Genomic DNA, 71,431 nt, shown 5'->3' with positions numbered 1-71,431 from the left:
AATTTTTATGTTGAGTTATGTTTCATGTTTAAGGACTTTGTTCTCAAAATTTAAAATAAACATTTTTGAGGAAAATGCTGCATCTGTTGCAGTTCTTGACATAGAGGAGCCTCATTGTTTACCTTTTATTATCATTTTCCGAAGGTTTAAATTGCCTGGATCAACTTGAGATTTTAAATTACAATTTGAGAGCGTTTTTCACGAATCTAGCCTTTTTTCCTCTTAAAGTGTAACAGGTTGATGCATCTCCACGGATCATCTTAAAGGGTTTGGAATCCCCCCATCGTAGTTTGACACAGTAGGGGCCCCCAAAAAGCTAGAAACGGTGCTGCACACACACACACACACTGACCTTTGCTACAAGACAATGGGAAAACACTGTGACCTACATGCACGCACACACACACACACACACACACACACACACACACACACACACACACACACACACAGAGCAGGTGAGTGTCAGTGAAGGGCAGGAGGCTGGTGTTTTCATTTGGAGAGTAGATAACATGATGCTATCAGGACAGAGAGATGACAGACTAAGAAAGGATGGAGAGACAGATACAGACCAGATGTTCAGATAATATTAATATTCTGTTCACTGTGTTTGATTCAGTCACCATCTTATACAGAAACATTTTCATTTAAATGAGAGAAACACTACATGAGAGATGTATTCTTCTTTAATATAGCTGTTTATTGAGAGACAGTGAAGTGTTAAAGTATTAAAGTGTGTGTTCTGAATAGTGGAGGTACAGTACGAGGCCTGAGCAGAGGTGTTTGATGTGTGTGTGTGAAGGACGGTGATATAGCAGAGGGAGGGAGGGGTGATGTTTGAAGGGAGACAGTAGAGACAATGACCTGATGAGAGATGGACAGATAAGTGGACAGATAGATGGAGACAGCCACAGAGAGGGGGATAGGCTGAGAGGATTAGTGGAGCAGAGGTGGTGCTCTGTAGCATTGAGACATGATACACTACAACCACACACATGCTTTTTACAGCCAGCTGAGGATCACAGGAAACAGCAGATTTACAGCCAAGGACACAGTTTGCTGTGGAGCAGGGACGTGGTGCACAGCACCACTGAGTCCGGTCCATCATGAGGTGTGTGGCAGTAAATGGTGCAACAGTCACCAAAGCTGAGAGCTCAACCAGGACACAGGTATTTAAAGCTGATTCAAGTTCCTCCAACAGCTTCTGTCATGCTGCAGGAATGAGTCTTAAAACCCAGAAATTATTCAGCATGTTAGCCAGGGTTCAAATTACAGTGGCTCAACTCATAGAGTGCATATGAAGGTATAGTCCTTTGCTGCATGTCATCCCTTCTCTCCCTGACTTTCCTGTCTCTTTCTCACTGTGGCTATATGAATAAGCAATATGTGATATATTTGATTTCCCTCCATTCACTCCAGTGAAAGTACGTTAGAGTATGAGAGTCCTCCTCCTGCTGACCCTGGTGAGAGCATACACATCAGAGATGAGAAAAGTCTTCTGGGTCAGTTTGCAGTCTGGCTGATGAGCTGTGATGGATGGCTAATTTCACTCTTCACCTTCGGTTTCTCTTCCAAATGAGTTCTCAGCTGGAGGTTTGTTTACAACTTGTCTTTCTGTGTTAGGACCGTCTGTCAGACATACTGATATTATTATAACTGTTAGACCATGGTGTTTTTATTGAAAAGTTTAGAACAACAAGTTATGATGCAGATATTCTCAGAATATCACATCTCACTTTCTCATGAAGGAACCTTTCAGTGAGAGGCTGCACTGAAGCCAGCAGGGAGACAGGAAGTGATTTCACAACTGTGTCCTGCAAATAAGCCATATGTTCCTTAATTAATGTTCTAACTAGACTTCTTTCCTCTCACTGCCACACACACACACACACACACACACACACACACACACAACACAAGTGAGGGGGTGACCTTGTGATAACCTGTGTGCTCATCATTCGCTGGCTTTGCCCTACGTCAGCACTCACACACACACACACACACTCAGAGTGTACCCATGCACACAACCACACTATACACACTCTCACACACACTTGTTTATGACCATCCACAGTGTGTGTGTGTCTGTGTGTGTGTCACAGCTGGACATTATCCACAAAGACAAAGAATATATTCATCAGTGGTCCAGCCCCTGCCACCTTAACAGCAAATCAGGATTAATTGTGTTTGAGGGGTGGGAGACACTGCAGGAGAGAAAGATTCAAAGGATCCATCAACTAAGGGGTAGGGTTTACCCTAACCTAACCCTGGACTTCAATGAGCAGCTGTTAGTGAAGATGTGCAGCTGCAGGACTGGGTCTAATACCTCCCAACACCTGGATTTAATGTTCAAAAACAGGATATACAACATGTCAGAAAGACCCATGTCTGTTACAGCACACATTAATGTCAGTGTATGTACATAAGGTTCTGTAGTGAGCAGTGAGAATGCGAACAGGAGGGTTTTCAGTGACTCTGCCCACTGCATCACATGTGCATGTGGATATCACTGAAGCTGCTTTCAGCAATATTTTATAGTAACAATGGGTCAGTCAACTGTGTAATGTGAGAGGGTCAGTCCTGGTGATGATGACCCACACACACGTCACCATACGTCACCACATGTCCCACGCGTCACAGTACAACACCGCACGTCACAGTACGTCACCACATTCCACTGTATATTACTGCATGTCACCATGTGTCAGCATGCATCACTGTATGACACCGTATGTCACAGTAAGCCCCTGATGGCCCCTCATAATAGAACATTTTGCAATGACAACTATAAACCCCATTAAACCTCCCTTAAAGACAGTAGTGCACTGCTGCTGCTCTAAAACCTCCCCACGTGAGGCCCATGATGATGTTTGCTGTAGCTAGCATCTACCGATAGTCTGCATGTGGGGGGGGTCTCAGAAACTATCACAGCTGCTCCACAGATGGAGCTCTGATGAAGTCACTGTCCTCTACTGAGTTAGCAGCTGAAGCAGCTAGCTGCTGAGCGGTTAGCAGCTGTTGAACGGTTAGCACCTGCTGAGCGGTTAGCAGCTGCTCAACAGTTAGCAGCTTCATTCACCAGGTCACAAAAACATGATCCACAAGCTAATGATGTACACGAAGAGCAATTGTTAGCTAACTGTTAGTCTGTAGTGGCATATATTATATTATAACTTACACATGTCCTTTGTTCACAGTGGTTCTACACGAGGATCAGATAAGTGAAACATACAGTAGTGTTTGTACTGTGATTGTGTTTTTGATGTCATGACAGTAAATGTGTCATCATCTGCGACCCTGAGCTCAACAGTATCATCTGTTTTTTCTGAAAAGTGAGCTCAACAGAATTTCCTGCTTAAAAACTTCTCCTCTCTTCATTTCTACAATATAGTAATTAATGCTGAAGCTTGACAGAAAGATATTTACAGAGCAAAACAAAACAAACAAACAAAACTAAGCAAGACAAACAAAATAGTTAATAGATAATTAATTATCATAAATATCTTAAAATGTATTGATCAAATTACTAAACAATTCTCTGGTTTCAGGATTTTCTCCTTCTCTGTGTTTTACATCACTGAATATCTGAAATTCTGGACTGCTGGTTGAACATGGTGAGCTCATTTTCTGGTATTTTATAGACTAGTCACCATTATGAATGACACACCTGTGTAGCCTATATATTAAAACAGTATCATCATATATAAACACAGGACGGAGATATAATCATATCCCTGCTCTCTCTTGACAGATGGTTGGTCAGTAACCTACAGTTGCAGAGTATAATGTCCCTTGGGTTGAACTGTCCTGTGCTGCCATCTTGTGGACAAAGAGAGAATTTGGGCTGTATTTAGAAAAAAGGGTGAGATCTTAGCAATCTCAGTTTAAGCCCTCACACTGAACAAGGTATTATCAGGGACATGTATCTCAGTGAAGATGGTGCAGGGTATGATGATCATCTACACATCCAACAGTCATTTAACATGACAACAGACTCCTGTGTCAGGACTCTAGAAACACTGATGTCATTACTCCAGCATGTAGAGTTACTGGATTAGAAACTGTTTTTGATTTGTTTGAGTAATAAGAGGAGCATTCTTATTATCTCTGTATTATTTTCAAATGTGTTAAATTAAAAGCTGACGGAAAATTAAGGCACAGAACCACTGATAACATCCACCTAACAACTAAGTTGATGGTGATTCATTTGTTTGAATTAAATTAAGTTTAATTTATTGTATTAATCAAGTATAGTACCGATAGTGACAATATAAACATTGTGAATCTAAGTAGTAGTATACTGTAGTCTATAATCTGATTTCAGGTAATGAATTAAGAAGGATCAGTGAATAATATTTTTTCTGAGTCAGATCAGTTTAAACACCTTCTGTTCGACTTCATTGGAATTACTTTTTATGGAGAATAAATTGTCAATAACTGTTAAAGGTGGGGTCTGTTTTTAGTGATTTGGTAGGTGGGAGTAAATCACGTGCAAGTCTCTAGTTACTGTTGTAAGAAGCCAGTCAAGTCACAAGTCAAGTTATACAAAAGTCTGATGACGAGCTCCAGTTTCTACACTAAATCAGTTGAAGTCAGTGGTGATGAAAAATTTAGTTTTATTTACAATAATGAATGAAAATTGCTGCTGTTTACACTTGATAAATATGACTGAGTCCAGATCTGTGACTGCAGCCTCCCACTGCTACTATCATTATCATTATTATTATTATTATTATTAGTCAGATTATTTTTATTGTTACCTCAAAGAAGGAAGTTCTGTTTTCACCCATGTCTGTTCATTTGTCAAAAAGTCCTTATCTGAACCAGACTTGGTGGAGGGATGGGTCCTGTTCAAGGGAAGATCTCATTTGATGCAGATCTGGTTAAAAGGGCAATCTCTTTCTTTAATGTGTACGATCGTTTGTCCTTGGTGGAGGTAAGAACTCTACTGAGTGTCATTCTAGTTATTACTATTAATCTCTTTGTGGAACCTGCATTGTTAGTTGTCAGTGATATTTATCCTCGTAATGAGTTTCGGTGACAAAGATTCAACATTGATAAAACTGCTGAATAATTTTGTGACGCTAATAGTGAAATTTTAGAACATTTGTCCTTTGATTGCATTTGTACAGAATCCTTGTGGGACTCATTTCAAAACTATCTGAAAAAAGGGCTGTCAATCACCCAAATTAGAATACAATGATATTAATGTTGGGTTAATAATGACCCTCCAATTTTTGACCCTCCAGTTTTCTGTTTTTCCTTTTTATAAGGAGAATGAGTTTATAAACGTACATGCATCTTACGGTCTGTGGGCCCAGTGTTGTGCCAAAAAGTGACTGCCTCCCAAAAAGGGATTTCCGTCCGCGGGAGCACCCGCAGCCTGTTAAAGCTGAAAAGCGCAGTTTCTATGTGTCTACAGCTGCTTTCATCTGGATCAAACAGCCATTACAAACAAATACACTAACTCTGTGTCCGAGCTAATGGTGATGTTATGTATGTGTGAGACGATAACGTTTATTTCAACAGAATTTGCGGCCATAAACGTGTTTGCTGTTTATAGTGTAATCAGGCATAATATTAACGTGATTACAGTCAATAATGTTATTTTTACTTTTGTGTGTTTGTTATGTCTGACATCCTTGTTAAATAGACTGTAATTAACATGATGTATGTCTGACTTATGTATGCAATAAAGACATTTGGGACTGAAAGGGTTTTTTGCCTCAAAATGACTTAAAATCACTCACCACAATTATGATTTGAAGATTATACCATAACCAGTACTTTTCACTAGTTCAAAACTCTGTAAAGGGCCAATGCAACGCATAAAATGCAGCTTTTTACTTGCCAAAAATTGATTCCAGCTCCTAATGTTGGACTCAAAGAGGTTTTCTGCCTCAAAATGACTTCATGTAACTCATCAGAGTTATAATTTGAAGATTATACCTTAACCAGTACTCTTTACCAGGTGAAAACTCTGTAAAGGGCCAGTGCAACACATAGCTTACCCAGTAATGGAAATGAATGATGAAATTTAAAGACAAGACCTTGTTGAATGTCTTAATTAAAACAACGTTCCTACCTTATGACCATAGAAATAGCACTTTATAAGAAATAAGCCGCTTCATAAGTTTTGTCACAAAATTAAATTATTTTATAAATACATACATACATACATAGATACATATATAAATACATACATACATACAAACATACATACATACATACATACATACATACATAACCACAACTATCATGTTTGAACATCATGCGAACAAGATACAACTATATACATTCGAAATACATGCCAGTAGTTACAGTTGCTACTGGCATGCTTCACAAATAAATTTCCTTCTGCCTTTTTGTGGGTTCTTGACACAGCTCCTGTGGAACCACCATGGGCACATGTCACAGCCAATCTGAATTTGACAACAGGAAAACAAAGAATTATGATTAAATTGTTATACAATTATAATATTAAACACTAAAATAAATTTTGTTTTGTGCCTTCAAGTCTTATGGAATTTGAAATAATGTTTAGGGTTTTTTATAAATCTAAGCCGGACTTAAGAAGGACAAGTAAAAGTTACCCAATGAGTGTCCCCATCCAGCTCCCCACAGAGATGACACGGGAACAGGATAATTTCCTTTGACTGTGAGCAATGTTTGTCAGAGTAAATGATAGCCTAATATATTAATTATAAAAAGGAATAAAAAAAAAAACACCTGTATTCTCCAGAAGATAGACAGCAATTTTCTCTCTTACAGTGTTTACACCAGAAGTTGAATTGTCAAATTCTAGAGGGGATCCACCCAAGATGCACTCAGCAAACTGTGACTAAGAGGGGCAAGAATGGATTATTATGGGAAGGAACAGTAATCTTACAAGGAGTTATTGAACCACCCAATGCCCAAAATTAGCAGTAGCATTAGTCTTTGTGTAATTTTAATTAATTAAAGCAACCCAATGTATGTTAAAGTGGAATGTCCGAATATTCTTAACTATTTTACATTCTTCCTTCCTCTGTATAGACATATCAAATAACCTGACTTTTGAGTAATACTCTTAGCTGTACTTTAACTTTGACAAAAAGGAGCATTGCACTTGTTCTGTGCAAATTTTATTTATTTTTAAAGCCTTTGCATCCATGCACGGTTATCAAACATGCTTTTGTGTAACGTCGAAAATTTAAGGCTAAATTCAGAGTTAGTTTTAGACCATCAAATAAATGATGGAGTTAATGTGATTGACATTAGCTTCTATTAATTCATGTTACAACTTTCAGATGTCAATGTTTTTAGATTGTCTACATGTAATCATAATAGCCAGTGTGGAGATTACCAATTAAATTTGTTATTTTGATGATCCAAGAGCTGTAACTTGCTGCTGGAGATTCAACATACTTTAATTCCAATCCTATCATTATGCTTAATCATGCTGTAATACATAGCTTCAATGCATAGGCCCCTGAGAATGTTGCATGATGTTGAAGTGGGTGAGGCTTTGTTTCACACGCCCATCTTGAAGGATTTAGCCCCTTGTGTCTCGTGAATGACCTAAAAAGACAAATACATGTAATCAATATATGCAGTATAAATTGGTTGCCACCAGTAGGAAAGATAGATCATGAGATGGATGTTAGACCACCCAGGTGGAAGGAGGTTGAGGAGGTAGTCAGGCGTGCAAAGGCTTCTTCGGCCCCAGGGCCAAATGGAGTCCCCTACCGGGTTTATAAAAGCGCACCTGATATCCTAAAGTTTTTGTGGAGGCAGTTAAGAATAGTTTGGGAGAAACAGGTTATTCCCAGAGCATGGCGTAGGGCAGGTGGTGTTTTTATTCCAAAGGAGAAGGAATCCTCAGACCTGAGTCAGTTTCGAATGATCTCTCTCCTAAATGTGGAGGGGAAGATCTTCTTTAGCATAGTCGCACGGAGATTAGCTAATTATTTAGAAAGGAATAGCTTAATAGATACTGCAGTACAGAAGGCAGGAATACCAGGTTTCGCAGGGTGTTTAGAGCACACTAGCATGATGTGGCATCAGATTCAGGCAGCCAAGACAGAGAAAAGAGGGAGCTGTAAGTTTTACCATTTTATGTTGCTTTACTGTATGTTCACGAGAGCCTGTTGCGTGTGTTGTTAGCATGGCAGCTAATGTGGCTAACGTTTTGCCTCGTCGACGCGCAGCCGGGTATAGCCGGGTACAGATTGTATGCAATTCTTCTGCTTGGTATCGCCGTGTGACATTGATTAGAGCCACCCTGTTAAATGTATTATACTTTAAAGGCGTTTTAGCTGTCTGTAAAGTCAAGCCGGCAAAATTCGGACTAAAAATAGGCTCTGTAGTGATTAGCATAGGTGTCTGGGCTTGTTTGTTAGTGCTGTGAAAGTTATTATTGAGAGTCATGCCTTATGATGTCCGTTTTAACGTTTATATAATGTTTACAGATACAGTGCCTGTGGGGAATATCTAGATAAGCGCAGAGTTACAGGGAATATGTGAAAGGGGATAGTCTATAATACACATTTTTTGCATTTTGCACATAGCGAGCTATTTGCAGTATTTACAAGCTATTGACAACCCAATTTACACATAATGGAGTGCATTTGTTGTTATCATTTTTACACTGATTGCAGCTGTTGCCATAACTACACATTTGAGGAGATGTTGGTGTAACCTCTGTTTCCGCTGCTCAGGCCAGCACATCAAGTGCATCTATACAGCTTCCTGCAACAAGGGATGTTGCATGCCAGACTGACCCACTGGAGACGCGTACTGTGGGCACACAGGTATCCTTGAGGACTCTTCAGCCTCGTGTTAGAAGTACAGGTCTGTAGCCATCTGAAGTGCATCTACTTTTGATAAACCTAACAGTCATTTATCAGTCTTGGAATGCTGTGCAGGTAAATGAAGCTGTGGTTACTTAGAACTTGTGAGAGTGTGTAGGCTAAGGTTTTTGTCATCATTAACATCTTTGATTTTCTCTTTACTGTACCTCCAGACTCTAACTGGCTGCCATGTACTACAATGAAAATGCTGACCGACCACAAGCCCAAACAAAAGAAGGTGAACCACTGTTGCGTTGTGGCGTCAGGAAACTCGGCATGGATGCGTAGGACCACGCAGGCTGGAATGACGACCCAGATTCTGCGACCAAGGAAGCCCCAGCACCAGCTCACAAAGCTCCTATAGGCTAGATACCTGTACTGACTAAAACAACTGGACAGGGCATTTAGTCTTGCAAACATATATCTATGTTGTGTCTTTTTATGGATCCAGTGAATCCTACAGTTTTTTTTATTATCGCTGATTATAAGTCCCTCATTTGATGTAAATAAATGCTTGATTGTTACTAAAGAAATGACTCCTCTGAATTCATATATTATATGCACACTATCTGCTGATAGAAGAACTTTACAAATCAAAGAGCAGCTAAACTAATTTATTTGAGGGTGTGTTACTCTATTTGTGGTGTGTTATTACCATTGTAAAATTATGTGCACTGTAGTAAAACAAGACTGCCTAACATCTTTTATTCAGATTGAAACTATGTTTTTACAAAGAAGCAAAACGTACTGGTGTATTCCTCTCAACCGTTAAGTACCATAGTCAGTGCGGTACATGTTGCAGGCAATCTGGAGGGAGTACACATTGAGGCAGAGTGGCTCCAACCCAGGACAGTCTACCATACATAGTAAATCTTCCTCGATCTCCCATAACCGTCTGGTAACCTACAGTGAATTGCAAATGGTAAATGCTATGGTTTATTATTAATGTAATGTAATCAAAACAAATTACTGATTAGTTTGTCCAGTGAGAATGCTACCTGTGGTATCTCAAGGCAGCAGATATTCTCAGCTTCTGTGGGCATGGTTGCACAGTTTCCACAGGAGCACCTATCCAAAATATAGAGAAAATTGTAACATTCACCAAAATATAAAGCTTATGAAATTCAAACACTGACAGACAGTGGAGCTAAGGTGGGTAAGAAGTAAGCTTGGCTACATATCAAGCACATATAACAGGCAATTTATAACATGTCACTTATTGCATATAATGTGGAACTTGACAACAGTGTAGTGTAGAAAACTGCAGTTTAGTCTTTGACTAAAGATTACTGTTTGACATGTTTATGCTGATTTACAGCTTTCATTGTAATACACAAAATAAATTTACTACATAAAGGAAGATGTCATGATGAGCATCACTGCTCAAAACATGGAGAAAAATTATTTACTTTGTCAGCATCTATTAAAATATCTGACTAGTACTGATATTGAACACCTGTAGCAGTCCACATACAACAAACATTTTCAGACTGTAAAAGTATATCTAAGGAGGCATGACAGATAACTACATTACACAATTCACAATAGTGCTTATTTACCAAAAGAGCTCCCAGTAATGACGAGACAGTAACAGTTAGCATTAGCTACCTAGCTACATGTTAGTAACTGTGTGCTAGCACACATCAACAAACTGAAAATGTAATGTCAAAATACACAAAATTGGTTACCAACCATTCACAAACATCCTGTTGCAGTTGTAGAGTTTGAACTTCTTCAGCAGCCTCTCCCTCTGGGTCAGATTCTGGATAAAAGTCGTGTGGTTGAACCAAATCGCTACCGACGCCAGGTCGCCGGTCACGGTCACCGTAAACATTAGAGCATGGTGCCAGAAGCCCGAACAGCATCCCCTTCTGAAGAGGGGCGTGGTCAGGCACAGCTCATTTGCATTTAAAGCTACAGACACAGAAACAGAAACTGAAACTGAAAAAGAGGGGTTTACAGGCATGCTGAAATATAGGATCGGAGTGGATTTTTTAGCAAGAAGCTTCAAAGACATGCTTTGGGGACCTCCAAGACTTATTCAAACTTGTTGAAAAGGAGCATAATATGTCCCCTTTAAGTACGGTGGCACTGTATGGGAAAGGCATACTTCAGCTCCCAGTACTAGTCTAGTGGTCAGGAGTTTAAATGTACCAAGGTTAGGACAGAGCTCCTGTTATCTGGGAGTAAAGATGTGGTAGTCAGTAAGGTGGTTCCAAACTCAATCAAGGGGAGAAAGTGGAATCCAAGAATGGCAGTGCAGGAGGCAGAAGCAACGCTCAGGCATACAGAGATTGTGGGTAATGTCCAAATAGGCCGGGGAGGCTTGGGGCTTGGCCCAGGCAAACCGGTGTGGAGTAGAGCAGGTCCCAAGGAAAAGAGAAAGCTAGTTGTGGAACAGGTTCGTAGACAGGAGGAAATATTAAGGGGTGCAAAGGCAGTGGCCCAGGCTAAGCAGGGACAGTGGGTGAATTGGGAAGGTGTAGACAAGAAAAAGCTTACCTGGAAAGAGCTGTGGAGTATGGAGGAAAGTAGTATTAGATTTTTGATAGGGGCAACTTATGATGTATTGCCAACTCCCCAGAACCTAAAACTCTGGGTAAATGGAGACCAGTTATGTTCATTGTGTTCAGGTACTGCAACTTTAAAGCAACATTTGTCAGCTGTAAGTTAGATCTGTCGCAAGGCCAGTATATCTGCGACATAACCAGGTTTTAAAAAAGCTAGCTGCAGGAATTGAAGATTTACCGGAGGCAGGCACAATTTAGGAAAGGGCCCTAAAATAAAGAAGAGTTGCAATCAAGTGTGTTTTTCAAGAGGGAGAGAAGTTGGTAAGACAACAGGGCAAGGCAGTTTAGAGGATGCTTGTGATTCGGAAATGCGAGTAGATTTAGGAGAGATTGTTGTTCCCAGGAAATAGATACAAAGCTAAGGCCTGACATAGTCTTGTGGTTAGGAGTAGAATGAAAGTTATTTTCAAGAGCTGACTGATCCGTGGAGGCCTTAGTTGAGAAGCATATGAAAGGAAAAAGCTCAGGTATGGTAGAGTTAGGGCAGAAGCAGAGCAGCGAGGATGGAAAGTTAGGATTTGTCCAGTGGAAGTAGGATGTAAGAGTTTTTAGGATAAACACAAGAAAAGCTTGTGTGTAAAAACTCGACCAGACTCAGTGAATAGTCCCTAAAGCCCTATGATAACTATAAATTCAGTACACAGACTAATGGAAGCAGTGATAACTAACATGTCTTTGGGTCATCATGGTGGAACCTCCTTTCACATGTTTCGTGCTAGTTGTCCACGAACTCCAGAGGCTAGACAGTGATCACTGCGTCCCAGAGTCACTCCCTATGCCAGCCATCACTGCTCCTCACACCACAACTATTTTCTCCTTTAACCTTTGCCTATGCTACCACACACAACATTATCAACTAGAGGCACAAACAACACCAGCAAGATTCAGCAAACAAACTCCCTAAACAGTTTGGAGGAAATGCGCGGCCTTTGAATGAGGAGGTAGAGTCAGGGAGAGTGCCTGTTTGGCTAGCTCTCCCCCGCCGGTTAGCTGTGCTCTACCCCCCTACTCCCCACTCTCCAACAACTCACTATAAAACAAAAAACTCGCCTAGACAGTCAGACCACACTACAGACCAATTCAGAGCAATACAAACACCAACTCACTATAACTAACCCTGGTCTCAAAGAGGCTACACACAGGCCACACCCCCACTTAAAAAACACTTAACCTCTTCCTGGATTTTCTTCCTTGCTTCTCCTAAGAAGCCTGTCTATCCTAAGTGCTCCCCCTGCTGGCCCCAGCTACCATTACTTCTTCTAATCCCAAATCCACTGACGTATCTTGCTGCCTCATCTGACATGTCTTTTTATATTTTCTCACACTCTGTCCACTTGCTTCCTAGCTCCCCTTACCAAAAGAGAAACAGACCTTAGCTAAAATCCTCTACATCCTACTTCTATGGACAAATCCTAATTTTCCATCCTCGCTGCTCCTGCTTCTGCCCTAACTCTGCATACCTGAGCTTTTTCCTTTCATATGCTTCTTCAACTGAAGCCTCCCTTGGAACAAGGTCAACTCTATGAAATATACTTTCATTCTTACTCCAGACACAAGACTATGTTCAGGCCTTAACTTTGTACTGGCTATATTCCTGGGGAACAAAAAGCTTTCTCCTAAATCTACCTGCATTTCCAATCACAAGCATCTCTAAGATGGCTTGCTCCTTGCTGTCTTACCAACTTTCTCCCTCTTGAACAAACTTTTATTGCAACTCTCTTTGTTTTAGACCCTCCTAAATTTGCCTGCCTCCGTATCTTCTATTCCTGCAGCTAAACTTTTAAAACCTGGTTATGTCGCCACGGTACCGGCTCTTGCGACAGACTAACCTTACAGCCTGACAAAATGCTGCTTTAGAGTTGCGTACCTGAACACAATGAACATACGGGTCTCCATTTACCAGAGTTTTAGGTTCTGGGAGTTGCAATACATCATGTTGCCCCTATCAAGAAATCTAATGCTACTTTCCTCCATACTCACAGCTCTTTCCAGCTAAGCTTTTTCTTTACACCCTTCCCAATTTTAACCACTGTCCCTGCTTAGCCTGAGCCACTGCCTTTGCACCCCTTAATATTCTCCTCCTGTCTACGAACCTTTCCACCACTAGCTTTTCTTTCTTGGGACCTGCTCTATCCACACGGTTTGCCGGGGCCAAAGCCCCAAGCCTCCCGGCCTATTTGGACATTACCACAATCTCTGTATGCCTGAGCGTTGCTTCTGCTCCTGCACTGCCATTCTTGGATTCCACTTTCTCCCTTGATTGGGTTGGAACCACCTTACTGATCAACATCTTTACTCAGATAACAGGAGCTCTGTCCTAACCTGTAGTACATTTAAACTCTCACCACAGACTGATGACTGGGAGCTGAAGTATGCCTTTCCCATACAGTGCCACCGTACTTAAGAACCTGGAACCTAGCCACTTCCTAATGTAAAAGCTAAACTAATCTTTCCATTTTTTTCTGCAGCAGATAATGGAATCTCATAAACAGACATTGCCACATCAGTCTGGAAATAATCAGAACTGCAAACACACAAACTTCAATTTTCCTGGAAGCCCTGATTTATCTATTCTATCCAGTTCCTCGGCAACATCTTCCGAAACTGCACTACCTGTTCTTCGTCCTTCAAGTCTGCCTTGTACCACCTACCTAGACTCTTTACTGATTTTTTCCCTTAATTATTGGAATTTCCTCTTCGTCTATTCAAACTTCTTATCACTTAGCTTCCCTCTGCTTAATGAGATACTTCTAGACTTACTAGGCTTAATTTTCATACTAGCCACTTTAAGTTTTTATTAAGTTCTCTAAGTACTCTTTTCATACAGGCCCCGTTGTAGTTATCAACGTCATGTCACCATGTAACTAATTGGTGTAAGGCGCACCCATCCTGCCGCCTCTCTCCACCTACACCAACTTAGAAGCCCTAATGATTACCACCATCGCCATTTGAATTGCCAATGGAGAATCGTGCACCCTGCCATAATGCTTATTTCTAGCCTCTGCCACCCTGCCGTAAAGCCTGCTGTATCTTACGCATAGTTTAATGTCTTGGAAATACGACCTTACTAAATTTAACCACTACTCCAGGCACTCTTAAAATAATCAAAGCCTCCCAAATAAGGCTATGAGCACTGAACCAAACGCATTTGCTAGATCCAAAAATATGAACGTGCAAGTCTCTTTTCTCTGTCTTGGCTTGCCTGAATCTGATGCCAAATCATGCTAGTGTGCTCTATACAACCCTCGCAAACCTGTATTACTGCCTTCTCTACTGCAGTATCTATTACTCATTCCTTTCTAAATAACTGCTATCTCCCGTGCGACTATGCTAAAGAAGATCTTCCCCTACACATAGCTTTAGCGAGATCATGATGATAGATCTTGAGATTCCTTCTCCTTAGGAATAAAAACACCTCCTGCCCTACGCCATCGCTCTAGAATAACCTGTTTTCTCCCAAACTATTCTTAATTTGCCTCCACAAAAACTTTAGGATATCAGGTGCATTTATAAAACCGTATAGGGACTCCATTGGCCCTGGGGCCCAGAAGCCTTGCAAAGCCTGACTACCTCCTCAACCTCCTCCAACTAGGTGTCTAAATCAATCCATGAACTATCTGTCCTAATGGTGGCATGTCAGGTGGGAGGCCTACTACTTTATTCTGCTCCAAGTCTGAATACGTGTTTCTTAAATACTTTTGCACTTCTAACTTTGTTGCTTTAAGCTGCCCTCCCTTTTCCTGGTTAAACAATCCTTTAACAAACTTGAAGGGTCCCTGTAAAACGCTGTCCTTACATGTTCTTTCTTCTTTCTCTTTTTCCTAAGATATTCAGCCCTTCTAAGTACTGCTAGCCTGCCTCTCAAATCTTCTTGCAACACGTCGATTCCCCCCCCTCTTCCTCTGTTGCCCTTTTCCACTGCTTTCTTAATTGTCTTCTTTCCTTAACTAATTTCTCCATTTCCCTTTGTCGTCTAGACTTAACTAGCTGTACTCTTTCAACTCTCTTTCTGTCTTGCACCCCAAATCTTTCTGCACCATAAGAGTAGATTATATCTCCCATCTTCTCTAGTCTATCGCTTGCATTTCCTCCTAGTCTGCTTAAAATTAATGACAAATCTCTATTGACTGACTCCCATTCTTTCTTGCTATTTGCCTTCGGCCATTTAACTCTAGTTTTCTGCTCCATATTTCTCTCTCTGACTGGCCTATTCACCTCAGTCTCAGCTGCATCCCCTCTTGTCGTCTCTTCTTCCCCCTCTGTAGCTGTGTTGTTGATATCCTTCGAACTGTGGCTTTCTACCTGTCGCTGGACTTCATCCGACTTATTCGATTGACTTCTTAGAAAGTATCGATCGATGCGGCCACACTGCCATTTGTAGCAAGGTCCGTTGTTTCTTTGGTGAGGGAGTTAGGAGGAAGTGGACATGAGTGTGAGGAAAATAGAGCACAGCCTAAGCGGGTGGGGGAGAGCTAGCCCAAAAAGGCACCTCTCCCTGACTGTACCTCCCTCATTGTCTTGGAGAGCGGGGGAGGTAGAGCACAGCCTAATCCGGCGAGGGAGAGTTTAGCTCAAAAAGGCATCTCTCCTTGACTCTGCCTCCCTCATTCAAAATGGCCGCCACTTTCTCCAACTGGTTAGGGGAGTTTGTTGAATCTGCTAGTGTGTTTTGTCCGAGTTGATGATGTTTGTGGTAGCATAGGCAAGATAAAGGAGAAATTAGTCGTGGTGTGGGGAGCAGTGATGGCTGGCATTAGGGGAGTGACTCTGGGACGCCAGTGATCACTGTCTAGCCTCCTGGAGGTGTCGTGGGACCAACTAGACGAAACACTGGTGAAAGGAGGTTCCCACCTGATGACCCCAAAGACATGTTAGTTATCACTGCTCATTAGTCTGTATAGCCAAATTAATACTTATCATAGGATTTAGGATGTTAAGCTTAGGGAGCTATTCACTGAGTCTGGTCCATTTTCTGTAGCACAAGTTTCTTGTGTTTACCTTAAATTGGTTCAACCTTACTTTAACAGTCTTTTAATAAACATAATAAACATTTAATAAACATTTAAAACGTCCACTGTCCAAACTAGTGAAAAGTACTGGTTATGGTATAATCTTCAAATCATAATTGTGGTGAGTGATTTTAAGTCATTTTGAGGCAGAAAACCCTTTCAGTCCCAAATGTCTTTATTGCATACATAAGTCAGACATACATCATGTTAATTACAGTCTATTTAACAAGGATGTCAGACATAACAAACACACAAAAGTAAAAATAACATTATTGACTGTAATCACGTTAATATTATGCCTAATTACACTATAAACAGCAAACACGTTTATGGCCGCAAATTCTGTTGAAATAAACGTTATCGTCTCACACATACATAACATCACTATTAGCTCGGACACAGAGTTAGTGTATTTGTTCGTAATGGCTGTTTGATCCAGATGAAAGCAGCTGTAGACGCATGGAAACTGCGCTTTTCAGCTTTAACAGGCTGCGCGCGCTCCTGCGGACGGAAATCCCTTTTTGGGAGGCAGTCACTTTTTGGCACGACACCGGCACTGTTCTCTGTTCTGTTCGTGGACAGCAGGGTGCGGTAATGTGTCTTTAGACGCAGTAAGAAAATAAAAGAAGAAGAAGAAGACGAACTATAGCAACGGTCAAACAATGGCGGACTCAGCTGTTCTGCTGAGGTCCTTATTTATCTTCTGTTTATTTCTGTCGTTTAAAGTCTCGACTACAGACGAAATTACAACGAACCACACATTTAACACGACTGCGTCCGGTGACCGTAATGTGACTTCTAACGTTACAGACAGTTATACAACTGCTCAGCCTCCAGAGTCTGAGACTACACAACCGATACAGATCTACAGCAGCACAGAGCAGCCCGGTCAACCGACACCTCCCGCGGAGCCGCTGCCCGCCTCCGGTCGCCTGCTTACTCCTGCTACTAACGGTTCGAGTTAACCGTAGAGTTAACCCAGTACACGGTTAAACACATTCTCAGCTCTTAGTGTTGTTTTAAATAGCTAGTTAACTGAGGTTTACACTAAGCTAATGTGGTAGTTAGCAGTGAAGCAGTTCTTTTTGTCTAAAACGTTTATTAGCTACAGCAATCAAAACCGGAGGTTCAGAAGTCTGTATGTATGTCCAGTTCGTTAATTCACTGATCTAATTAAGTCATATGATTATATAGATTAAGTTAGGTTTAGTTCCAGTTTTCTCAGTCAGGTGGAGAGAGTCTCAGGCAGGTGGATGGACAGGCTCTGTTTTGAGTTTCCCTCTGACCCAGGGGTCTCCAAACTTTTTTCCTCTGAGACCAAAATGTTAACATAAGCTAAAAAAAACATGGCGCAAGTTGAAGCCCACAGCTCCACTCACTTAATCCATGACAACATATTTCCTGTTTGTTAAGAAGTTAAATTTATATCTGTTCTGTTATCAGAAGAGTTGATCTGATTGACAGATCTGATCGATCAGCTGACAGCTGATCTGATGTAAGCAAACTCATTTGACTGACAGCTGACAAGTAATGATTTGGTGTTTGGGGGTATCTGTATTTGATTTAGTACATTTGGAATAAATTTACTGGGTGAAGTTGTGCTACTGGTAGCTCATGATCTAACCTGTGTGTGTGTGTGTGTGTGTGTCAGTTGACAGTGTGTGTCCCTGTGACCAGTCCAGAGGTGTGTGTGACATCAACTGCTGCTGTGACAGGGACTGTGGTGAGGAGGCGGCTCTGTTCACCGGCTGCTCCGTGACCTCGGTCAGGTGAGATTTCAGTCACTGAGATACAGTTGAAGGCTTGTGCTGTTACCTGTGTAGTCATACGTAATAAAGGTCTTAAAAATACAGAGGCTTCTGGCAAGCAGCTAAACATCTGTACTGACATTGAAAACATTGAGGAGGGGTGTACTCACCTATACTGTCATAACTTACATTGTACATTTGACATAAAGTACTGTACATCTCCACAGCACTGTCAACACAATATTCACCAATCTGCCGCTCTCACTCTCTCTTTGTCACAGAAACACTGTTTTTAATTCACTCATTTATTCAGTCACTTCCATTTACTTACTGTCACTGAAACTGAGCTTGTTCTTCCCACATGTCAGATTAAAAGGATGGTCATGGATCAGCGAGGGTTAATGGCCTTCGAGTCCCTTTAATGTGAAAGATCCAAGCAGGAAGTGTTGTCTCATTGACAGCTTCTTAACAGCAATTTAAAAAAACGCTGAATGGAAGTGACTGGAAGTTATTAGTGAATAAAGAGAATGTAGGAGCAAGACTTCAGGTAAATATGGAGGAAGTGTATCCAGTACAGTTTTTCTGAATTGCTAACACTAAATCCCATTGTCTGAACCAAATCCTCAGTGGTCTGAACCCATTTATTTAATCAACTACTCTTTTGGCAAAACCATAAACAATTTTCATTTGGTTAAACACAAGTTTCAGATCTCATTTCACCTTTTTACAAAACTCCAAACACATTTTCACTCACTAAAACACACTGTGCACTGTGATGCACTCATATGCTTAAAGTTAGACATATTTTTAGCACAGGTTTCATAACTTACGCACAACAACTCAAAACTGTTCGCACTTGTTACTAATGACGTCTTAAAACTAGTATAAACCAGGTCAAAGTGCACAGGTTGATCAAGAAATTAGGTTTAGCAATTGTGAAAAACTGTAAGAGCAACATCTTTTACAAACAGTATCTACACAGGCTCATCCTCACTGTTTATTTTTCTCTGTTTCCAGTGGCAACAAGCAGCTGTGCAGCCATGATGTGGCGTTGTACTCTTTAGGCAGCACCATAGACGGCTACTCAGATCCACAGGTGTCTGTCACCAAGGAGACCAGTTATAACATTTTCTGCATTCAGTCACAAAACAGTGAGTCAATTGGTAGATTTAGATTGATCTTCAGGATCAGGCTGGTGTTATTGTTCTTCAGAATATATATAATGTGCAGAATATTACTGTTTGAGGAGTTACTCGTAGACTGAACCAGACCACAGACAGGAGCAATAATGTCACTAATGACTACCAGGCTCTTTGCCTACAGTCTGTTTCAGCTGCTGATTGATGTTTGTGTGCAGGTGTTGATGGATTCTCTCATCCCTCTCCTGTTCTTCCAACCAATGGCAGCTTTGACTCTCTGTTTCAACAATTCACCAGCTTTATGTTTGACCTGGAGGGAAACAGAGGTCAGCTGTCTCCTGCAGAGCTCCAGGCCTCCTCTGGATACCAGGTACATCTCTGTAGTCACTGTTCACCTTTCTCTGGTTTTCTTTAAGTGTCTACAGCACTTAACACTATGTTGGCTCTCTGCTGACAGGTTGTGTTTTTGTGTTTGTGTGTTTTCAGTTTGGGGATGAGATGCTGACCACAGGTGAAGGTGGAGACAGAGGTTTGTTCTCATTGCCAGCTCCTGGTCTCACTGCTGACTGTGTGGACACCAGTCCTGCAGGTAGATAAGACTTCTATTGAGTAGCTAATTGACTGAGTTGCACAGCAGTGTTTATCTGACATTAATTATATAAAATCAGCTGCTGTTAGTGGGATCGTCTCTGCTCACCTGAGCTGCATCATGTTCTTTTGTTGGTCTCTGTGTCAGTATCATTGTGTGTGTTGTTTAAAGCTGTCCAGCACACACAACACTGCTGATGAACTGCAGCATCTGACAGTCAAACAATCAGTGGTTTTAAATACCTCTGAACATTGACTGGATGACCTCTTGTAACTTCACTGACTGACACACACTCAGACTGTGTCTTCTGAAGGAGGATCTTAATGTTGGGAATAAACTGTATAGAAAAGTAAATAAAGCTCAGTTAGAGGGAGGCCACAGATGACATATAAAGAGTAAAGTTTTCAGACTGTACTTTGAACCTTTCCCCTCAGAGAGGCACTACAGAGCAGTGAAATACTCTGTCTGCTTTCATCTCACCTTTCTCCCATTTTATTTTATTTGATGTAACTTCGTCCTTGCCCTCATCCCTGTCCTGTGTTGTCAGTTGTGTTGCTTTTATACCTCTGCGCCGGCGCCAGTCAGGGCTGGAGGCATATTTTTTTCGGGCTGTCCATCTGTCCGTCCATACATATGTACGTACGTATGTCTGACCCATTCTTGTGGACACAATATCTCAGAAACGCCTTGGCGGAACTTCTTCAAATTGGGCACAAACATTCAGGATGAACGGATTAGATTTTGGGGGTCAAAGGTCACAGGTGTGGTGACCTCACAAAACACAGTTTTGGCCTTGTGAACGTGATAGCTTAGTAACGCCTTAAAGGAACTTCTTCAAATTTGGCACAAACATTCACTTGGATTCAAGGGTGAACTGATTAGATTTTGGTGATCAAAGGTCAAAGTTAAAGGTCACAGTGACCTCACAAAACACAGTTTTGGCCTTTTGAATGCAATATCGCTGTAACACCTTAAGGGAATTTCTTCAAATTTGGTAAAAACGTTCATCTATACTGAAACCTAACCCATAACTCAAGACTTCACAGCAATTATGACAAACTTTCACACTAATGGTTCATATTTTCTGTGACTCTGGATAAACAGGGATGTAACCTGAAACTAGTCTGAGTGGAGGAGGCAGACAACCACCAGGAGGTGATTCTAGTTCATTATGTTGTGTTCTCTGATCTGACCTGAGAACAGTCACCATAAACACATGGTCATACCAGACCAAGAAAAGCTGCTGAGTGCACTGACCTGAGCACAGCTCTGTTTCATTCAACTCTTCACTCATAACAAAAAGGCTGTGTTATTACTTCTACCAAAAGTTACAGACTGTCCCCTTAAACGTCTTCTCCCAGAATAAGACCACACAGCCTGAAGTCACAGTCACACATCAACTGATTCTCTACATGAGTTCAACATGTTTGTTCCTGCAGACACACAACATCCCTCAGCCTCCAACACTGTGATAACAACAAGTACATGATGTTTATAACAGCAACTGCAGTGGTTATTGTTGTATGGCTCCTGTCATAGAACCACAGAGGACACAGTGCAACAAATAAAATAAAAAATAAAAGCAAAGCACAGGCTGATCAGTGTGATTGACTTCCTGTAACATGGAACGGTTCAGCAGGACAGAGGTGAGGCGATGGTGGATCTGTCAAACATTAGGAAAAATCCTCTCATCACTTCATTTCCTCTTATTCAGATGATTTCATTATTAATATTAATAGCTTGTTAAATAGAGTGTTAAAGGAACAGTCTGACATTTTAGGAAAGAAGTTTCTTTATCATCTTGTGTTATTGTAGTTTCTTATTTCAAACATGTTTTCTAAAATGAGTATTTTTCTTCCTTTTATGAGTGTTTTCATTGTTAACCTTTGTTTTGACAGCGTTCTTAAAGGATCAGAGCAGAGCCTGTTCTCGGCGTCTGGTCCTGGACCAGGACTGCAGCACTTCAGTGGCCCTCAACATGGACACCTACACTAACATCCATGTCTGTGCCGTGAGTCTGCTGCACTCTGTCTCTTCCTTAAAAACATCCACACTCACTTTCTTACTCTCTAAGGTGATAGTCGTGATGTTGATGCTGTGATTAAAGGAGCAGGGTTCACTTTTTGTCAGCCTGTTGATATTTATCATCATCAATAGTTATGTATTTATTTATTGACAAAATAAAGTAACATGGATCTGTAAATAAATAAAAAAAACACTCAAATGTTTCAAACATGAAGTAACTGAAAATAAAGAATCATTTAAAGATGTTTAACTAAATCTTCTCTACTCTACAGGCGAAGAATAAAGATGCAGCAGTAAGTATTTTAAATTGACCGGCTCTAGCTTCTTAAAGGGAAACTTCAGACTCAGTAGGTTTTATGTAGAGCATGTTTATAACACTATCTACTGATCCTGGCCCCATTTTACAGTTTTCTTTACGATGGAAGTTATTATTGCAGAGAAAATCCAGTAGTAAAAAAAAAAAGAAAATCCATGATGAGACACTCCACCTCTAAACTACAGACGCCACGTATAAGAAGGACTTTGGGTCATGCAAGGGAAATACAAGCCCTTACCAGTCGATAGAAGTTAGACATTAAAACAAGATTTCTTTAATAGTTCCACTAATTCTGTGGAATTAAAACATTAAAATGTCTGAAAACCGGAGGAGAGACAGAGGAACATTGGAGAAATCGATAAGGAAAATAAATGTCTAACTGATTACTAAGTGACAATAAACAGAGTAGAAGTGGTTACATGACCATCATAATGAGAGACTCAGAGGTTTCAGAGGTTAAATGATGCAACTCCATAACAGACTTGTTAAAACAATGTATTCAAAATTATGTGTTCATATGTCTATGTAGAACCACAGTGTCTCCATGGTGTACAGTTACATTTTTGTTGTCTTTAATTGTATTTTATTTATAGTTTTTTTTAGTTTATTTTAGCCTTCAAATCCCACAATGCTCCTCAGCTCAGTGTTGATCTGCAGATGTTGGATGCTGTGAAATAATCACATATTGTCACATGCCTCACAGCCTCTGCTGACCCAGGAAATTTAGCAAGACAGTGACATTTGTTTTGAGCATAAACATGTCTCCATCATTGTCTTACCACACAGAGCAGAAACTGAGGTTAATGCTGCAACTCAGACACAGAAATATGACTCCTTTCTCTCTGCTGACACAGAGAAGGAACTCGCCAGTTGTTTTCACATCACCGCTGTTCACTGAGAAGTCTCTGCAGCATGATGAACCGCTATACATTATTATGTTACAGTATGAAACTCAACTTACCCAGACTTGTCTGATCTGGACAGTGTACATGTACAATGAACATTGTGTGTGCTTGTCAGTCAGATGAGATATTGCTGCAATGCAGTGTAAACTTTTCAGATGAATCTGTACTAATTAACCTATACCAACAAAGCATCAGTGTAACTGTTGTCAGTATTTAAAGAGGCACAATAACCACTTTGATCTGTTTTCTACTGTGACTCAAGCGACGTTCAAGTCTCTGTAAGTTGTGTTGAAGTGTTGTTGTGATGTGGAATTAATGGAGACTCTGTGAACTGATATAAACTGCTATAAATGAAGCAGAGGGTGAATATGGGTGAACATGTCTGACTGATGTGTCTCTGGTGCTGCTGCAGCTTGTTCCTGTGGAGGTAGCTTCAGTCATCCTGCAGTCTGTAGACCAGACTCAGACTGAGCTGAGCATGAGTGAGAGAGAAGACCTCAGTCCTGTTCTCCTGAACCCAGGCCTCTGTGCTAATGTGGTCCTGAAGGTGAGTCCACTAGAGTCCAGCACCTGACAGTTTGTAGAGTAAAACCTGTATTTATAACGTTATCTACCAGAACATTGCAAGTGTTGTTCTCGTCAGGGGGGAAGAACTGCTGAAACAAACACAGACATCTTATTACACATACACTCTGTGAGCACTTTATTAGGGACACCTGTACAATCAAATACAGAGCATAGCATCTACCTTTACTGATCTCATCATGTTCACTGTTTGTTGAAAATGAGTAAATTCATAACATGTTAATTACTGAGCTCAGAGTTAGAGGTGCTGTTGTACTTTTTCTGTTTTTTCTACTGTTCATCTGTTGACAGAAGAAAGAAACAGTCAGTGAATCTTGGGAACAACAGCTATGATCAGATCATCATCAAGTTACAACAATGAACAAACACAGTCCATTTTAACTAACAACACACTCAACATCATTGTGTTGTTATCGTCCATATTAAAAACATGATTCAAACATTCACAGTGTAGCTGAAACAGTGTGTGACATGAACAGAAGCAGAGTGGATTCAAGAGTTATCAGACCTGGAGTCAGTCAGTGAAACCAGACTTCTAACCAACACTCAGACATTTAGAGAAACATCAGCTGATGTGAACCAGGCCTCACAACAAAGATCTCAGAGACTGAGGATGAAGCTGCTGATGCAGCAGAACAATGACCTTAAACATCAAAGTAAATCCACCTTTTGGAGTGGTCCAGTCAGAACCCAGACCTGAAGAGACTCGCCCACACCAGACATCCTGAGAATCTGACTGACTGAAGCAGCTCTATAAGAATAATGGTCCAAACTTCCTCCTGAACATTGAGCAGCTCTGATCAGCAGCTACTGAACAGCTGGTTTCAGAGGAGCTTCAACCAGTTATTAAATCCATGGTTTTCTGACTGTTTCCACCAGAGCTGTGACGGTTTAATGACAGTGTTCAATAACAACACAGAGATTATAATAGTTTGAGTGATATCAGCTATATATCATGAAACATGTATCAGATAAAAGGAGTCCCTGTGCTCTGGTCTCCTTCTGTCTCCTCAGGTCGGGTATGTGGTGACGTACAGTCCAGCAGGACAGATACTGAATGTGTCTGTGTCTCTGGTGCTGGGATTTGTCCGTAAAGCTGCTCTGCCTCTGAAACAGGACTTTCAGATCACCTTTGTTCAGGTACAGTCACTCAACAACATACTGCTGATGTGTCATGGAGTGTTTTTTATAGATGAGGAAATCTTGATCCTGCTGTGTCAGAGTCTGTTTTGATTTGTAGAAGACACTGTTGAAGGATCAGAACCTGCTGAATGTTCAGTGACAGATTTACCAGGACTTGAAACGAAAAGCAGAGAATCAGTCTCTTCATATAAAAGGCCTAGGAAGGTTTTAACAAGGAGCAGTTGAGCTTCTTACCTTCCGCATACAGTAACATGAGTTAAAGCTGTTTCTGTGGTTGTGAGCTGTTGGAGACATGTACAGCTGTGGACTACAGTTGAGACAGGTGTGATACTCAGCACCATCAGACCTGCAGCGAACACTGTTACTACTGGAGGATCAATAGCTTAATAATAACAATGATGATAATAATAATCTTTATTGTCCATGGATGTGGACGTTTGCCTTTGGCTTCACAGGCTGTTAAAACACAAACAATAAATACAATAAGAAAGTAGCACAACATGCACAGAGTGAGGATCTGAGCAAAAACCTGAATGTACTCATTATTTTTTAATTTGTCAATCCATCCATCAGTTTTCTGTCACTTACTGTCAGCTGGTGTCAGGTCATATTAACTGATTAATTATATTACTATGGATAAAAACTGTGATGTGGTGAACACTATAAACTATGTGTGTAACCAAACTGAGGTTCACCAGCACCTCAACGTCAAACATGTGACTAATACACAAACATATATATATATATATATATATATAAAACAAGTCCTCATCTTGGATTCAGTCATTTGACAAAACCAAGTTCACTCACTAGCTTTTTCTGGGGCTTTCAGCTACATCTCAGGGTCTTCCTCAGTGGATGGAGTTTTCTCGGTTGTCAGTTGCTGTTAAAAAGAAGAAGACCATGTGATGTGACTGAAAGCTCTGCAAACTGACCTTGAGTTAACTGAACTTTTGATTTAAGTGTTGTAAAACCTTTTAAGATGTGTGGTGAGGATGTATCAATGAAAACATGTTGTTGATGAGACTGAGTGAGTGTCCTGTTCTGTGTCTGTTATACAGCAGAACGTGGAGCAGGCCACAGTCCACTACAGTGGAAATCCAGGTTACGTGGTTGGACTGCCTCTAGTGTCCGGAACAAGAGCAGCAGAATATCCTTTACCTGCCTCACTGTGATGGACACTGTGAACGAATAACAGTAAACGGGGTTCAGTTCATGTACAGTGTCTAATGAGAAGGGGGGCGTTCTGATCTGCTACAAGGGCCAGGATTTGTCCTTAACAGTCATCTTCACTGGGATTGTCAGGAGCGTAGACCTCAGGGACACACTGTCTCTTCTCCACAGTGCTGAGGACCAGGACTGTCTGCATGGTCCACATCAGCGCTCCCCAGTCCTGTTCGGTCTGGACTCTTTGTCTGGCTGCACTTTAAGGTACAACATCCTCACACTCAGCAAATCCCACCTCTGTGGACAGGTACAGGGTCTTCTTGAGACTTGTCTTATTCCTGCAGACTGGAGGACGCTGCCAACTGCTCGCTGGTGTCCCAGCTGCTCCTGGATGTCCTGAGAGGAACAGACTCTCCCCAGTACGTGGCCTCATTGGGAAACTCCCCATTAAACAATCCATTGGACTGGGTGCAAGTCCATAGCAGCTTCAACCCTGGGGTGAGTTCAAATTCAGTCAGAGCAATAGGTGCAACACCTAATAATAAATGATAATAATAATAATAACTAGAAAATTCCAGGGAAATTTTTAGTGCCACGGGGACTACTGCCGGGATGAGTACATGATTTATTTCCAGTGTTCAAAAGTCACCCTGATCATATTCTGGTTTTGAGAAATGTCTTGATATAAAAGACTCTGATATAAAACAATGTCACATCCCTCCATCATGTATTATGTGGGAAATATCTCATATTCTGTGTTGTTTTTTTTAATAAAACAAGAGGCAACATGTCTTCAAACTGGCATTTAAAGGGTTAAAATCCTGAAAACTAATAAACATTTGGTAGGTTTGAGCAGAACTGAAGTGGTTTAAGAGATGTATGCAAAAAAAAGCAGAAAAAAATATTGATATATGATGATTTTATAGCATTTTCTTTGTGTCCTTTTTTGTACGCAAGGAACCCCAGAGGGTACAAAATGTGTTACCAGTGTATAATAGACCTGTAACAGTAACTGACATTAGATTTTAAAAATATGTCAAAAAAGACACTTTCTTGCAGAAATCCATACCTTCAGCTGTAACACAGCCAAAATGATCAGCTAATCAAAAAAGAAAAGTGAAGAAAATGTCCAATAAAGGACAGAGGGACCCCTGAGGGTTAATAAATCCCATTAACCACTATTTAAATTACCACTATAATGTTTTTTTCGGTGCTAAATTTAACATTACTGGGGAGGAGAGCAACGCGACTAGAAGTGACAGCGAGAGAGGGCTAGTAGCTTCTCCTCTCCTCTGTCTCAGCGGAGACCGTCACAACTTCATTCACTCATTTAACAAAACAAAAAGAAAAGCAACAAAGGAAGCAGTAAATGGACTTACATATTTAAGACCTAACTAAATGTAATTTAAGACCTAACATGCGGCTAATGTAAAGCTAGCGGAGCTTGGAGAGTTGGTTATCTGGTTGCTAGGCACGCACACACGCACACAGGTCAGGAGCTGCCGTTGCCATGGCAATGTGAAAATCTGCCCAGAATTTGGCTTCTACATGGCTTAAAACAATTGCAAATTATGAGAAAACCGTTACTTCTTTTCAAAAACCGAAAACACCGTGACAGACACTGAAGCCAGAAGTTTCTTACAGTCTCTATTTTATTCAGATATTCCTTAAAATGAGTGAGTAAGCTCAGTGCGAAGACAGAGTGAGATTCTTTTGAAAAAAAAAGACGATTACATTAGGTGTCAATGAGAGTGAGACAGGTATTGCTGCCGGACTCGGCACCCCCGTTTAAATTTTGTGCAGACCCTGCCTGTCAAAGTTACATTTTATGAATCCCAACAACTATGTCTACATTTTCAGAAAGAATTATTTGTCTCCTTTTTACGGTTTGGCCGTGAGCTCGAGTTAAAAATAAAAATAAAGGTTATTTTTTACTGCTTCACGCACTCTAGCCAACTGACGCTGTCACTCTAACTGTGAAGAAAAAGTGATTTCCGCTCCTCCTTTGAGTGCTCATTGTTTGAAAAGTTTACATGTCATGTTAAAACAGTTGCTGTGTTTTGGAGAGAGCAGAAGTTTTCCTCCGTTTTATAGTTTGAATCACATTTCTACGTGCAGGTATGAGAGAGCTGGGTGAAATTTTGTAGAAAAAAGGTGAAATTTTGTGGGTTTTTAAAGAAAATTCCAATGCATTCCTAATGCATTATTTATTCCCAGTATTTTAGGCATAACTTTGGGAAAAATTGGAATTTTAACACCAAAAGTCATAGCACCTCTTTCGGGATCAAGACACACATTTTGATGTATATATTACCGGGGTTTTCTCAAAGCTGCGGGACGAGTTACGCACCAAAATTTGGCGGAAGAATAATAATAAGCCCGAAGGAATATTAATAGATGCCCCAAGGCACTCCTCTCAGCTATTCTAGCTGTAGAGGAGTGCCTCGGAGCTGAGCACCCGTGGCACTAATAATAACTTTATTTATATAGCACTTTTTACAGGGCTGATAGCGTTCCGGCGCTACGCCGGATTTCCGACACCACGCCGGATTTCCAGCGTACCGAGATGTTTGCGAAAAAAAAAAAAAATCAGGTTCACGTTCGCGTGATCTCACAATTCCCAAGATCCGAGAGGCGCTTTCACTCTAAACCACACCAGTAGGCATAGCCTACTTAAGCCAATCGGTAATAGGGTAGGGGGTGGTCTTGGGTTTTGGCCAATCAGATTGATTCAGCAGTCACCCCACGTGCGAATGTTTTGTGTTTCCCATACACTATGAATGTGTTTCCCACACTGGCAGCGCGAAACATAGCTGAAGTCATGGAGTGCAATTTTATGAAGCCAGGGGAAGACACCAAACTTGTCGATAAAGGTATAAAGAATAAATGGCGTTGGTCTTGGATAGAGGAGGTGGGTAGAGACGGAAAGCCCTTTGGAAGCTGGTGTCAAAAACTCCGGCAACCAGGAGCATGTTTCTGCACTTTGTGTGCAAGGAAAATATTATATGGAACTAGCAGGAAAAAGTGCTGCCACGGCACAAGTTCAACGCTAGTCATCAAGCAGCTTTACGAGCAATTCAACATAGCTCACGTTTGCCGGGGGCAACAGCCACAGCAGATATCCGACCCTCAATGACCGATCGCGTGGCTGATTTAAAAATTCGCTTGTGCTCCTTCATTGCCGAGTATGATCTATCGTTTACAATCGCTCATCCACTCGTCACTTTGTGTCAGAGATTAGCGGAGGATAAACTCGCCCTTACGCATCTGTCTGTCTCGAGGCAGCATGCAAGCTATCTTATTACACACGGCATCTCACAAGAATTTAAAAGAAATCTGTGACAAGCTTGAGAATAACATGTTTTCACTCAACATTGATGAGGCCAGGGACAAAAGCATGGATAAAATTCTAAATGTACTTGTCCGATTTTATGATGAGGATGCAGGCAGTGTGAAAAGTGTGGTTAGTGAGGTCCCCCCTCCATTGTAAAAGCGCTTTGGGTATCTTGAAAAGCACTATATAAATCCAATGTTCATTCATTCATTCATTCAATTCCTAGTTTACTTTTGAGTATTATAATTGTCACCCACTGACCTTTCTTGGTATGGCTGTAGTATCCGTAGTCTCAGTATGCTATACAAGCAATAAGTACGCAGGTAAGTGACTAGTTAAAAGCAGGGATGGATTACTGAACAGGCCTACCAGGCCCAGGGTCCCAAGAGCTCTGGTGCTCTACACAAAGATGCTACTGTAATATAGGCTTGTATTGGGTTTGGTCATCTCATGTCTGAATAATGTACATTTGTATCCACAAAAGTCATCAGAATATTTAATTCAATGGACTATTTATCAAAATGTCCCAGGGGAGCACACCCCTGGATCCCACTTGACAGTTGCGTTGATCGGGGCATATATCTTAGCTTCGGGGCCCGCTTACCTCCCAGGGAAAAAAGTTCAGGCTTAGGATTTTTTTTTACTATCACCCCTGTTTTTAAAACGAAGTGACAAAGTGCTGTACAAACATAGAAACAAAACAAAGAAATAAAAGACACAAAGAAGAGAGGCAACGTGTAGTGCATAAGTATGTGTGTTAAATCAATGAGATCAGTAGAGCAACAAAAAAAAAGTAAAACCAAAAGTAAGGACCGAAATTTAAATTTAAATCAAGAATTAAAAGCTGCTTTATACAAGTGTGTTTTGAGTAGCGATTTAAACAGGTGCAATGACTCAGCACGCCTGATGTAGGTGCTAAACCAGACAGAGCCTTTAAAAGTGATCAGAAGTATTTTAAAATTGATCCTAAAAGACTCATGTAGCCAATGTAAGGAGGATAAAATTGGTATAATATGATTGATTTTTTTGGAACCAGTTAAGAGTCTAGCTGCTGCATTTTGTATGAGTTGGAGGGAATGAAGAGATTTTTGGGAGAGACATGTATATAGGGGAGTTGCAATAGTCAAGACGTGATGAGATAAATGCATGAATAATCCAGGACCAGAATTGAGCTGTAGCCTGAGTCAGCTGCCAGTAGGAGGTCATTGTTCACCCTCAGAAGGGCAGTTTCTGTGCCGTGAAGGGCATGGAAGCCAGACTGGAACTTATCAAAGAGGTTGTTACTGTTGAGGTGAGTCGTCAGCTGGTGAAATACAACTTTGCAATGACTTTTGAAAGAAATGGAAGTTTGGAGATTGGTCTGTAGTTTTTAGGAACTGAGGGGTTTAAGTTTGGGAGTAAAGCAGTTTTAAAATAGGCGGGAAAAGACTCAGAGTTCAGGGAGCTGTTAACAGTGGACAAAATGTGAGGGCCAATAGTAGGGAGAACCTCCTTCAGACATTGAGTTGGTAAAATGTCCAAGGGGCAAGTAGAGGACTTCATGCTATTTATAACTTTTAATAAAGTAATTGGAGGAGATCTGGCTGGGTAAGGTGCGAATTCTGCTAATTTCCCAGAGTTTGGAGTGCCCACAAGTGGTTGGCTGCTGTTGAACACTGATCTGATAGAATCAATTTTGTCTTTAAAATGGGTCAAAAACCAATTACAAAGTTCTGGAGAAGCAGAAATGTCAGAGATCTGGGGGGCACCAATAATGTGTTCAATAATCTTAAACAGGATTCTGGAATTATGGTAGTTGTTTGAAATCAGAGTGGAGAAGTATTTCACTCTTGCATCTTTGATAGGAGTATTATAGTCCGTCATACAGCCTTTAAGAGGTTGAAGGAAAACTTACTTGTAATTTAGTGGATTTCCACTTGCGCTCAATTTTTCTGTTCTTTACGAGTTTACGAGTGTGTTCTTTCAACCAGGGAGAGCTTTTGGAAGATGCATGAGTGCGAAATTTACATGGAGCCACTAAGTCTATGGTGGCCAAACTGATATCACTGAAATGATTTAGCTGATCAGTGGTGGGAAGATAAGTGTCTGGTGGAGTGACAGAGGAGAGGAAGACCTGCCTAAATGTACTGGTAGTTGAGGGGTTAAGGAGGCGTGAGGGCACACAATTTCCTAGGAGGTGGGGCAGAGAGTAAATTAAGATAATAGATAATATTATATTATATTATTATAAAGATAATAACACAGTGTCGTAAACATCTGAGGGATAGTTGTGACAGTTTGTATGTGTTGTACAATCAGACCCAGAAGCTGCGTGTTTTCAGGTCGTGTGTGAATGTGATATCTCAGTAACACCTTGAAGGAACTTGGCATTTGGCAGAAACTTTCAATTGGACACAAGGATGAACTGATTTAGATTTTGGTGGTCAAAGGTGAAAGGTCAGTGTGTCCTTACAAAATACTTTTTATCCATAACTCAAGACTTCACAGCAATTATGACAAATTTTCATACAAATGGTTCATATTTTTTATGACTCTGGATAAACAGGGATGTAACCTGGAACTAGTCTGAGTGGAGGAGGCAAACAACCACCAGGAGGTGATTCTAGTTTTTATTTATTTTATTTTATTTTCTCAGGTCTAACTTGTGAGTTCTCGATCTCACTGTGACTTCCTGATTAAATAAAGTATAAATGAATAAACAAACACAGTGGGTTCAGAAGACATATACATCATATATCTTCAGGTTATCACACTTTATTATGTAGATTTAATATTAAATGGATATAATTGCCACTTTTGTGCATTAATCTCTCTTTGATAACCCAGAATGTGAAAATATGTTTTGAGAGGTTTTTGCAAATATTGAAAATCAAAAAGTCTTTAGACCCTTTCCTGTGGCTCCAAACTGTGGTCAGCTGCTTACTGCTTTAATTTGATCAGACCTAGGCTCTGGTCAAAAAGTCAAACTAATCTCCTCTCTAACGATTTCTCCTTGACCTTAATGGAAAGCGTCATGAGGTCAAGGAAAGATGTGAAGGAGGATTCATGAGGACTTGCAGAGAGTGCAGAGAGAATCTGACTGCACTGACACTAAGCTTTTTTATTTTTTAAACTAACTTTATTTATAACACATGGAGGATAAATCCTCCTTTACTTACAACAAAACAAAACAAATAGGGTTGAAATAAGATGACATGAAAGAAAAACACAGATAGAAAAAGTTAAGCCATTAAAATAATAATTAAATAAAAATAAACTGTGCAAGAGATCAGAATAAATTATATTCAGACATAAGATTATAGTTTCCTGTCATAGGTGCTTTTAACATTTCTATACAATTGTTCAGTAGAGGAAAATTCATTTTTAGTGCTTTACACAATGGGAGTGGATTTAGTGAAATTACATTTATGTATAGGCTATAGTATTTAGTTATGATGATGACATTGTTAACTATAAATTCAACCTGCTTATTCTTCATGACTCCTGACTGGATTTAAACTGTTTCTCTGTTGTTTCTACATTTATGTGGGTCTGCTGAGGTGAAACTTCAATGGTATGTCACTTTAAATGTTGCTGCAGCAAGGAATTGTGGGATGGCATTTTCTCTTTTCCTTTCATAAAGGAAGGTCCCAGTGTTTCCTATGCTAAAGGAGATAAGATAGGAAGCATTGATCCTTATCATTTAGAGAATTCAACCAGCTCTCATCATGGCTGCTGCTGAAATACTTCCGGGTCATTTCACTCAGTTTGGAACCTTCCTAAGCAAAAAAGACTTTTCTACTGCAGCCTTTGACTGAGTCCACCTGTGGTGTACTGAACTGATTTGACAGAGTTCAGAAATAAACACACCTGTGTGTATCAGGTCCCAGTAGGGTTGGGCATCGTTTGGATTTTAACGATTCCGATTCCGATTCTCAATATTGATTCCTGTTGTAAACGATTCTCGATTCTGATTCTTTGAGGTGCAGGAGAGAAAAAAAGTTTTATACCATGCAGCATGCGAAGGTGTTTTGTCATGTTCGTTGTGCATCCTCCTTTGGCAGAAATAAGTTTACCACAGGTGTTGCACTGTGCGAATCCGTCCTTTTTTAAATTAAAATGAAGCCAGACTTTCGAGCAGCGTTTGCAGTCCATGTTCAACAAGTGATGTTTAGCGGAGCACGCCGGGCGGAGTGATACAAACCCCGAAAACAAACGGAGCACGGCAGCACGCCGGGCGGAGTAAAACAAACCCCGAAAACAAACTAGTGCGGGCATTTAGGAACCAAAAAAAAGAATCAAATTTCAAACATCTTCTTAATGGTTCCGGAACCGGACGTTAGGAACCGGTTCCTATTTGGAACCGGTTCTTGGTGCCCAACCCTAGGTCCCAGGGATCACCTGCAGGTCAGGACAAAAAACAAACCACCAGTGAAGTCTGGAACCAGGACTCTTCTAGAGCTGGTGTTCAGACAAACTGAGGGATCGGGTAAGAAGGACCCAGGTCAGGGAGGGGACCAAGAACCCAACTGTATCTTTAACAGACTGGGACCTGAGACTGGAGCAATGGTTCACTTTGCAGCTTCACAATGACCTGAAAAAAAACATCCAAGACAACACTGGAGAGTCTTCAGGACCAGTCTCTGACTGCCCCTTAGTGTCCCTGTGTCCCTGTGTCCCTGTGTTCAGACCAGGATTAAGGCTCTGAAGACTTTCAGTTTTTGAATTTTAATAAATCTGCAAAAATGTCTATAATTAAATGTTTATATAATGGAGTGGGCAGAAACTGAAGTAGTCTGAAGACTTTCTGAAGCCGCTGTCTGATGAAATCGGCCGATCATGATTGGTGGCCCATCAATCATTTACACTGCAGAGTAATTTACTAAATTCTGCATTTTATCGGCAGGAATTACAGACAGATAGGTCAAATAGCAAAACAGATGAAACACAAATGTATGAGCATCAAATCAGAAACAAAGCACGCCACGCTTTCTCATCAACAACGGTTAAAGTCACCCGCAGCACACATATGCATGAGCATTGCTACCAGCAAAAAATAGGCCAGGCTGCTTATAATTTCAGTGCAGGAGTGATCTCATTTATATACAGTGCCCACCTTTGCACCATTGATTTCCTTAAGTTTCATCAAAGGAGGGAGCTTTCTCTAAGCTAGCCTTTCCTTTACAGGCGGATCTGAATGATGTTGCTGTTTACTCCATTAACTTGGAATTGATCTCAAGTACCTTTTCTGGCAGAATGGCATTTTGCTTGCTTGATGTGACTTCATTTGCCTCTTGTGTGCTAGGCTATCCCCATGTTTGTATATCTTCCTGCACCGCCATGTTTTGATGCTAATGGCAAGAATAGCGTGCATGTAGTTATCTTTATTAAACTGACTTTCAGAAACTGCTGGACCTGTTTTATTTTGAAAACTCTGGGGTTGTGTTGTATCTAACAGGCAGAAATTGAGACCTTTGGAAACAATGATGTAGACACCCATGGTCTTTCCTGGTAGCCTCGACTAACAGTGGTGAATACAACATGATAACGAATAAGTGTTACTGACCTTGTTGTCTTTGCTAGCAGCTGTTGTTCAGTTACATTATCTATTGTAATGCTACAACTGTCTTTGCTGTTCCTTGTTCAGAGTATTTTCTGCAACTAACCAACTGCAGAGTGATATGTGTTTTCAGGTGTGATAGTATGGATGGAGATTATTTCTGATACAGAGCTAAAACGGTTGTCTGGTCAGGAATAATTTCTATTCAAGTGTTTTAAAATGGAAACATAATAGTGTGGACGTAGCCAAATAGCTCCTTTAAGCAGTAAATAATGTACATAGTGAGGCCACTATCCAGCAGTATGTATGTCGTTTGCAGGACGCCCAGAGTTGTAGCATCCCGTTATCCTTTCATCTAGAAGTTGAGTGGACCAAACATGGATCCCTGGTGAACCCTCAGCCTCAGATTGTGAGCATCAAAGAAGTGATCCAGACCAACAGCACCAGCTTGGTAAGACTCACAGATACTAATGGAGTAATAGAAAGATGCAAGTCTACTCCACTAATCACCTCTGCTGTGTCTTGTTCTCCTACAGTGGTTTGGTGGCAGTAGCTTCCTGTCAGTCAGAACCTCCGTGGCTTTCATACCTGTGTCTGCTGCTGCTCTTCCTGGTTACAGAGTTACACCCACCATCAATGCCAAACTACCCTTCGACTTCTTCTTCCCTTTTGTCTGATTAGCTTGACAGTCCACACAGGTTCCACTCACCTGAGTATGCTAACATTTAGCATGAACACTGCTGTGTGGTATTTATGAGCAGCACTGTTTGAATTATCAGTCTATTGCTGTATATTGTGAATAATGTGTACAGAATTTTTTAACATTATTTAACATGTTTTAATAAATGAAACCACTTCATGTATGTAAATCTGATTTTTACACAGATTCACTTCTTCTGAATGTCCATGTTCTCAGTATGAAGGCTCAGTTATTTACAGGTTCAGGCTGAGGCCTCGAAGCTTTATAGTCACATCCAGGAGCATCTGAATATTTGACATTCATCAGATCAATGCAGACATTTCACTGGGTTCCATTACTACAGTAACAGGAATCCGGGGTATGATCCATTTATACAACCTTTAAAATAAGACAATGTTTTTACAGTTAATGTTCTAACCGTAAAGCTTCTGTCAACAGCCAGTAGGAAAACTGAAAGCAGGTCTACAATGACAGGTTTATCATGGAGTGCATAGTCTGATAATTAAAAACAATGGTGCAGAAAGGTAAATACTATAAATGACACTGAACAGTTAGAAGTCGATGCCATGCTTCTTCAGGAGGGCTTCAAGTTTCTGTTTGTCTTGTTCCTGTGATGATGGAGACAGACACAGAGAAGAGTCAGTCAGTCAAAGCTTCAACACACACACACACAGCCAGACCAGACCTGACAGATGTCTTAGCTCTGGTGTTGATCAGTGAAGAGGAATGAGGCATATTATGCACCTCTAATGATTCTTCACTGTTGCACCTATTTTTACTGATCATGTTCTGAGCTCAGCTTTTATTTTGGTGAGTACAATTTTAACAGAACCAACTGCCAGAGCTACAACAATAAACGCTCTTTTAAAATAAACTGCAGTTTTTGCTTTAAAGCAGAGTTAAGTTGCCTTACACCACACTCAACTACCACTCTCAGTTCATTCTGACCAAATTTGATCAATTTTTTAAATTATGTTGTCAAATGTAAACCTTTAGAGTCTAAAGATACTGAAATTAACTTCTACAATGCCCACCATGTGTAAAGCTTTAAGTGTGGGATATAAAGTCCCCCCAGGCTGTGTCCTCAGTAGTAGTTGTGGCCCTGGTGACACTGTGTTCAAGTGTGTAAATTGTGTCTCTGATTTCTTATATGAAACTGAATCACCAGTTTATCGCTGCGCTGCTGGAGCTCTGTGACTCTTTGAACCAGGTGGTCGTAGCTCTCCTTCAGCTTGTGGATCCTCTGGTCTGCTCGGGTCTTCACTGACACCAGGATACCTACAACACATTCAAATACAGTCACCTCCAGATATAGCAGCTGCAACGTCTTCTCTTTCTGAGTGAGACCTACATTTTTATTGGGAACTCCAGGAAGATCTTAAGTTTATCAACCTAAACTCTGACACTGGAGAACATGGGCTGGTAGGGCTGAGGTCATTTACATGAGTCTGTGCCTGTAGTAATGCAGTAATGACAATAACGATGATTTTTTATTATTACTTTTAAATTATTTATTTTAAGAATAATTTAATATTCTGTACCCAATCACATCACTCAGCTTTAAATGACTTTACCTGAACAAGGTAGCTGCTCTGTGAGGTTTTACTCAGACACAGCGGTGCCTTGAATTTAATGCTAACATTAACATGCTAACATGCTGGTGTTTAGCAGGTAATGTTTAACTTAGTGCTATCATGCTAGCATTTGCTAATTAGCAGTAAACACAAAGCTGATCACCAGTTTCATCACCAGTTTATTTGGTCATGAACCAACTGGTAGAATGACACGTTTGGCCTGATGATAAATCACAGGGTCAATGTGTGTCTGCACCACACTGAATGAACAGATGGAGAGTCTGGACTGTCGTCTCTCAGTCTGTGTCTCTTTGTCCAGATGTTACAGTCTGGACCAAAATACTGGATTCGATGTTTGATGTAGTCACATCAGATTAATACCATGTTGTGTGAAGCTCTTCTCAGACATCTACCTCTACACTCAATAACACTGGTTTGTTTGAATCTAAAACTGGCAGTATAGACAGTATAGACAGTACAGATGTCCATTGTAGTGGACAGAGACTGACAGTCTGTCACTGTCTGTGTTGACATCTGCCTGACAGCTGCAGACAGATGTTAGCTGCAGTCAAATGTTTGCTGCTGGTACAGACAGATGTTAGCTGCAGTCAAATGTTTGCTGCTGGTACAGACAGATGTTAGCTGCAGTCAAATGTTTGCTGCAGGGACAGACAGATGTTAGCTGCAGCTGCAGACAGATGTTAGCTGCAGTCAAATGTTTGCTGCAGGGACAGACAGATGTTAGCTGCAGCTGCAGACAGATGTTAGCTGCAGTCAGATGTTAGCTTAAGTTGCAGCCAGATGTTAGCTGCAGGAACAGACAGATGTTAGTTGCCTCTACAACAAACACTGACTGAGCTCAGATCAGTCTGAGGAGGCGTTCTTCAGTCTGTCTCTCTCTGGTAGAGTCTACAGTCAGGACCACATGCTCCTGACCCATGATCCTGATCCACCACAGTCATGTAAACTGCAGCAGGTCCACACAGACTGTGACTGTTCACTTCACAGTTTACAGGTCTGAGGAGAGTCAGGGCGGCTCACACAGCAGCTGTCAGCCATGTTACCATCTCACTTTAATAATTAGTAGAGCATTTAAACATGATGAAGCCTGAACTGAAGCAACAAGTCAGGGACACAACATGTAGTGAAGATGTGTTTAGAGGTCTCTGTGATCTGAACAATCCATTTTGGTCATTCAAATAAAAATTGCAATTAATTAGAAAAGATGTTATCGCCCCCGACTCCTTGGAGTGCCATCGCTATGGTAACTCTGCTCGCCTGGCTAAACATGTAAACATGCTTCAGTTACAGTAAAGTCACAGTAAACTCAGATAAATGTCTAAACTGTCCTCCTCACTGTTTAATCTGCATATACATCTGTTTCGCTGTGTTACTGACCGTTGATGATTCTAGCCACCCTCCAGAGTCGCAGCAGGATGAGGAGACCCATCCCATCAAAGGCATCCTCGTGGAAGATGAAGACGATGTCAAGGATGAAGGACACCACCACCACCAATCCGTCAAACACCTCAAATTTATGGTAGAAGAACTCCAGGTGGTACGCAAACAGCTTCCCAGCCAGCTCCACCATGAAGAAGGTGAGGAGAGCCAGGCTCAGGTAATGAAACACCTGCAACAGCAAACACGGCTCAGTCACAGACCTACAGGTTGTAATGACGCCTGAGGGTTTCCTTTGAAAAGAGACTCACCTCAGGAGCGATGTGGCCATGCTCCAAGTTGATGACAGACAGGTCTATTAGCAGCTCCGCCAGAACAAAGATGGCATCCAGGATCACCAGACACACGACCAACACCTGGAATCAGGAGAAGATGCTTCACTTCATCAGACTTTATCCACCTGAATCACTTCAACAGAACATTCTTCTAGGACAGTGTCAGGTACTTGAGTGTTTATACTTTTACTCCACTACATCTCAGAGGGAAATATAATCCTTACTTAGTACATGATAATCTCATAAAATACAATTTGAAGAAACCAACCCCTGGCTTGTGACACCTAAAAACCTGGTATCTTCCTGGTGTCATGTTTCAGATGTCTATGAGGTGTTAGCAGCTCCACCACAGATGTTCTCTCTCTAAAGAAATAACTCACATGGTGGAGATAGATAGATAGATAGATAGATAGATAGATAGATAGATAGATAGATAGATAGATAGATAGATATCCCCCTAGGGGAAATTCATGTAATGAGGTTTAAAGGTCCCATATAGTATAAAGATAAAGGTATAAAGGTCCATGTGTAGTTTGATTATAAAGCAGGTCTAGGTTCTATATTAATACTGTGAAAGTATCATGATGGATGGATGATTGAGTGGATGGCTGGATGTTGGATGGATGGAAGGATATGAATGGATGGATGAATAGATGGATGGAAGGATGATAGATAGATGATTGAGTGGATGGATGGATGGATTCTGACCCTGCTCTACCAGCAGGTGTATGTAAAGCTGGGGTGCCACACCTGGAAGCGGTCGGAGCTGTACAGCCTCTTCAGTGATTCTCTGAAGGTCAGGCTGGTTGGGAACTGTCCTGTGGCTGGACTCAGCTCCTCACTGGTCACATGCAGCTCCTCCTCCTCCCCCCACTGAGCGGGCTGCACGTCACCCACAGTGGTGAAATACCTCAGGTATCGAGCCATGACAGCAGGCTCTATGAAGAGGATCACGTTCCACCTCAGCTAACCTCAAGGGAAAGATTACAGGTGACAGGTACGTCACACGCTATACAGAGAGATTACACAGCTGCTTCTTCTACAGTTTAATAAATTACAACCTACTAAATGTTGTGTTGTTATTTCAGTCCTTGCTCTGATTGGCTGTGATGCTTGATAACAGCAAAGAAGATACATATTTGAACACACAGCTTCTTTGCACATTTCTCCATACGTTAGACAATCTGAGTTCACTTCTCCTTTTTTTAGCTTTGCAACATGTTATTAAGAAATCAGGCCATCTGAGCCTGGGGTCAGAGGGAAGCTGCGATGTCCTCCTCAATGACTCACCACCCACAATCCAAGAGCTGTATGTTGAAGAAGAAGTCATGAGACTGTTCACAGTTTAAGTGGAAGACATCCACCAATATCATCATAAACCCAAGCCAGTGACAGTGCAGAACGTCTCCAGTAAGTCTAGTCAGGATTGATCAGAGGCATCTTAAGTTATGAGCAAATATAGAGCAGGCCACGCCCACCTAAACCAATAATATGGCTGTTAAGATTTTGGTTCATACTGGTCCCAGAGCATGTTCGCCTGAACTGGTGACAGTCTGTCCACTGGGTTTTTAGGTACAGGTTTTAGGTATTTGTGCTTCCCCTGTGGATGGGGCTCACAATGCCTGTACCCAAACTTGGACTGAGGGTATGTACCAAAATTTATGATGATGACTGGTCATGGATCAGGAGTGGTAAACGACCTGCCACATCCATGGTGAATATTAAACGATGTGTGAGACATATACTTCATCATCATTCTCTGAACCACACATGTGCTGTGATGGCTAAGCTAGATTTGAGCTAAGGCTATCTATAGTATTCACTTTGGTTACATGGAAAAATATACATGAAATTATTTGATTATCAATCCCACAAAAATACCATACGCAATCTAAAAACAGGTCGAGAAAGAATAATAGGTATGTCAATGAAGATTTAAATGATTGTATAAGATTTATGTTCATAAATCACACTTTGTCACCACATTTACATTTTCCTCAGGGGTGGTTCTGGTGTGGTGGTCTGATGTGGGTTACTGAGCCACAGGACTGGTACACTGGTTTATCTGCTGTTATGACTAGTTATATAAATCAACAGGATTATTGAGGTTAGAAATCTGCACCCGGAAAATAAATTGAAACTCATCAGACATTAATCCACTACGACCAGTCAGTTGACTACACTATGTCCTGCTGACAAGTATAGAAATATCATTAAACTTTAATTTGAAAAGACAGACAGAAGCACTTAACTCTACTCAACCAGCTGACTGATTATCTGATCACTTTACATCTCTTTAAATCTGATCACACCACACTCAGATCAGTTTTACTCATGCGTTCCTCCATGAAGAGATAAATATAAAGCAGCTTCAGCGAGTTGTACAGTGAATTACAGGTAAATGATCTGCAGCTCTCATAAACCTGAAAACAGTGAACTGACTTCTGTGAGCAGAGAAGGTTAAACTTGTTCCTACCACAGTTAGAAAGCAGTCAGTGAGTGCGTCTCTGTGTTAGCAGTTAGCCTGTGCTCAGGGTCCACAGCTGAGGGACAGCAGACTCTAGCTCGTGATAACAACATCCGTCTGGACTGTTTCTGCCAACCAAGCGTTTCACTGTCAGCACCGTCTAACTACCAGGGCGGGAACACTCCGTCTCTGAGGCTGTGACTGCAGCTGGATTTACTCACCTTCTCTCTACTTTCCTCTGCGGGTCTTTAGATCTTGTCAGACTAAACTCCTGAACTCAGTTTACTTCAGTCACAAGAACTCCGCCTCCATATTCAGACCAGCCCCTGTTCACATCGGTCCACAGCGCGTCTAAACTATGTTTAAAATTCTGAAGTTTTATGATTTCTGGCTGAAGCTTTATGGGTCTGCTTACACTTCAACACACTGCTTCACTACAATACAGTCTTCACACCAGACTGTTTACAGTGAAAACTGTCTCTACAAATCCACCAAGACACCTCAGAGGGCGGAAACCGTTACCTAAACAAATGTTTTTACTACATTAAATTCTTCTAAAAGCTTCGTGGTAGATGAAACGTGTCGTATTAAACTGTTGCCGCTAATAAATATCCGACAAGCTATTGTACAGTTACGAACAGTGGAGTATATGTTAGGCAGGTTGGCCTACCATTAAATCTACCTATTCATGGACGGAGTTTGCTATGGAATAACGGACCTGAGGGAGCTGCTCCTAATTAGCATTTCCTCCAGTGCTTTTATTTAGTTATTTAGTTATTTTTTACTTAATCTGTCATTTTTCTTCCTGTTTGAAACGACAATAATCACGCCTGGTTGTTTACTCTCATTCACTCACTTCACTCTGAGCTTCTGCTTATCTCCAACAACACAATGATAATAAGATGTTTCAAGCAAAGCTGTCGATGCTAGCACATGTTAACATTTAGTGCATGGATCTAATAATACATCCATGCTCTGGTGTAGTTGTATTAGTCACTCCTGTACTGATGAGTTTTGCAGCCACTGATGTTCTGTTCCCCCAGGTAGGACTCAGCACAGGTACTCTTGTCATTCTCATTGACCACACTGCCACCTGCTGGCGTCAGCCCATATTTTGTATATATAATGTAAATCATTTAGTATCAGATATTTAATGTTTCTTATTGGCTGACCTTCCCTTCCTGCAGGAAAGTGATGTTAAGGTGAGTCCACATGTTAATGAACAGGTGCACTTGTTATTCAATTAAATGTTAAGTTTTCTATATAGAGTCAGTTATGCATTTAGTCCCATAAAGACCTGGCTTACCTGTAATCGTATCTGAAGTTATGGCCCTGAGCACCTCAGAAACACATTGTCTGATAATATACTTACTCTGGACGGCATTGCCTTGGTCTCCATTGCTACAGTCATTGTTGACCAGGACAAGTCTTTTACTTCACACAGCCTTCTTCCACCTGTACAACATTATGAAAATTAGAAACATCCTGTCTCAAAGGGAAGCTGAAAAACTACACCATGCATGCTGCCTCTAGACTGGACAACTGTAATTATTATCAGGATGTCCCAATAATTCAGTGAAAAGCCTCCAGCTGATCCAGAGGACTGACAGGAGGGGCAGATTGTTGTCTTCATCTGCATGAAAGGAACTTTACAGCTGAATAGGTTCGAGGGGGATCTGTATGATGAGGAGGAAGAACAGACTTGACTGATCACTCTGAACTTCCTGAGGAGAATGAAGCAGGATGTCTGGCTCACCCTCCACAGTAAAAGTCTGAGTCAATTTAAATGTGTTGTCCCTTTTTTCCAATACAGTATGACGGTCACTCTGTGATTTTGTTCAGGCTGAGCTTCACAGCACAGTCACTCTGAATATATGATATGACATACTACAGTGGAGTGCTGATCTCAGCTTTAACTTGAGCAGGTTAAGATCAGTAGATAGAACTGTGTGGAGATGTAGTCCTGTTACACAAGGTGCCAACATCACAAGGGTTCAAAAGTAACAGGTGAGTGTGACAGTAACACCTGAGACACAGGTGTGTTACCACACTGCTAGGCTGCCATCTGAAGCACCATTATGCATCTCCTTTAGTCCATAGTCACTCACTACTGACTTTAGCAGTCAAACCAGAGCTCCTCTTATTTTGCTCCCCTCTGACCCAGCTCCCTCAGGCCCCCAACATCAGCTTCAGACCCAATGACAAGACCAAACCACCACTACCTGAACATGTTCAATAAATCCCATGAAAATACTAAACCAGTAATGTACATATTCTACTAATGTGTATGAAGACTAATAAACAGATACTCTCACACACACAATCCTGCTGCCCCAAACACTCCCCAGCACTAAATGTGGATTAAATTACCACTGAAAAGTTCTTAAATGCTCCATTTCCTCCTGTCTGAGGAACATTTGTTGAAAACTGAGCTGTTCTGGAGACACTGAGTGTTAGTGGTGTTTCTACAGCTCTATTTCATCAGTAGGAGCCAGTGATCCAGAGACAGGAGGGATCAGGAAGTCCTGAGAGCTGGCTAAACACTGATCCTAAAACTGGTCCACGAGATTCATCCTGTTAGCCTCAGATTCAACTCTGAACAATGTTTCACAGACATTAAATCACCAAACTTACACAAACAACTTTATTTTATTTTGAACACATACACATTTGATTCACAGAGATTTTACATTACTGTATGATCACATCAGGTTTATGATCATATCTTATAGAAGTTAAATGTTGGTGAAATCTTCAGACATTATCCAGAACATTTTCTTTTCAGTCTCAGCAGATCAGTCTGACACAGGTGTACTGAAGACCTTCAGCAGGTGGACTGAGACCGGGTCTCATCCAGACCAGCCTGGCAGGATCTCACTGTAAACACAAAGATAATTAATAGACAGCTCATCTCCAAGTTCAGGGCAGGAGAACATTAGACTGAGTCTGTTCCAGGTCTTCAGTCAGGTTCTGGTAAATTGGTTTTATATGAACCTGTGCCAAGTCCTGAGTTTCTCTCCCAATACAAAGATTCCACAGCAGAGAGGAGACGTCTCTGCCATAGCAGTACAGATTGGGTTTCAACATAATGAGCATCACATTTGTATCACACCTGATGTCTCAACTCCTCAGGTGGGTGCTGCCCCCTGCAGGCCAGCTGCTGCACATGCTCCTGTAGAGAACAGAGCAGTGAGTGAAACCACAACCACACAACTGAGCACAGCTGACAATCAGCTGAGCTCAGAGGTTAAAAGTCACCATGGTGTTGTCAGCATGATGTGTTATATATTCACTCATCACAGCAGGTAGGACGAATAAAGTAAAACTGGTTCAGTCAGACTCACCTTCACCTGCAGGAGGACTGTCAGCTCCACAATGAGCAGCCCAGAGGCTCCGCCTACAATAACCATGACAACAGTGTCCGCAGGTCAGTGGGTTTTCAGGGTCAAGAGGAAACAATTGATCAACACAAACTGAGCTCACAGGTTAAACTGCTTCTATTTGATGATAGGAGTCAAATTAGAGATTTGACCGTCATGTTACTGACAAAAGCTCAGCTGAGGTTTAGACAGGTGGTGTCATGAACCCTCACATGTAGCAGAGGTATCACCTGTGGAAACGACCGTTTTAAACCACCAAACTAAAGAGTTTCAGATTCTTGTTGTTCACTGTTCCTGTATAACTCCAGTGCCCTAACAGCACCCCCTGGTGGTGTCAGCGCCCTAAAGACACCCTCTGGTGGTGTCAGTGTGTGGATGTGCAGCCCTGCACTAGGCCCGCCCTGCTGTTGAACCAGGACAGGCCACTCTCGTTGGGCTGCGCTCTGCAGCAGCTCAACTGCAGCAGACTCTAAAACAGAACCTGCTGAGCCGAGACCAAGAACAGAGGCTTCCTCTACCAGCACTGTAACACTGAGCCAGACACACATCGCCTGGTCAGCTGACTGAGCGCTGGGGGGGATCATTTTCAGTCTTTAAATTCAAGTTACTAAACCTGTACTATTCATGTAAGTGCGTTTACCTGTCATCTGAGAGCCAGATGGAGGCTGGCAGCTCTGTCCATAACTGTCCCTCAGTCAGTGTTGGCTCAACAGTGAGCACAGCATCTGAAAACATGAACGTCAGTTTAGTTCAACGTAACAAAGGCCAAACTGAAGCAGGTAGTGAGGTGGTGGGCAGGTGGTCTATGGTCTACAGGAGGCTCTGATCAGGTCCTCACTGCAGAGCCCTTCAATAATCACCTCACACCATCACAGTCTGAAAATACTTCACATCAGTCACTTTATTTGAATGAGTTTCTGGTGCACACAACAAGTACCAGTCACATACACTGGACTGTAGACAGTATGATCTAATCCACAGTCCAGACTCACCTGGAGATGGTTCATCCTGCAGCTGTCAGACCCCTTACCAGCACCAAGACCAGAGACCACATCTCTGTACAGATGGACTGTTCTTCTGATCTCTGAGAACAGAACAGGTTTTATCCTTTTATTTCAGGTCCAGTTTTAATTTGATCATTTCTGTGTTTTATCTGATTCTTATAAAATATACTGATCATTTCATCTGTGAATCACTGAACAACATCTGTTGCTCTATAAATAAACTGATATGACAGTCTGATAAGACCATTTTTTCAGCTTTGTACACAGTACTGTAGCTAAAGGCTTTTTAATGGTTAATTACTCATTTACTAATCAGTTATGAGTTAGTAGCCATTAACAGCTTGGGTTGCTAGGTTGTGAAAAAATCCTCCAGCAGACAGACTGATTCATCAGGAGATGTCTCAAAAGGTCTGCAGGACATCTGGACTAGAACCCACTTAGTATCTGATTATTAATATTCATAACTACTGACTGATCATGTTAGAACAAGTTAACCAGTTATTAACTAGCTGTTGATTCACAAATTAAACTTAACAGTAAACATGGCCTGTTGACTGTGAGACTATCTCGTTTAATTCAGATGTCTTGTAATAACATGTGTCCACTCAGTAATAATAATTAATGCTAACAAAAATTAAAAGTGTTCAGTCTCTCAGGCATCAGATCTGCAGACTGACATGTAACTGTGGCATTAAAAGGTTCTAATGGTTCGTTAGCTTTTAGCTGCTAATCTACATGTTAATGACTCAGTGGACCGACCGTCAGAGTCTGCAGTCCTACATGTTTATCAGGTTCTAACTGGATTCTAGTCCTGCAGACCTTCCCCGAAACACAGCAGGCCAGACAGAGAGGGCTCTATAATGAAGCAAAGAGCTGGCAGACATCTGCTGGAGGAGGATTTACACAAACCTGGCAACGCAAGACTTCTCATTAACAGCTTATAACTGATTTATACACTACTGGTAGATGATTAACCATTAATCACAGCTTGTAACCCCTGATCAGAGAGGGGTACCAACAGCCACGTGCTTCAAGCTGTGCCGGTAATGATGTCTTAACATAAACCCGCCATTTCTGTTCAGAAACAGTCTGAACCATTTGTTTCCACAGCGACATGTTAACAGTGAACACTTCATTAATCAGTTAATTAAACAGGAGACGATTTCTCTTCGTGCTGAGCTCGTTAAATCAAATTAATTAAAGCGCGTTAACAAGCTGAAACACTCACCAGCTCTAACACCGGCTCCTTCACACAGCTGCAGCTCCGGCAGAGTAAGAGGGAGAGCGGAAGTCACGTACACTTTTATAGAACGCGTGTGCCGCTGAGCATTGTGGGAAGGGAAGCTCACCCAAAGATCTTCCCATGAGCAAATGTCCCAGCCGCAGCCTGAACAGCAACACAGTTTACAGAAATACAGCTCTGTTCACTCACACAACATTCAAAATTCAATACAAGAAAATGAATGATAAATATTATTTGAACAACTAAAGGTTGTTTCTAAATAAAAGAACCACTTAGAGGAAACGTGGTTTGGATTTTTGGTGCTTAGTGGTGTAAAGTTCAGCTGCACACAGATCTGACCATAGTGTTATTATTAACAGCCAGCAGATGATGAACCAGTGATAAATGTTGTGTTAGTAAAGTCAGAGAGTCAATACAAATTAAATCGGCCATTCAAAATAAAATCAATATAATAGGTTCAAGCCAGCACAGCTACACCCAACAGGTCATGAAATATTCTACAGCCATCAAACTCTTTCAAACTTACATAAACTAATCTCCAATATAGACAACAATAATATAGATAACATTAATATCCATAATAACGTTGATAACAGTAATATAGATAGCAGGGGAACAGACCCTAACAAAAATCAAATCATCAACACTTTTATATTTTTTTCAATACAAACAAAATAAAAAAAATCCTTCTCCTCCATGGTCACTCAGACTTGAAGGACTTCCCTGAGATTCTCTTGCACACCCTCTGTCTCTACCCACAACCAGCAGAACACTGGACCACCTCCTGACACAGAGGGACCACCAGGTCTGATGGCACCCCCTTCAGGTCTGGGATCTTCTTCAGTAACTCACAGGAAAGTTTCCAACATGTGGTGGAACCATGACATGAAGAACTGAATGGCTGTTTGAGAGCAGAGGAGGAACTATGCAGTGTTAGTGTGGTATTCCTAATAAAGTGATCAGTGAGTATGGATTTATTCAGACTTATCAATCTTTCCTCTGGTAGCTGAACTTGTGCATCAGCCAGCATATACAGTTACCTTTTACAGAGAGGAGAATGAAAGCACTGAGAAGTCTCACTTAAAAAAGAGAGAAACACAGTGTTTAATATTTATCATGAATAAATATTGAAGTTAAAGTTATAGATTTACTGTAGTCACAGTGTCATGTGAGTGTATTATTAATGCACCTGCACATCAGGTTTGTGTTACACCTGCTGTTTGTTTTTGATAAGTTCCAGTGTGTGTTTGCTCTGACTCTCACAGCAGTCTCCATCAGACAGATGTGTAAAAAACATCTGGCTCAGACACGCTGTCCTGATCATCAGGAGACATTTCTCCATGAACCTCAGAATAAGAACAGAGAGTTACTTCATAAACTGAAGACAAGAATAAATCCAGTTTATTCCTGTATGAAATTCAAACATTCAACATTATAAATATTCAGAAGCAGAAAGAGCTGATTGTTTAAACCTCATTGTCTTCATGATGGAGTAAAAACCTTTATAGCTTTATATCTGCAGGAGTCTGGTGACAGCTGATGGTAAAACAGACACAATAAAATAACATGTACACTGCCAGTGTTGGTGCAGTATGGGTAATGTAGTCAGAAGGTCATCGCAGCTGGGATGGTTGAGGTGTAGTTTGCAGAGTGAACACTCCTGAAACAAGAGAGACATGAAATTTATTCTGAAGACTTCTCTCTGACAACTTTTGTAAGAACAAAGAACACAAATATAAATATATGCATACAGGACATACATATACATTCATATACAGGACATACATATACATACACACATTCTATTATTGTTAAAGAACAAAAACCTAAAACTGAAATGTGTTCTGTTTAAACTGAAGTCAGACTTCAGTCTCAGTGTTCCTGTCTCATACAGACTGTTACTGGTTAAAGCTGCTTTATCTGTGTATTAACAACAGATCAAATCACTACATGTAACGTGTCACACGTATCATTTCAGTCTGCTGTCTCATTGTCTTGACTTTACCACCTGCAGGTTTACTGTTGTGTTTTTCTACCTGTCCACCAGGAGACAGACTCAGTCAGAGAGCAGCTGTGAACACAGTGCAGCTACAGAGGAGCTGGTGGACCAACACAGAGCTAAAAGAAAGAGAGGGAACACTGGACTGAGACTCAAAAGGAGACACAGACACCATGTTAATCGCAATGTTGATCTGTAACAGCTGGATGTGGAGATGACCAGCTGTCTGATCACATGTTCAACATATCAGCTTTATATGTTCACAGCTTGTTTCTGCTCAGAGACCTAAAACAAGTTGATGTAAGTTCCAGAGGAAGATTCCTCTGTCAGCAGCCTCAGTGACACTGTCCACTGGGATAGTCTTTCCTTGAGGAATCATCTCCACAGGAACCACAGAGGAAAGAGAGGTGTGGAGAGGGAACTTGAGAGGGAGGAGGTGAGAGAGAGGAGGAGAGAGAGGGAATGTGAGAGAGAGGAGGAGAGATAGGGAATGTGAGAGAGAGGAGGTGAGAGAGGAGGAAAGAGAGGGAACGTGAGAGGGAGGAGGTGAGAGAGAGGAGGAGAGAGAGGCACGGTGAGAGAGGGAAGGTGAAGGTGAGAGAGAGGAGGACAGAGAGAGGAGGAAAGAGAGAGACGGAGAGAGACGGGGATCACACCTGTTCACATTGACAGTGATGATGCTCTTCACAGGTGAGGTCTTGGGACCAGGAGCTGGACGAAACAGAGGCTCTTTGACGGGGGGTTTGGGACGGCGAGTGATGAAGGGATCAGCAGAGTGAGAGGGATAAGAGTCAAAGGTTCCTGCTTTCATCCCTCCAGCCTAACAGAGCAGAGACACATTACAGCAGCTCATCACTCATGCAGCATCATCTCCAGCTAACACAGCACACACACAGACACACACCCGTTTGTTGGGGGAGGGGGGCTTGAAGGGAACAGCAGAGACTCTCTGGGCTGGCAGGACTGGTCTATGTGCTGGGGACAGCGGCTTGTCACTGTGGTATGGGTTCACCTGGAAATAATCTCTGGGGTGAAGGTTCAGCTTGAAGGGACCGTCTCTGAACCTGGAGCGGTGGATTGCTGCCTCCCGCTGAAACACACATACACACACATAAACATTTACTTTTCAATAATTAAATGGAATCACCACAATCAGACATAAGAAATGAATCCATGTGAACATTCCACATAGAGTTGTGTGACCAATAGCAAGTCAAAATACGTCTTCTGAATCTACTGTGTTTATTTATTTATTAACTTTATTTAATCAGGAAGTCACAGTGAGATTGAGAACTCATTTACAAGTGAGACCTGAGAAGATAAAATAAAATAAAATAAATACAAACTAGAATCACCTCCTGGTGGTTGCCTGCCTCCTCCACTCAGACTAGTTTCAGGTTACATCCCTGTTTATCCAGAGTCACAGAAAATATGAACCATTTGTATGACTCTTTGTGATAATTGCTGTGTCTTGCAAGTCTTGAGTTATGGATAAAAAGTGTTTTGTCAGGTCAGAAATTCAAATTCAAAGACATTCAATCAAGTCATTACTGAAATACTGTGTCCATGAGAATGACACAGAAGGACGTACCATTGCAAAACAGTATGGTTCTGACTGTCGCCAGCATGGAGGAATAAAAATTCAGGTGTTGAAGGAAGCACACAGGCGTTAAACTGTGCTACCTGAGTCAGAGCACAGCATCAGGTTCTGGGTTTGAACCATGATGTAAGTCATGACTGCTGATTGGTCATTTTGTTAAGACATAACATCTCATTCTTTTACCGACTCTAGTCATCTGGATCCATCCTTGTGTTTAATGTCCAGTGAGAACAGTAAAATAAGAAAAGGAACGTATCATCCAGCTTATGTTCAGTATATTATTTGTCCCTATATGAGGATCAGTGTTGACTTGTTGTCTGATGGTCTGACTGCTCCATGTTTGTCTCTGACCATCTGATCTCTATGACCAGACTCAGTTAGGACATTTCCTTGATTCCTTGACCTGCAGACATGATGGTGTAGAGTTACCTTCAGAGCCTCTCTGGCTCTGTCGTAGGGCTCAGAGACGTAAACCTGCAGTCTAGACAGTGTGATGTTGGGATAGCTGCAGGGGAGAACAGATGTTACTGTCATCAGTCAGTCAGAACATCCTCATGATCAATAAATCATCCATACATCTAGGTTCATTCAAATAAAGTCCCTGTCCACTGATCTCTTTAAAGTGTAACTGTGTTCTTGCCATGAACCTGTAACCACTTCCTTTCTTGGGCGGTGAGGAGATGATGTTGCGTCCAGGCGAGCGATGAGGTTTCCAGGTGACAGTCAGAGGACTCATGGCTTCGACGGGTCCTGACAGAGTCCCATAGTAACTGCCTGACCCACAGCTGAAGGCAAACAGATAATATATATGTAATGTAGTGAGATAAAGTAGGAGATACAGCAGATAAATAACTGTCACTGTGTGTATGGACATGTGTGCACACATTGGGTCATGGTTGAAGATGTGAAAGGAAAGTTTGTACGGATGTTCAGTCAGAGTAGAAGAGACCACAGCTTCAGCTCAGGTACATTTAGATTCTGACTGAGTGGATCAGCTTCAAGTTTTCATGTTAGACCTGGACCTGGTTGTGGCCTAGAACACACACTCTCCAGTGAACATAATGACACCATGACTGATCCCCTACTGCCACCTTATCTATCAAGACAGCAGATGCAGGAGCCTGTGTATGTGTGTGTGTGTGTGTGTGTGTGTGTGTGTGTGTGTGTGTGTGTGTGTGTGTGTGTGTTCTCACAGCTTCTTGACACCGTTACTGGGCAGGAAGGCCTTGCCCAGGTTCTTCTTTGCCTGCTGGATGCGGTTCTGCTGGGCAAGTCTCAGCGGGTCACTCAGAGCCTCACGTTCAAAAACCCGTTTGAAGGACTTGTCGAAGAAGCCGCTCTGCAGAGCACAGCGTTGTGTGGCCACACCCGCCTGCATCTGCCGGCTGCGATAGGCCGACTCATTGAATGGATCTGGATTAGGGATCACATTCACACATGATCATATTGTGTAACTCTGAAGGAACATGAACATTCCTGTCATTGACATAAATTACAGCCAACAAGTCTCTTTCCTCTGTACCTTTGAAATCATTTAAAAGAGACAGAAGTGGACACGATGATGATCGTGTTATCCTCTACAGGAAACTCTTGGTATTCTTTACACATCATCAGATATCAGCTCAACCTGATATCTGCACTCACAGGCTTTTATTGTGAAGGATCCAGGAAGAGAAATAAATAGACTTTATTCTCACGGGAGGAGGGTGGAGTGTACTTGTCTCCTGAAGAGATGTAGCTCATCTCTTTAAACACACCCAGGCGCTCCATATCACTCTTTTCCTCAGCTGATGGCATCTTTACACTGTGGAAACACACACACACACACACACACACACGTACCATGTATTACTGATGTAACACTTGGGACACTGCTGGGCACTGTTAAACAAGATCAGGTGTAAAGCCAGTATCATCGTCCAGCCTCGTGTTGGTGTAACTCTGCTCTGTGTCACTGTGTCAGTCATTGTGGTAGAAAGTAGAACTCTTCCTTCCTCACTGGCTCAATCAATCTGTCTCTACCTGCATGCTCCCTGACCAAGTCAGCCTGCAGGGATGAGTAAGATTACGAGAAAATATCATGGATCTGAGTGAAGCATCAACCTCTGGGCCTGAAAAATTAAGAATCAACAATGAAGAACCAAAACCTGCAGTTCCTCTAATGAACACTAGAGTCTGGCTCCAACAGTGAGCCAATCTCCATAGACTCCCATGTTAAAATGTTAAAATTTACAGCAGAAATAAACATGTTTACAGCCTGGTACAAAAACAGTTTTGGTCTCTGTAGCTGATTTCCTCCTTCATGACAACTGTTATGTAGAATTGAGGGCGTGGCCTCTTTGAGTGACAGGTGGGTGAGCTCATGCTTGTCACAAACTGGCATGCACCAGAGTCTCAGCTCCAAAACACCCTACCTCTTTGACCATTTTTGGATAAGCTGAGTGTTAGGGGCAGAGTCAGACACTGCCAAGATGGCGATGGTGGAGCAGCTCACTCAGCTTCAGAAAGACAGAGACAAAACTCTCTCTAAGGTTAGTCCAGAGCTGATAGATGTTTCAAGATACGTCATCAGACAAGATTCACCTGCTGTGACGTCACAGACTGTCCTGACTGAGTGCCGGTTACTGTGTAAGTAACTAGTTAGTCAGTGTCTAATCCTAAATACCAGTTTAACAAGGACATGATGTAAAACACATTATAAACACATAGACTGAACACACACTCTGTTACATACAGTTATAAATATACTGTAGCCTACCTGTGGTGGACTGAAGCAGTGAATCTATCTATCTATCTATCTATCTATCTATCTATCTATCTATCTATCTATCTATCTATCTATCTATGTTTCAACTCTTCACATTCTCTGTTTGTGTATACAGGTTACCCCAGTTACAATGGTTACCCTGGAGAAGGGGAAGTAAAGTTCACCAGTGTTAGATCCTTTCCTGGAAATGAGACAATTGCCTTCAAAATAAAAGCATGCCATTTGTTTTACAGGTTTCATGGTGTACTGCACAAACTGAGTGATGTTTCTTTGATGAATGAGGACAGTAAGGAAGACCTCATGTGATGAAGCTTTTTGCTGTGTTTTTCCATTAGTGAGAAAAGAGAGGAGAGAGGCATTCCATTAGTGCTGATATAGAGTATAACAGCACTGGTACTTTTAACTAGCGCACCTGAGGCAACATGTAGACAAAGTAGCAAGCTAGTGTGCACTGTGCAGGTCGGGAAAATGTTTATGTGTTGCTTAGCAACAGTCCAGTACCAGTCCAGCTGCGGAACTATTTGTGTTGGTGTTGCCAAATAAACAAACGAATCATAATCTGGGCTAATATGGTGCTTGATGAACTGCTGTATAAAAGCAATATCATACTCAAGGTTGTGATGTTGTACTGAATATCAGCACGGCTATGATTGTCTTCGGTATTCTGCCTGCTGCCTTGTACCTATGACCAAGTCATAGCCGTGCTGGTATTCAGTACATCACTCCCTCTCGTGTGATTATGCTTAAGTATTGTCTCATCTCACTGTGCTGCAGAACAGAGAGGTTCAGGAGATCCTTTGTTCCCACTGCTATCAGGCTATACAAAACCTCAGCCAAAGGAAGTTGACTAATCTAATTCTTATTGTTTATTTATTATCAACTGTTATTATTATTTTATTATTATCAACAATGAGCTAATGGACATGTGAATTTCCCCTAGGGGATAAATAAAGTATATATCAATCTATCTATCTATCTATCTATCTATCTATCTATCTATCTATCTATCTATCTATCTATCTAATGAAGACTGGTAATCTAGCAAATATACAAAGTGGAAACAGCAGCTCTTGTTGTGTGGTTGCCTAGACAACAGGTTCTGTCAGTGTCTCTGAAGTCAGTTTTCAGGCTTTCCTCTAACAGACAGGTTGTCAGTCTGTGTGTCCTCAGGTAATGTGACAGAGTGCAGAAATTAACTTTTAGTTTTACTAGATAACTTTAGAAGTTGACTGTTGGTCACATGACAAAAACCTTCAGAAACTAGAATCACCTCCTCGTGGTTGTCTGCCTCCTCCACTTAGACTGGTTTCAGGTTACATTTCTGTTTATCCAGACTCATAGAAAAAATTAACCATTTGTGAGAAGTCTTGAGTAATGGCTGTGAGGTCACACTCATCTTGACCTTTGACCTTCGATCAACGAAATCTAATCAGTTTGTCCTTCACTCCAAGTGAATGTTTGTGCCAAATTTGAAGAAATTCCATCAAGGTGTTACCAAGATATCGTGTCCACTAGAACGGGATGAAGAGACGTTGCTCTGAATGTCGCCTGCACAGGGGAATAAAACAGAGTGAACTGTGGTGAAATGTGGTGAAGTTGTCAAATATTCTGGGTTGTGATTCATTTGTGTGTGTGAGTGTGTATGAAAAATACACTCTGATGAGTAGTTCTTTTTATGATATCTGTTCTGAGGGAAATAAGAGTAAATATTAGTGTAGAGATCAGATTTTATTTTACTGAACTCGTCATTCTCGGGATTTTTTGGTTGTTTCCTTGTGTCCATTTAGTTCAGCTGGTCATAAATCATTCTGATGTTTTGAAATAGTTGGGTTCATGTGATATTTCCACTGTGTGAGAGCAGGAAGGACAAGTCTTTGGTCCTTACTGTGACCTCTTTAAAGCACGTCCACTACAATTACTTGGAACAAATACAACACACTGTGGATCAACAGTAACGTTTGCGTGACAATTTTCATCAACTGGCATAAAAAGACACTAGTAAAGAAGCCAACAGACAGACAGAGGAGGTGAACACACTGCAGCAGGAATGGTCCCTGTGAGTCTCACACTATTAAAGTTATTATATTTGATGATTTATACTAATAATCAATGTATTAGAATTATAAAGTAACATAAAATAGAAATACTCCAGTAAACTATTGAGTTGCTGATGTGTTCAGAGGGGGGGTCATCCTGTTTGACTCTGGTTCTGGCTCTGGCTCCAGATCTTCTTCACAGTGAGTTTTTTCTGTACAGTCACTGGTTCCTTTGTAAAAGTGTTTGTGTGTTTGTGTGTGTTGTCTTTTTATTCTGACCAGTGTACAGCTCCAGTCTGTGTCTGCAGGCTCCATCGCCTCTAACTGATTTGACCCTGACACCAGTTCTCCAATAGAACCAGCGTTCCTCTAAGAAATGGTTGTAGATCTTCAGTGATGCTGTCTGTGTCCACAAGGTGGCAGTGCAGCTTTAGAAATGATGGGGGTGGATGATAAAAGTCTTTGGTGTAAAAATCTCAGTTGCTGTCAGATTTTCAGTAAACACTGAATAAACTTCACTGAAACTCTTACACATGTTCAGACCTTCAATAATCTTCAGCTGAATTTGAGACTGTTTCTCACTAAATGAAGCTTCAGACTGTCTGAATGTGAAGAGATGAAGAGAAGGAATAGAGAGAAGCATAAAGAGACAGAGGTGAAGTACAATGGAGGAGAAATGAAGAGACATGGAGACAGAATGGTCTACAGGGACATGAGGACACAGAGACAAAAAAGAGAGACAGAGACACTGAGTAAAATGGGGGTTGACTCTTTTAGCTAAATGTCCATAGAGAATGGGGGAGGGCAGCTCAACAGCAGCTGGGTCACACACACTTATGTTTTTCTAGCTGTGTGTTGAGCTCTGACCATCATATGATCATAATGTACATATGTATATGTTCATGTATATATATGTATATATAGTGCATCTGGAAATTATTCACACCCCTTCACTTTCCCCACATTTTGTTGTTACAGCCTTATTCCAAAATGGATTAAATTCCTTTTTTTCTCATCAATCTACACACAATACCCCATAATGACAAAGCGAAAAAGATTTTTTAGAAATTTTTGGAAATTTATTAAAAATAAAAAAATGAAATATCGCATGTACAAAAGTATTCACACCCTTTACTCTGTACTTTGTTGAGGCACCTTTGGCAGCGATTACAGCCTCAAGTCTTCTTGGGTATGAAGCTACAAGCTTGGCACACCTGTATGTGGGGTATTTCTACCATTCTTCTCTGCAGATCCTCAGGTTAGATGGGGAGCATCGCTGCACAGCTATTTTCAGGTCTTTGCAGAGATGTTCAATCGGGTTCATATCTGGGCTCTGGCTGGGCCACTCAAGGACATTCACAAATTTGTCCTGAAGCCACTCTTTTGTTGTCTTGGCTGTGTGCTTAGGGTTGTTGTCCTGTTGGAAAGTAAACCTTTGCCCTAGTCTGAGGTCCTGAGTGCTCTCTGGAGCAGGTTTTCATCAAAGATATCTCTGTACTTTGCTCCGTTTCATCTTTCCCTCAATCCTGAATAGTCTCCCAGTTCCTGCCGCTGAAAAACATCCCCACAGCATGATGTTGCCACCACCATGCTTCACCGTAGGGATGGTATTAGCCAGGTGATAAGAGGTGCCTGGTTTCCTCCAGACATGATGCTTGGCATTCAGGCCAAAGAGTTCAATCTTGGTTTCATCAGACCAGAGAATCTATTTTTTTGTACCCTTCCCCAGATCTGTGCCTCAATACAATCCTGTCTCGGAGGTCTATAGACAATTCCTTTGACTTCATGGCTTGGTTTCTGCTCTGACATACACTGTCAACAGTGGGACCTTATATAGACAGGTGTGTGCTTTTCCAAATCATGTCCAATCAATTGAATTTACTACAGGTGGACTCCAATCAAGTTGTAGAAACATCTCAAGGATGATCAGTGGAAACAGGATGCACCTAATCTCACTTTTGAGTGTCATAGCAAAGGGTGTGAATACTTATGTACATGCGATATTTCAGTTTTTTATTTTTAATGAATTTGCAAGAATTTCTAAAAAACCTTTTTCACTTTGTCATTATGGGGTATTGTGTGTAGATTAATGAGAAAAAAAGGAATTTAATCCATTTTGGAATAAAGCTGTAACATAACATAATGTCGGGAAAGTGATGGGGTGTGAATACTTTCCGGGTGCACTGTATATATATATATATATATATATATATATATGTATGTGTGTGTGTGTGTGTGTCATAATCATAACAAACATTATCTCAAGGTTCTTTACAGGGTTAGGTGTGTTAGGTGTAGACCTGACATTATTTTATATTCATTTTTCAGTTCCAGTTAAATTCAGTTCTTTAGATTCATTTGAACTAATAATGATCTCTGTAGCTTTTTAAACTGTGTTTGTGTGGACTGTAAAGTGGGCATGAGCTAGGTTCAACAACAACACCTGGTTTCATTCACAGAGTACAGAGTACACCTGTACTGTCAGTACACCTGTACTGATACATCATTGCTGATAAAACTTTATTTTAACATCAATAAGAAACATTATGAACAATAAATGATTTATTAATGACTATAACTCATCATATGAATCATCATCAGTAACTGGTGTATAAACAGATGATGAATAATCAACAACAACAGCTGTAATCACATCAAATATGCCCCTTTATTTCGAAGTATTTATTATGTTTAATAATCAAGTATTTATTTATTTGTAAACTCTCTATGAAAGCTGAGTAAACCCTGCTGATGAGATTAGATGTGGCTGAAAGCCTTGGGAGAAATCCAGTAAGGGGACCCTGAGTTTAAGTAATGATTCGCAGACCATGAGACAGATCAAAAACTTGAAGAGAGAAGTAGTGAAGACAGACAGATGTGAACATCTACTGTGGACACCAGCCTCACAGGAGGACGAGACAGAGTCACAGTCCAGTCCTGCAGTCCAGAGTCAAACCTGTGTCTTTGGTCTGAGGACCTGATTCACCAGCACAGACTGAACACTGCAGAACCAACTGAGTCTGACACTAAACATGGTGTAAAACCTGTGACACTGGTAACACATACTGAGGGAGAGAGACTATAGCAGAGATACAGAGAGAGAGAGAGACTATAGCAGAGATACAGAGAGAGAAAGAGAGAGAGAGAGAGACTATAGCAGAGATACAGAGAGAGAGAAACAAATGAGAAGACTGAGCTATCAGTTCAGTACAACAACACACTTTTTAAAAAGTTTTACTGAAGTCACCAATCGTTAATTGATCTGACCACATCAACAGTCTCCTCTCATCCGGCTCTACAGCGCCCTCTTGTGATGAATCATCTCCTCAGCTCAGCAGAGAGCATCAGTTTGGCCTCCATCACTTCATGAGTCAAACAGTCATCAGATCTTATTTAGAGGAACTTTCTGCAGATACAATGAACTGAGGCTCATTTACATCTTTCATCTTAACAGATACAAAACTGATCTGTGACAGACTCAGTGAATATCTAAATGTCTCAAACTGGACTGTACAGGATCATCCTGACATTTCGTTTCGTTGTCTCCCGCTTATCCGGATCCGGGTCGTGGGGGCAGCAGCCTCAGCAGAGAGGTCCAGACAGCCCTCTCCCCAGCCACTTCCACCAGCTCCTCCGGGAGAATCCCGAGGCGTTCCAAGGCCAGCCGAGAGATATAATCCCTCCAGCGTGTCCTTGGTCGACCTCGAGGTCTCCTCCCGGTGGGACATGCCCGAAACACCTCCCCAGGGAGGCGTCCAGGAGGCATCCTCACCAGATGCCCGAACCACCTCAACTGGCTCCTCTCGACATGGAGGAGCAGCGACTCTACTCCGAGTCCCTCCCGGATGACCGAGCTCCTCACCCTATCTCTAAGGCTGAGCCCGGCCACCCTGCGGAGGAAACTCATTTCGGCCGCTTGTACTCGCGATCTCATTCTTTCGGTCATTACCCAAAGCTCATGACCATAGGTGAGGATCGGAACGTAGATCGACCGGAAACAACACGGTCGTAAGCCTTCTCCAAATCCACAAAACACATGTGGACTGGATTGGCAAACTCCCATGCTCCCTCCAGCACCCTAGCGAGGGTAAAGAGCTGGTCCACAGTTCCACGCCCAGGACGAAAACCACATTGCTCCTCCTCGATCTGAGGTTCAACTATCGATCGGACCCTCTTTTCCAGTACCCTGGCATAGACCTTACCAGGGAGGCTGAGGAGTGTAATTCCACGGTAGTTGGAACACACCCTCTGGTCACCCTTCTTAAAGATGGGGACCACCACCCCGGTTTGCCACTCCAAAGGCACTGCCCCCGATGTCCACGCAATGTTGCAGAGGCGTGTCAACCAAGACAGCCCTACAACATCCAGAGCCTTGAGATACCCAGGGCGGATCTCATCAACCCCCGGGGCTCTGCCACCGCGCAGTTGTTTCACTACGTCGGCGACTTCTGCCCCGGAGATTAGATCATCCATCCCCAGGTCTCTTGGCTCTGTTTCCTCTACGGAATACGTGTTGGTGGGATTGAGGAGCTCCTCAAAGTATTCCTTCCACCGTCCTACTATATCCTCAGTTGACGTCAGCAGCTCCCCGCCCCCACTGTAAACAGTGTGAGCGAGTTGCCGCCTTCCCCCCCTGAGGCGCCGGACGGTTTGCCAGAACCTTTTTGGAGCCGATCGATAGTCTTCCTCCATTGTCTCACCGAACTCCTCCCACGTCCGAGTTTTTGCCTCAGCAACTGCCGCAGCTGCACTCCGCTTGGCCCGCCGGTACCAGTCAGCTGATTCCTGAGACCCACAGGCCAACCACGCCCTGTAGGCCTCCTTCTTCAGCCTGACGGCTTCCCCCACCGCCGGTGTCCACCAGCGGGTACGGGGGTTACCGCCACGACTGGCCCCAGCTACCTTGCGGCCGCAGCTTGCAACAGCCGCCTCAACAATAGCAGAGCGGAACAAGGCCCATTCGGACTCAATGTCCCCCACTGCCCTCGGGACGCGGTCGAAACTCTGCCGGAGGTGTGCGTTGAAAATCATCTTGACGGGTTCTTCCGCCAGGTTTTCCCAGCAGACCCTCACAACCCGTTTGGGCCTGCCAGGTCTGCGCGGCGTCTTCCCCCGCCATCTGATCCAACTCATCACCAGGTGGTGGTCGGTTGACAACTCTGCTCCTCTCTTTACCCGAGTGTCCAAAACATGCGGCCGCAGGTCTGATGATACGACTACAAAGTCGATCATAGACCTGCGACCTAGGGTGTCCTGGTGCCAAGTGCACCTGTGGACATCCTTATGTTTGAACATGGTGTTAGTTATGGCCAAGCTGTGACTAGCACAGAAGTCCAATAACTGAACGCCGCTCGGGTTCAGATCGGGCAGGCCGTTCCTCCCCACCACACCCTTCCAGGTCACGCTGTCATTGCCCACGTGAGCGTTGAAGTCTCCCAGTAGGACAATGGAGTCCCCTTTCGGGGCACTTTCCAGCACCCGTCCCAAGGACTCCAAAAAGGGCGGGTAGTCTGAACTGCTGTTCGGCGCATAAGCGCCGACAACAGTCAGAACCCGATCCCCGACCCGAAGGCGCAGGGACGCAACCCTTTCGTCCACCGGGGTAAACTCCAACGTACAGGCAGAGAGCCTGGGGGACACCAAAAAGCCCACCCCGGCTCTCCGCCTCTCACCCGGAGCAACTCCAGCAAAGAGGAGAGACCAGCCCCTCTCAAGGACTTGGGTTCCGGAGCCGACGCTATGTGTCGAGGTGAGGCCGACTATATCTAGCCGGTATCGCTCGACCTCTTCCACAAGCTCCCGCTCCTTCCCCGCCAGAGAGGTGACGTTCCATGTTCCAAAAACCAGTTTCCGTAACCGAGGATCGGACCGCCAAGGCCCCCGCCTTGGTCTGCTGCCCAATCCACAATGCACCGGATCCCTCTGACTCTTCCTGCAGGTGGTGAGCCCACTGGGAGACGAACCCATGTAGCCGGTTCGGGCTGGGCCCGGCCGGGCCCCATGGGCTAAGGCCCGGCCACCAGGCGCTCGTCCACGGGCCCCAACCCCAGGCCTGGCTCCAGGGCGGGGCCCCGGTGTCCCTCCGGGCCGGGTACTCGGGTTCTTGTTAGTACTCGTCATAAGGATCTTCTGAACCGTTCTTCGTCTGGCCCTTCACCTAGGACCAATCTGCCTTGGGAGACCCTACCAGGGGCAAAATGCCCCCGACAACATAGCTCCTAGGGTCATTAGGGCTCTCAAACTCCTCCACCACGGTAAGGTGACGGTTCAAGGAGGAGTCATCCTGACATGTGACTCAGTAAATGTACAGAGACAGTTAGAAGTGAAATCCTCTACATACTCTACATTCCTGCTCAGGCGTCAGTACAGTGACATAACATCACATGAGAGCTGGACACACCCCTTCCTCACTGGTCTCTGCTTCTCGTGTAGAAACTGGACAAACAGTACACTAACGCTGGGTAGTTCCTCAGTTCTTCATGTCATGGATCCACTAGATGTTGAAACTTTCCTCTGAGACTCTGCTCCATGTTGACATGATGCATCACATTCATGCTGCCAGTCTCCTGTTCTACCACGTCTCAAAGGTGTTCTACTAGATTCAGATCTGAAGTTCACTGAACTCACAGTTGATGAAACCAGTTTGTGACATGGAGCATTATCCTGCTGGAAGTCACCATTAGAAGATAGTGAACAGTGGCCATGAAGGGATGAACATGGTCAGCAACAATACTCAGATAGACTGAAACATTCAGAATAGGATTGATTGGTATTAAGAAGAAAACATTCCCCACACCATCACACCACCACCACCAGCCTGGACTGTTGACACAAGGCAGGTTGGCGCCATAGATTCAGACTCTGACTCTACCATCTGCTGCATCAGCACAAATCCAGATCCATCAGACCAGGTCTTCAACTGTCCAGTGTTGGTGAGTCTGTGTCCACTGCAGTCTCAGGTTTCTGGTCTTTGTGACAGGAAGCAGAACCTGATGTGGTCTTCTGCTGTTGTAGGTTGAAGGTCTGAAGCTTTTGTGCTCTGCACAGTTGTAAGAGGGGTTATCTGAGTGACCGTAGCCTTTTTGTCAGTTCCAACCAGTCTGTCCATTCTCCTCACAAACCAAGTATCTGTTGAAGGACTGACTATTAAAAGTTACTCAGAGTTCAATCAGCAGTTTGAATCCCATGAACAGAGACAGCAGCCTCTGATTCTCCTCCTCTCTCTTTGAAGCTTTATTGACATGCAGTGCACTGTAGCAAATCCATGCCATTACCAGTCCAAGAGGAAAATCATTGAAGAATTCAGTGTGAATTGATTGTACTTTGGCAACAATCTCACTCAGTCTAAATGTGATTAAGACGCAGCCACAAACACAATGAAAACAGTTCTGGTTCACAGTCACATTGTGGACTGTTCTTTGAGAGACCGTCTATGAGTGAAGACAAATAATACACAGAGTGATGATGTCTTTCATTTATAGTGCACTGTTCAATAGGAGGAAAGAAGCCACAATATACAATAAATACTATCTGATCCAATCTGTGTATTCAGTCATCACTGGTACTGCCCCTTTAACACACACATACTGACACATACACTCTGTCCTTGAACACAATGGGCCTCATTCACCAATATCTTCTTTAGTATTTTCTTAAATTCTTTCTTAAGTTGTTCTTAAGAAAGTCCTTAAGAAAACTCTGTCAGATTCATGAACGTGTTCTTAAGCTGCAGAATTGTGTGCACCTGTGTTCTTAGATTGATGAATGCCAATCTCCTCGTAAATTGAAAGTGTGTGCCAGTTGGCTCTAATTAGCATAGGTAAACCCGAAAATGCCTTTAAAAGGTCATGAGACTGAAAGGTTGTGTGCAAACACAGAAAGAAGTCACAAAGAGATACTGTAAGGGAAAGTTGAGAAAATGACAAAACGAAAAATCTAAAGACGGAGCACCGGACTCAAAACGCAAAAGGGACTTTAGTAGTTCTGAAGTGGAGGTACTGCTGCAGGAAATGAGCCGCAAACGAGCAGTTAAATGTTAATGCAGCGTTCATTTATTTTAAAACCTGGCCCATTGGGCCTCATTCACCAACCACTCTTAAGAAGAAATTCCTTCTTAAAACCCTCTTTTACAAAGATTCTGACATTCACCAATGTTTTCTTATTTGGGATTTGTTGTTAGGTGAGAACACAGACTACGCACACTCAAGAGCACTCTTACACACATTTGAGTGCTTACATGTTTGAACAAAATAAGTTATTTACAAAGCATTATGGTCTTTTGAAATAAATGAACGCTACATTAACACTTAACTGCTCGTTTGCGGCTCACTTCCTGCAGCAGTACCTCCACTGCATTTTGATTCCAGTGCTCCATCTTTAGATTTTCATATCTCTTTGTGACTTCTGTCTGTGTCTGCACACGACCCTTCAGTCTCATGCCCTTTTATTGTCATTTTCGGGCATTTTAATTTACGAGTAGACTGGCATTCATCAATCTAAGAACACAAATGCGCACAATTCTGCGGTTTAAGAACACGTTCATGAACCTGATGTCGAGTTTTCTTAAGAACTTTCTTAAACTTAAGAAATAATTTAAGAAAATACTTAAGAAGATATTGGTGAATGAGACCCATTGTTCCTTTGAGATAAGAGAAGATAGTCACATCACTTCAGGAAAGAAAGCGATGGGGCGTCAAGTGGCGTAGTGGTCTAACCAGGCGCCCCATGTGTAGAGGCTACAGTCCTCGATGCAGTTGGCCCTGGTTCAAATCCCGCATCGGACAGCCCTTTGCTGCATGTCATTCCCCCTCTCTCTCTGCCTCCCCATTTCCTGTCTCTCTACTATACTATCAAACAAAGGTGTAAAAAAAAGCCCAAAAAATATACTTTAAAAAAAAGGAAAGAAAGAGATAAAGAGCAAGAGAAACCTTCTATTCATAAAGTCAACAACAGTTTCTAGAAATGAGAACATAGAGACTATTTGAAAACAAATCATCCTAGCTTAAACTGCCATAAAAAATATATTTATGTTGTCATTTGTTATGTTTTGTTTGTACACATGATTTATGTGATTTACTTTATGATATATGATTATATGATTTTTCTTTTATTTGTACGGGCTATGTCTTTGTTCTGTTTCCCTCCTTGTTTATTGTCTGCCTGCCTATTGTCTTTGTTTCACCTGTGTTCAATCACCCTTGCCTCCCTTGTGTCTATTTAGTCTCTGTGCTCCCCTTTGTCTGGGTCAGTTAGTTCTGTTTCATTCTTCCTGAACGCCAAAGGCGATGCTTTAAGCACCGGATCTTCCGTCTTGTGTATGCACAGGTCAAGTATTTAATATCAACGATGTCACCTGGGACCCCAGATGACCCGAGAGAGGGTACATCTTCTAGTGTCATCAGGGAATCAGTTCCTTTTCATCTTTTCGCTTCGTCCGTTCACTATTGTAGTAGTGTTAACTGAAGCTAATTTTCGTAATCCTAAAAAACACTTGTCAGTTGGATCTGTGGAATACTCACCCTCCGAGAGGCTGCAACGAGCTGTCCCTCTGTAGTGAGGGAATGCATCTGTCTGCCGTTTGTGTTCAGCAGGGTATAGACGTTGGTCCTCCCGCTGTTGGTATCAGCCTGTTAAGTTTACTTTCAATCGTGTACCACCGTTTGGTAAGTATTTGCTCCTGTTGAGTTGACTAAGTTAACAGGTGTTTATTGGAATGCTATGGAGGAGGGCAGGGCTCCCGCCGCCGCTCCTTGTGTATGATAATCTTTAGTTTGTGTTTGTTGAAGTTCAGCAGTAGCGCATTCGCTCCGGCTGATTTTATTTTTGATAGTTAAACTTTTGTTTGTAAGGCAGTGTTCTCGCTGCTGTTCCCAGCGTGCAATAAGCAGTGGTAATTTGTGTTTGTTTACAGCTAGATAGTAGCTTTGCTCAGCCCAATATTTATTTTGGCTGTTAATTTTTGTTTGTGAAGGCAGTGCTCTCGGTGCTCTTCCCAGCGTGTGATTAGCTGTGGTAGTTCGTGTTTTTTACAGTTAATTGCAAGATAAAGTAACGCTGGTCCTTGGTTTTGGTTGTTTATATATATTATGTGGTGAACATATGTTGGTGAGGGCTGTGTCTTCGCTCCCCGCTCCCATCTCACTCTGGGTTTGTGCCTACTCTCAGTAACAGTGCTCTGGCTGGAGTTGACCTGTCTCTCTCTTGACCTGAGTGTTGTAACAACCCGTTTGGTGATGGCAGTGCTCTCACTCCCCACTCCCAACATGAGGTAGGGTGTATCTTGTTTCTGCTCGTACCACAGTTGGCAGCGTTGGTAGCATCGGCTATTCTCATGAACAGTATCCTGGGTGTGTCCCATGTTTTGGAGCTGGGCTGTCGTTCCTTGGACCAGGGCTCCATGGATGTCGCTGGGGTCAGCTCTATGAAGGGTTATCGTCCGCATTGGCCCTAGCTCGTCTGCAGCTGAACATGCCATCTGAGCCAGCACCTGTTAGTGCTTTTTTTTGACACAGGCCAGCCACTGCTGCCTTTACTGTTCCCCCTCAGAGGAGTATTTGAGGAAGCTGCATGCATGCTATAATTGTGTCCCTTATAGTGCCCCCTGATGAGGCTCTGAGACCAGATGCCAGGTGTCCTCAACCCCAGTGTCGGTTCACTGATGATCTGTTGTGCAGGGGTTATGATGCAGCAGCACGCATGGGGCAGATAGGTAACTCCCTTTCTCACTTCAGAGCTTCCAGCTTCCCTGCAGGAAGCGGGGGTAGACACTTCTATTACCGGCCTCAGCAATGCTTCATTGCAAGCTTTTGCCTTCATGTCAAGGGATTTTGGACGCCTTGGTGCAGACTCGCCGGCAGGTCTGGCTCGCACAGTCACTCTTAATGGAGACATGCAAGAAGACCCTTCGTAGTGTCCCTGTAAAACCAGGTGAGCTGTTTGGCTCAGCTGCTGTAGAAGCACTGGGGTGTACTGTCCAGGTTGGAATGACCAGATGACAGCTCTCGGGTCTCCACAGATCTATGCCCCTTCCTGGCAGGCTGAGGGGCACTGTGACCGCCCCCCAAGCCCTCTCCCTACCATTGTCATCATCTCACACCAGGGGTTACCATGGGCCCCAGTGCCCTGTTGCCTGGAGGCCAGTGTATGACTTTTGTGACCTCGAGCCTGGGCTCGTCATCATCCCGCCCCCAAGACCTCCAGAGGTCAAGCTGCCAGGGATTAAGGCCTCAGCGCTAATCATCCATCATTTTTCCCAGCAGCAGCTCATTTGCTAGGCTGCTCACACTTCCAACTCTTGGGTGATTTCCACCTTGGCCCATGGGAACAAGATACAATTCCAACACTGGCCCTCAGCTTCCAACTGGGTCAGAATGACCATCATCCAGGACCCAGCAAAGGCTTAGGCACCAGAAGAGGGCAGGCGGGTTGTGCCCGGTTCTCAACTTAAGGGGGCCCAACAAGTTCCTCAAGGTGCTGACAATCCACATGGTGGGTACACAGACATGCTTCAAACTGTTGCCCAAGGGGAATGGTTCACATCCATCGACTTGAAGGATGCTTACTTTCGTGTCCCCATTACGCCTCAACACAGGCAGTTTTTATATTTTGCCTTCCAAGGCCATTGTTTTCAGTTCCGTGTGCTTCCGTTCAGTCTCTCCCTCTCCCCACGGGTTTTCACCATGTGCGTGGCAGCGGCTCTCTGGGTCTCACGGTCAATTTCGAGAAGAGCTCACTGACTCCCTCTCAAGGCACAATTTTAATAGGTGTGGCTCTGAACACCATCACTATGAGGGCCTGTCCATCCCCTCAACATGTGGAATGATATTCCACGGCTCCTTGCGTTCTTCCAAAAGGGCGGGGCGTCACCATATGTCTAGTTCCTGCACCTGTTGGCCAAACTGACGGCGGCCTTGACCGTTGTTCCCTTGGGCTTATTGTCTCTGCACTTGCAAAGATGGCTAAATAGCTTCCACTTGGACATGTGGCACAAATACAGGAGACTCACAGTGTTACGGCAGTGCCTCCTCGCTTTGGCCCCAAGGAGGGAGAGATCTTATATGGAGAGGGTTATCTCCATGGGTTCCATACCATCTCGCAGAGAAACTGTCACAACGGACGCCAACCTCTCAGGTTGGGGCAGAGTGTGGCAGAACAGGATGGCACAGGGGCAATGGTCTGCACGGGAGTGTGCAGAGCATATCGATGTGCTAGAGCTACGGACTGTGCATATGGCTCTCAAACACTTCCTGCCATACCTGAAGGGGAAGCATATACTTGTTTGGTTGGGTAACACCTCGACCGTGTATCACATCGACCACCAGGGGGCCCCGTGGCTGGCCAGCTTGCAGGCGATGTATTTGCTACCAGGCTGCAGACTTCCTCTCCCGTCACAAGTCCCCAGAACGCCATCTGGGGTCTTTAACGCAGGGCCGAGGTGGATCTCTTCACCTCAGAGGCATTGACCCACTGCCCCTTCTGGTTCTCCCTGATGGCGAAGACCAGTACTTTAGGTCAGGATGTGCTGGTGCACGCCTGGCCATGGAGCCTACTTTATGACTTTCCACCAGTTCCTCTTATATTCCCCACACTTTAGAGAGTTCGCCAAGAAGGCCACAGACTTTTGCTGGTTGCCCCCTTCTGGCCAGCATGGATGTGGTTCCCTCTGCTGTGCAGGCTTTGCCGCGGCTCGCCGTGGCACCTCCCCTATGGGACGACTCTCCTATCCTGTTAAGGGGGTCAGATTGATATCTTTTTTTTCTTTAAGTAATTTTTTGTCTGAATTCCGATAGCAAGAGAGAGGATGATATGCAGCAAATGCCCATCAGTGAACTCGATCCCATGCCACTGTGGTTAGGACTATGCCTTCATGGTACGAGCTCTACCAGGTGAGCTATCAGAGCCACCATCGGAAGCAGTTGCTAAAGTTATTTTCATAAGAAAACATTACTTGGCATTTTAGATATATTTTCTAGATTTTTTTCAGTTCTGTGTAAGACAAAGTTATAGCTTTGTAAATAATTGTATTGTACATTATAAACTACATTAACACTGGAAACATGTATATAAGAATGTAATAAATGGATGAATTAAATACTGTAGTGTAGAATTTACAATCAACTATTTAAAATCAAAAGTCATGTGATTTTATGTCTGACATGGGGCAGAGAGTGTGGGTGTAGGGAACAAGGAAGAGCATAGCTGATAAGACTGAACAATGTTATGGTCATGTCACACCGTGGTGAAGTTGTCTTGTCTTGGGTTTGTTTTGTCCTGTCATTTCCTGTTTTATTTTGAAAAGTAATTCTCCTCTCGTTTCAGGTCACTTGCCCTTCCTCATGTGTCTCAGTCTGATTGCCCTAAGTGTTTCCACCTGTTCCCTATTTCCCTCCATGTGTTTAAATAGTATGTGTTCCCCTTGTCTTGTGCCAGAGTGTCTTCGTCCTTGTCCTGCACCAGAGCCTTGGTCCATGTCCACAGCCATCGCCATAGTAAGCCGTATGTTCCTCGTGACGAGTGATTTTTTGTTTGTAAATTTTTCTTTAGCTAAATTTCATAGCCCTTCGTTTTCCTCGTTCAAGAGTGATTTTTTGTTTGTTAATTCTTATCTTAGCTTAGATTCATAGCCCTTTGTTTATTCCTCGTTAAAGAGAGATTTTTTGTTTGTTTACTTATATCATAGCTTAGATTCATAGTCCTTGGTTTTTCCTCCTTAAGAGTGATTTTGTTTGTAGTCATTATTTTATATAGGCAGGTTTTTCTTCCATACGGAGCGTTTTGTGTTTATTTGTTTCTTTTTATTAAGAGTTATTTTTCCCTCCTCTTGGAGTGGTTATTGTTTTCTTTATAGTCAGAGTTTAGTGTCTAGTTTTGTTTATAGCCATTTGTTTGTCACTCGGTCCGAGATCTCCGGTGAATTCAATAAAAGCATTTTGTTATCCAAAATCTCTGCATCTGAGTCCTGCTTTGAGTCTCGGCCTGACAGGTCACAAGTGTTACATTAAAAAATACTATATAATCATAAGACACTGTCTTTGTTTGGGAAGAGAAGATCTTCATGTGTGGACAATGCAGGTGGAGGTGGGGCAGGGCCTCCATCATTGCTGCAAGATGTTGTAGGTGTCCCCAAAGATCCAGACCTTGGCTGGATGGAAAAAACAGAGAGAAATATATCATATTGTAGAATATAGAGAAAAGACAAAAGAAACAGCACTCTAATTAGATGGTGGGGGGTTTCAGGGTTCTTCCCCAGAAAAAAATATTGTGATTTAAAAGAGATTTCTTGCACTTTTACACTACCTAACCTATTGGATTAAGTTAACTAATAGCCGCCTGTACTAGTCTAGATTAGTTAGACTGAAGTGCTGTGAAAACCAAGAAAGCACAAAGAATAGTTTATACCTGGACCACCAGGACAGGAAGTGATTATTAGAATAATTTCTGTTTTTACTAGACCATCTTCAAGCTCAAATTCAGACAAAAAAATTATATAAATGAAATAGTCTTACAACACATCACTGTTTGATCTAGATGATCAAAGGTGTAATGTGTAAGATCTGACCAGAATTCAAGTCCAGTCCTCCCCAGTGACTGACCAGCACCTGCCTTTTCTTCTGCGTCTGGCCTCATCAATCAACAACCACATTACAGGAACACCTTGGAGGATCATCCCTGCACAGTACACATATTGTCTGTACTGTGATCTTTTGCACATCCTGCTCAGCAGGAGTTTTGTCAACACTTTTGTACAGTTTTTTTCATAGTTTTAATTTTTAAATTTAATTCATCTTTTTGACTGTTGCAGTATTTTACCTTTTTATTTTTTATTCCTGTTAATATGTTTATTGGATACTGCACCAAACACCAAGCCAAATTGTTTTGTAAGTAAAAACCTACCTTAAACCTTATTACTGATTCTGCCTTTGTGGTGATGTCATCATCCCTTCCTCATGCTGCTGTAGCCTGACACCAATGTGTCATGCACTATCGCCTTGCCTTCATATTTTTATAGGTAAATAAACACATACTGTTTGTACTACAAGTACTCATAATTTGTTTCAGTGCTATCAACAGTTTAACTATCAACAATAAATGCACATATTAATAATAAATTATAAGGAACATGGGGAAAACAACGACATGATTAACTGGACAGGGGGCAAAGAGGTGAAATGCTGCCACCCATGGAGGTGGAGCAAGTAGCACGATCTTACACATTATACCTTTAAACCTGGTTAAACAATGCTATTCTCAACACTCACAGGGTCATCTACAAAGTCTAACAACTGTGACAAAGTACAAAATGAATGAAATGGCCCATAACAACTAATGTCACCTGTTTAATTTTACTCACAGGTTGTAGTAGCAGCTAAGCATCACTAGCTGCTGTAGTTGTAATGTTATACAGGAATCAATAAGCATAACTTCAAAAGCAGATAATTTAACCTGCATTATCTCAGATCAAGGACTATTGTAATGCAGACAAACTGTGCTCTGATGTTCAGACTTTATGGTGTGTGCACAGAAAACCTGTTTAACATATATAATTATATTTCTTCATGGAGGAGGCTCTGCTTCCTCTTTATTTAATCATGTTCATAAAAAAATGTAAGATTATATTACTATTAAACAATATTGAGGCACAATTACATTCATGATTTTGTAAAGGCATACTAACCAAAAAACCTGTTCATTCATGAGAAACAGAGACACAAAGCGTCACTGTAACCATAGTAACTTACTTACACACCTGCCTGCATGCGCAGGGCGTGAGAGGAGCAGCAGCATGGAAATAAATGAGCCCATATAAAATAAATGACAATAAAAGATTTCTCACTTTGCCCCAATGGTCTGAATAAGTTGTTGCTGCTCGATCTTGTCTGTCAGTGTCTTATCGCACAGCAACGTTATCAGTTATGAATTAGTTTTTCACTCTCCACTTTCGAACTGTATTTTTGTTTCTCTAATTGAAATGTCCAGATACCACAAGGGAGGGGAGAGCATATCTAGTTCACCAAGGAAAAAGAAGCTCA

At 42.2% G+C, this 71,431-nt stretch overlaps 3 protein-coding genes and 1 long non-coding RNA gene across 9 annotated transcripts; 1 reads left to right on the top strand and 3 right to left on the bottom strand.

Annotated features, from left to right (window-relative positions):
- Positions 1-17,063: 17,063 nt before the first annotated feature.
- tctn1 (tectonic family member 1) lies at positions 17,064-35,646 on the top strand. 2 transcript variants are annotated; one of them, XM_022757143.1, is made up of 14 exons: positions 17,064-17,364; positions 18,062-18,179; positions 19,176-19,309; positions 19,516-19,667; positions 19,784-19,886; positions 21,785-21,897; positions 22,184-22,204; positions 23,545-23,679; positions 24,732-24,857; positions 25,925-26,010; positions 26,154-26,291; positions 26,372-26,525; positions 35,220-35,351; positions 35,437-35,646. In XM_022757143.1, the coding sequence occupies exons 1-14, from the start codon at positions 17,073-17,075 to the stop codon at positions 35,575-35,577; spliced, it is 1,845 nt and encodes a 614-aa protein (XP_022612864.1). In that variant the 5' UTR covers positions 17,064-17,072; the 3' UTR covers positions 35,578-35,646. The 2 variants fall into 2 exon arrangements, with proteins under 2 accessions (XP_022612864.1, XP_022612863.1); XM_022757142.1 differs by having other exon boundaries at positions 25,922-26,010.
- Positions 35,647-35,763: 117 nt separating this feature from the next.
- Positions 35,764-41,661, bottom strand: hvcn1 (hydrogen voltage gated channel 1). Of its 4 annotated transcripts, none has more exons than XM_022757146.1 (6): positions 41,596-41,661; positions 39,658-39,878; positions 38,884-38,988; positions 38,573-38,804; positions 36,766-36,878; positions 35,764-36,208 (listed from the first exon to the last, which is right to left on the bottom strand). In XM_022757146.1, the coding sequence occupies exons 2-6, from the start codon at positions 39,832-39,834 to the stop codon at positions 36,152-36,154; spliced, it is 684 nt and encodes a 227-aa protein (XP_022612867.1). In that variant the 5' UTR covers positions 39,835-39,878; positions 41,596-41,661; the 3' UTR covers positions 35,764-36,151. The 4 variants fall into 4 exon arrangements, with proteins under 4 accessions (XP_022612867.1, XP_022612868.1, XP_022612866.1 ...); XM_022757147.1 differs by lacking the exon at positions 41,596-41,661 and adding an exon at positions 41,384-41,527; XM_022757145.1 differs by lacking the exon at positions 41,596-41,661 and adding an exon at positions 41,384-41,526 and having other exon boundaries at positions 39,658-39,873.
- A 2,361-nt stretch (positions 41,662-44,022) lies between these two features.
- LOC111230404 lies at positions 44,023-47,030 on the bottom strand. The gene is made up of 6 exons (XR_002665438.1): positions 46,987-47,030; positions 45,747-45,838; positions 45,395-45,479; positions 44,719-44,771; positions 44,487-44,546; positions 44,023-44,251 (listed from the first exon to the last, which is right to left on the bottom strand). It is a non-coding gene; the product is annotated as an uncharacterized LOC111230404 (long non-coding RNA).
- Positions 47,031-48,413: 1,383 nt separating this feature from the next.
- On the bottom strand, positions 48,414-53,422 carry cunh4orf47 (chromosome unknown C4orf47 homolog). Of its 2 annotated transcripts, none has more exons than XM_022757136.1 (8): positions 53,359-53,422; positions 52,298-52,404; positions 51,794-52,013; positions 51,248-51,385; positions 51,030-51,105; positions 49,905-50,090; positions 49,657-49,820; positions 48,414-48,661 (listed from the first exon to the last, which is right to left on the bottom strand). In XM_022757136.1, exons 2-8 carry the CDS (start codon positions 52,395-52,397, stop codon positions 48,607-48,609), a joined length of 939 nt encoding a protein of 312 aa, XP_022612857.1. In that variant the 5' UTR covers positions 52,398-52,404; positions 53,359-53,422; the 3' UTR covers positions 48,414-48,606. The 2 variants fall into 2 exon arrangements, with proteins under 2 accessions (XP_022612857.1, XP_022612858.1); XM_022757137.1 differs by having other exon boundaries at positions 50,013-50,090.
- Positions 53,423-71,431: the final 18,009 nt, after the last annotated feature.

The sequence above is a fragment of the Seriola dumerili genome, unplaced genomic scaffold, assembly GCF_002260705.1.
Source record: "Seriola dumerili isolate Sdu_G_001 unplaced genomic scaffold, Sdu_1.0 BDQW01000264.1, whole genome shotgun sequence".
In the NCBI taxonomy this organism is placed as follows: Eukaryota; Metazoa; Chordata; class Actinopteri; order Carangiformes; family Carangidae; genus Seriola; species Seriola dumerili.
This window is presented reverse-complemented; position numbering and strand designations above follow the sequence as displayed.

What these genes read in the sequence shown, in the direction of transcription:
- tctn1 (XM_022757142.1), top strand. Translation starts at nt 17,073, where the DNA reads ATGGCGGACTCAGCTGTTCTGCTGAGGTCCTTATTTATCTTCTGTTTA. An exon ending in TGTGGACACCAGTCCTGCAG is followed by an intron (nt 19,887 to 21,784) that starts GTAGATAAGACT and finishes TTGTTTTGACAG; the next exon opens with CGTTCTTAAAGGATCAGAGC. An exon ending in AGACCAACAGCACCAGCTTG is followed by an intron (nt 35,352 to 35,436) that starts GTAAGACTCACA and finishes GTTCTCCTACAG; the next exon opens with TGGTTTGGTGGCAGTAGCTT.
- cunh4orf47 (XM_022757136.1), bottom strand. Translation starts at nt 52,397, where the DNA reads ATGCCATCAGCTGAGGAAAAGAGTGATATGGAGCGCCTGGGTGTGTTT. An exon ending in AAGAAAGGAAGTGGTTACAG is followed by an intron (nt 51,106 to 51,247) that starts GTTCATGGCAAG and finishes TCTCCCCTGCAG; the next exon opens with CTATCCCAACATCACACTGT. An exon ending in ATCACTGTCAATGTGAACAG is followed by an intron (nt 48,662 to 49,656) that starts GTGTGATCCCCG and finishes CTCTTGTTTCAG; the next exon opens with GAGTGTTCACTCTGCAAACT.
- hvcn1 (XM_022757146.1), bottom strand. Translation starts at nt 39,834, where the DNA reads ATGGCTCGATACCTGAGGTATTTCACCACTGTGGGTGACGTGCAGCCC. An exon ending in GGTGGCTAGAATCATCAACG is followed by an intron (nt 36,879 to 38,572) that starts GTCAGTAACACA and finishes AATGTGTTGTAG; the next exon opens with GTATCCTGGTGTCAGTGAAG. An exon ending in AGCAGCGCAGCGATAAACTG is followed by an intron (nt 36,209 to 36,765) that starts GTGATTCAGTTT and finishes CCATCATCACAG; the next exon opens with GAACAAGACAAACAGAAACT.